The sequence below is a fragment of the Macrosteles quadrilineatus genome, unplaced genomic scaffold (assembly GCF_028750875.1).
Source record: "Macrosteles quadrilineatus isolate MER2022 unplaced genomic scaffold, UCM_ALF_1.0 Scaffold_7__1_contigs__length_78375512, whole genome shotgun sequence".
In the NCBI taxonomy this organism is placed as follows: Eukaryota; Metazoa; Arthropoda; class Insecta; order Hemiptera; family Cicadellidae; genus Macrosteles; species Macrosteles quadrilineatus.
Window position 1 is genome coordinate 11737216 of NW_026542600.1, and position 72089 is coordinate 11809304.

The 72089-nt window shown below is 34.0% G+C and overlaps 1 protein-coding gene across 3 annotated transcripts; it reads left to right on the top strand.

Annotated features, from left to right (window-relative positions):
• The first annotated feature begins 577 nt into the window (after positions 1-577).
• Positions 578-45533, top strand: LOC128998583 (uncharacterized). Of its 3 annotated transcripts, none has more exons than XM_054424784.1 (17): positions 578-667; positions 1121-1181; positions 4168-4409; positions 8485-8700; positions 8982-9194; positions 9923-10102; positions 10513-10619; positions 28678-28839; positions 32076-32226; positions 32557-32782; positions 35478-35719; positions 36465-36515; positions 36767-36935; positions 41225-41370; positions 43661-43809; positions 44434-44457; positions 45252-45533. In XM_054424784.1, exons 1-17 carry the CDS (start codon positions 628-630, stop codon positions 45258-45260), a joined length of 2388 nt encoding a protein of 795 aa, XP_054280759.1. In that variant the 5' UTR covers positions 578-627; the 3' UTR covers positions 45261-45533. The 3 variants fall into 3 exon arrangements, with proteins under 3 accessions (XP_054280759.1, XP_054280760.1, XP_054280761.1); XM_054424785.1 differs by having other exon boundaries at positions 4171-4409; XM_054424786.1 differs by lacking the exons at positions 578-667; positions 1121-1181 and adding an exon at positions 2395-2472 and having other exon boundaries at positions 4171-4409.
• The last annotated feature ends 26556 nt before the right edge of the window (positions 45534-72089 follow it).

The following is a 72089-nucleotide window of genomic DNA, read 5'->3' on the forward strand; positions in this document are numbered from 1 at the left end:
GATTATATTACTTCAAATGTTTATTGGTTGATTAAACTATTTCATACTCAAATTACTATTACCATAATAGCTGATACCCCATCTTTTTTTTTGTTCATAGTGTTAACATTAACTCTACACAGAATAGACTCCCCACATAAAGTAAAAAATTGAAGCCAAAAAACCTGGTGCAATCTGTTGAGATAGTCTTCCAACTAATGACAATAGACCTATTCTGTTTCAAGTGACAAACCAATCAGCTGTTTGCTATGATACTTCATTGATTTTAATTAATATTTACCTAATACACTGGTACTCTCTGGTGAGATGGTCCTAAACTTCTATTTTCTTGGCTTCAAATTTTTACATAACATAGGTCTATTCTATGCATAGTCAATGGTATCAATCAATAAGTAGGTTAGGAGCACATTGTTATCATAAACTCAGCTACAAAATCTTCGGGTCAATACTGTCGTCTGTGACTAATCAGAACACATTTCGGCCGTTATTATCGCCTGGGAAGAACCAGTCTGATGGAGTTCAAGGGCAAGGTCAAGGACGTCGCTATCATGTCTCGGTTTTCCTGGTCGAGAATCTCAGTATAATCGTAAACCTCGCGATGTTCAGTGAGTCTTGACGTTGTGAACAATGTTGCGATCGGTTTACCCGATTTTCTGTTTAGTATTAGGTAGGCTTTTGTGTCAACATTGCCACATTTTACTACAATAGTCACTACATAGCTTTAAAAATGGCCCTATAAAAATTATTATCATACTATGCTACATTTGTTAAGTTGTGTTTATTTCCTCATGGCTAAACTAAAGGGATTTTCAGATTGATTTTCCTCTTTAGTGTGTTAAATTGTGTTTAAATTTGTCAGTTCAAAAATAGTTATTGGTTAGGTAGAAATATTATTTTTAAGGTAAATATTACACTGTAAAGAAGTGATATCAAAAGTGGTATAACAATGCTGTGCTACAGCAAATTTGTAAATCTTTGATTTTATTACGGATTTTATTGTTCTTTCCATCTACATCACATTCAGTTTAAAATCTTCTAGCATTCAGTTTAAACAAGCTTACTGTTTTAAAACTAATTACAAACGTATTAATCTATTTTGTTTATGTGTGATTTTTATCAGTGGTAGCCGAACCGAACTCAACAACCTCTAAGCATGGATTTATCAGGACCAAGAGACAAGGGTAAGTAAATCAATCTATGTTTAAATAGCTTATATATTTTGAAACACACTATTAAACAAAGTCATACCTTTGAAATCAATAGATTATTCGGCGTTAGATCTATTGATTTTAAAATGTTTCTCTCATATTGCGAACAATAAATCCAAATGATTAAAACCTAGTTTTTGAACACACACTTTAAATAATATGAGCCTAAAGTATCGTGGCATCTGATATGAGGTGTAACTCACAAGTAATCAATCCAGCTTGTCAACATTCACAGCTCATGTCAGTAGGCCAGGCCTCTCTCATCAAGCTTGCAAATCATACCTACCCTCAATCCACGAAATGCAACACATTACTCAGTAATTTATCAGACCTTACGGTCGAACAGCACGGTTTTTTAACGTGTTTTGTAAAAAAAAACCCGTCAATGGTTCTAGGCAACTGCAGTTCCCTGTTTGATGTTCTAAAACTCCTACACGAAGCTTTCTACTTTTTTTGCCCTCCCACCTTCAAGTCCTAGAACACTAGGTTTTGGCCCGGAACTGTTTTACATTACTTCAGGCTAGTCCAAGAGGGTCGCGGTATTAATACTTTAATACTTTAATACTTTTCAATGAAATGGTGACCATACAAAGTAGGTATTTTAAGCCAAGTATGAATGGAGATTAGTGTAGGATGAGTGGCGCGATCTTGTAGTCTTGTTAGTGACTAAGGCTGACATATTCCTTAGACCATAGACAAAAAGAATTAAATATAGACTGTCAGCCGTGCTGCGGTTACCATTGTAACATTAGGTTCTGGCGCACACCGCTGGGAGCGCCGTGTACTTTTCGTAGCGTGTACGCCGTAACTACATGGCGCTCCCAGCGGTGTGCGCCAGAACCTATGGTTACCGCAGCACAGCTGACGGTCTATGCTTAGACACAGCTGTTAATTAATAGCCCATACAGCTAATGGCAACTAAGAGACCTACAGTTTATAGTGGAATCCGAACCACATTTTTGCATTGGTATATACGAATTGGTCTAATTTTCAGGATAGTACTGCGGATAGTCGTAGTACTCACTCGTGCGGACGTTAATCCACACCAGGGATTATCGCATCCACAGTGATAGATAAAATCAAATAGATAAAATCCATTGGTGATTAGTTGGATTTGGTCCCGGGACCTCGGGCTCCAAAGCCCCGTGCTCTACTTTTAGACCAGTTTGCTCCCCAACAATGAACAACAATCATCAATGGAGCTTGAATAAATGATACTGGACTAAGTAAATAACATTGAGCGGGAAGTATTCACAGGACTGAGGTCAGCCAATTTTGATCACTACCTAGGCTTTCTCCACCTGAATCCGTATTTCTAAGAATAACAAAATACCAGTTTCCCACTTGTTCATATCGTGCAATAGGCATAATATGCACGGACTACATTTACGAAAGTAACACTAGGACTTGCAATGCTGCGTCCCCAACTAAGATTTGAACGAATGGTGTTTTTGGCCTCTGGGGACATCAAAATGAAAAAAGTAAATTGGTCCCGGGCCTAGGTCTTACCGTGCCACCTACGGTAATAGCTACTTCCCTATAGGGAAATTCGCTAAAACATTTAGAAAACCGTTGATATAGAAATATCATTTATCAGTGAGTAGTAATATGGTAGAGTGAGTGAAGTTAAGCTTTCATTAAATAACTAGTTTAAAATAAGATATGAGCCAAAAAGCGAAAATGTTAACTATAAAATAAAGAAACATTGAGGACGGGTGATATTTCTTGTCTCGTTTCTTACTATGTAATAGTATATTACGTTACTAGTCCTGAAAATAGGTGTTTACTACTGTATATGGTGTTTACCATATGGTAAACACATTTTGGACGAGTGACGTACGATATTTTACACCATACTACTATAAGCTAACTTAAAAAAATCTGTAAAAATTCTTATACTGTATATCCCCACCGACTAAAGTCCTAACAATCACTACTCATAACCTCTAAGAGAGGCCATGTTTTTGTTTATAACCACTCATTTCCAAATATAATAAGCTGTAAAAACTCATTACAGTACAGTAGTAAGTAATGAAATCCCATGTGATTAAGCTGGCGGCAAACAGCTGTTTTCTGGACTTAAATCCTTGCGTGAAAAGTTTGTTAAAACAGTGTAGTGTGGCATGAAATCAACTTTTCACCACTCTAACGAATTAAAAGATTGTTAATACAGGGTATCTGAATTCAATTGGATGGAAATTATTGAAAGCCAAAAAAACCTTTTTATCCATTGGGGATTGTGAGATTAATAAGCGAGTATAATAACCACTGAGCTACTTAGCTAACAACGCATTGATTATAATCGTCTATGTTTACATTAGAGTTGGTCATGATTAGTTCCTGGTAATTATGCACTTAGTGCTGACTTAAACCGCCATTAGATAAGTTACACAAATTAAAATCAATATGAGAACGATAAAATAAACAAATAAAGGAAAATTTGTATTAATATATAGATCTTAAACATGATCTTTGCATTTTTAAATCCTCTAAGAACTGATTACAACTGACTAATACCCTTAATGTTTGCGTATTTTTAGATCACATACTTAATTAATTACGTAGACATTTTTTAATATGCATGTATATCTGAATACTAACAATAATCACTGTGGCTTGAATTAAACTTTGTGATTGTTTTTCTAACAATTATTTCCTGTTATTTTAAAAGATTATTGCAGCCATTTTCCATTAAAAAGCATTGTTTACGATGTTCCTGGATGTCCTGTCTGAGCACATCCTCAATTGAGGAAGACCCTAAAATATACCAAGATTTGTACACCAGCTTACCAGGTTTGGCTTTGGCTGGGTTTGTGAACTAATCTTGTTAGGTTTCAGTAACTTTCTTAACTTGAGTTAGGAGATTCTAGATCCCAAAACGTCGCGTAAACCTTTATTTTTACTAATCTACTAATATACTCACTGTCAAAAACAAAATTAACTTTGACAATGATTTCAGCAGCCCAGATGAGAGGAGCTGTCTTCTCCCACAGCCAATGGTCAATGGCAGATACTCGCCCAATATCAAGAGATGTCCTCCCCACGTCTCCAACGCCGCTTGCAAGATAGTCCCCGGGACCCCAGTACCCTCGGGGTGGGATCTCTACTACGGATGCGATGATGGGTTCGTCCTCAACTCTACTGATACTGTGTCCTTCTGTACGGATGGGAACTGGTCTCCGTCCCTGCCAGAGTGTATAGGTAAGACATGGTGTGGAAAAGACCAACAACTGTATTGCGTGGACTTACTGTCTCGCCTTTACACCTTAGATGCTAGGCTCTATCCCAGAACAATTTTACATCTTTCTTCCGGATAGGCTCATTGGGTAGAGGCATTATTACTTAGAAAAAATCTATTGGTGACTGATGAGATTCGAACCTTTGACCTCAGGAACCGACGTCCAACGCTCTACTACTGGGATTGCTCGTTCCCTATAGCTCTAGACAGATCTGACTGCAAGTCATAGTTTTAATATTCGTTTTGGAGTTTTTACACATCAGAATCAGAATGTTTTATTGCCATAATAATACATAAATGTACAGGGCAAAAGTCACTAAAACTAAACAAGTAAAATCAGACCCATTAAAATAAGATACAAACTTCAAAAGGTACAAACTATTTACAATTTAAAAACGAAGAAACTCTGTAAAATTCCTTATCAACTAAAAATTCCCTCAGACCACGCTTAAATTTTTTAGTCATGTTCGCCCTTGATTGTATTAGGGAGAGAATTAAAAAGACGGATACACATGGAGAATGATTGGTTTTTATGGAAAGTGGTACGAGATAGTGGAATATGTAGGTTAAAGTTCCTCCTGATATTGTAGCTGTGGTGAGATGACCCTCTAAAATGGAACATTGTCGAATTTTCTTTTTAAGAAAGTCAAAGATTCAAAAATGAAAATTGATGGGAAGGTCAGCATATTATTTGTACGAAAGACTGATCTACAAGACTCTCTATATTTTAGGTTGAAGATTAATCTGATGGCTCTTTTTTGCAGTTTGAATATTTTCTTAGTTTGAAGTTTGTCGTTACCCCAAACGGGCACACAATATGTAAGAAAGGGTTAAACAAGACCGTAATAAGCTGTCAGAAGGATGCGTCTGTCTTGATAACAAGAGAGCCTACGAAGAAGGAAATCACTAGTACTAAGTCTATTGTGAATTTTGTCGATGGGACTGGAAAACTTCAGATTGCTGTCAATGACTACGTTACTCCTAAATATGTTACACTAGAAGAAGAAACAATGTTGATGTTGTCGACAGGTAAATTTAAAGATTCAGATGGGTTAGACGAATTCGGTCGTATACGAAATTCTAAAAGTGATGTTTTCTGAGGATTAACATGTAGAGAGTTCTCGTATAGCCATTGGAAAACAAAACTACTCTCAATAAATGTTTGGATTTCTAGCTGTGAATGATTTTGACTGGAGACAATGAGGGAAGTATCATCAGCAAACAGATGTAACTTTGAATTTGACACTACAGGAGGCAGATCATTGATGAACATTAAGAAAAGGACGGGCCCAAGAACGGACCCCTGTGGCACACCTGTACTTACAGTACGCTCATCAGATATCCTACTACACAAACAGCCTGAGGAATCGGTACTTATTTTACTCTTAAAAACCTTTTTTGTGTTTATGTATGATTGTTTAATTGGGTGTGTAATATTGAGATCTTTAGACAGAGTGTAAAGGAAAATCATTTTTTCTCTTAACTCATTCAAATCTGAATCTAGACATATTTTGGTTTTGGACTTTCTTTCCTTTTGTTTACATTTCTTTAGTGGTAGTGCAACATCTAAATAGAATTGTATTGTGGATAGGAAATGGTTGAATTTTCCGTCTACGGATTTGATTTCGAATAAGTCTAGCCATTTCTCTTTCCTTAATAAATACTTGAATGTAGATATGTTTTGATCATTAAAATTCCTTGTCATTTTATACTTAATTTTAGTATTGCTCTCTGGATGTCCTTTTAGTTCACTTAGTTGGGCATGGTGGTCTGAGATACTAGTTATAAGAACAGAAGAATAGAATAAATGCTCAGGGATGTCTGTAAATATAATGTCAATAATAGTTCTGGAACCTTGAAACTCTCTCGTAAAGGTCTTAATTGTGTCTGGAAAACCAAATGATAACATCAGGTCTATGAGTAGTTTTGCAGAGGGGCCGTCTTTATCATTCAGGTAAATATTAAAATCACCTGCAACCACGAAGGATAAGTTTTTAGCTTTCAATGAGTCAAAACATGCTCGAATAGTGCTCAAGAATTTCTGTATGTTACTTTGTATATTGCTTGGGGATCTGTACACGCATACAAAGATTGTATTTAGAGACCCATTTATTACTTTAATTGCAGCAAGCTCGCATACACTTTCAATACAAAAGTCAGACACATCTACCACAGTATAATTTAAGTGATCAGGTGTAAAAATGCATACTCCTCCTTTTTCTACTTGGGTGCGGCAATAGCTAGCTGCTAGTGTGTAGCCTGGCATTCGAAAAGCCTCCAACTCAGATCGACGGAGGAAATGTTCTGACAAACACAAAACATCTGGTGAATACAGATCTAAGATAATTTCTATCTGGCTGGATTTGGACAATATAAGCCTCGGACATTCTGATGGAAAATACTAAAAGACTTATAGAAGATGTTACGTAATGGCCTGAATCAGTTGAGGAGTTCCTAAAAAAGGAATTAAGCTAGAAGAAACTATGGGATCACTACATTGGGAGTGACAGGAATTAGAAACTTCTAGTGGTGTTGGGGATTGAACTACTCTACCAGAAGGACAGGCCTCAAGACCGGTGAAATGGACAGGGATGTGGTTTATGACACTTGTTAGTGTCGGGCTGGTTATTAGATTTATCAGATCCAATATATATTTAGAAATTAATCTTTTACCCGAAAGGTTGAGGTGGAGGCCAAATTTAGTGTAAAACTTTTGTTTGAAAACATGGTGGAGTGACAAAAAGTAAGCATGGTTATGAGATGAGATACAATTATACATAAGGCGATTCATTTCCAAAATGTTACCATTCAATGATTTCCTATCAAACCTATATGGAATACCTAATACAATAAGATTATGTTTTGTTTCATTTACTAATTCATTGAAGGAGCTTATAAGTTTAGATTTACAATCTCCTGATCAACATCATTTGTACCAGCGTATACAATCAAATAATCATGTTTGCTCATCAGTTTAATTTTACTACCTAAGTTTGAGACTACTTGGGATAGTGTAGCATTCGGATTAAAAAAACCCCGAAACATTGTACTTCTTTGAGCATTTATCAAGCATCTTTAATCCAGCTTAGATAGCACGGCTTACTCGTGTTATATTGTCCATAATGTATATACATATGTTTAAGATCATTTAATTTGTCCGCTTTGTTTGCCTTCACGTTAGAAACTTTCATGCCATTGCACGGTCACTTTCATCATGTATTATTTTCAGCAGTAACTAAAAATTGTCGTAGCATTGGCCTTGTTCTCAAACTAATTTAAAAAGTTCGCAATTTAAATTTTGGGTTTATTATGATAAATGAACTGGGTTTGGACCTGTAACTCTTTAGATTCAAGATCAATTTTGTTAAATGGAAAATGATAGATTTTCAAGCTAAGAAGTAAAAATAATAAAATTAATAAAATGTTATTCACGTGTCTTTTGTGAGGATGAAAGTGCTCTTCTTAGCGAATTTCCCTATAGGGAAGTAGCTTTTACCGAAATCTCATGGTAAGACCTAGACCCGGGACCAATTTACTTTTTCGTTTTGAGGTCCCTAGAGCCCAAAAACACAAATGTATATATATATAAATTACAAAATTAATTTTGTATATCGAAGTGTTGTTGTATGCCTAACGGTTACGGAGATAATCCAAAAAAATTTTAATTTAAAATTCCCACGTTATTCTTATGGATAATAAATAAACTGTTATAGTTGGCTTGTTTATCGATATATTTTAATCCAATTTGGCAATTTTGTTTATTTCATACACTAAGCTATCAACATTTCAATAAAAAACACACCTAAATACCTTCCCTGTAGCGGCAAACTTAACTACTAACTAAAATTAATGTTATTTAAATAAGAAATAAATGTTAAGGAAATATATTTTTTAAATACAGCCAGGTAAATGGAAATTCGCTTAGTCTGCAGGTTTGCTGTGGTGGGGGTAATCATTTAGATACTTTATCTGATAATTGCTGATGGTAAGTTACTTTACTTATAAAAACATTTTCTGATAATCGTTTATTTTTTTCAGCTGGATTGCCTTGTTTACCATTGAAGTCTCAGTACCTCAACATCAAGTGTTCGTTCCAAGACAAGGTAGTGTCTTGTGACCAGTCTATGAAGCCAGGAACGATAGCGTCACCAGAGTGCAAGAGCAACTACAAGCCTGCCTACCAGGTACCATACTCTTACATTACCTGCCTCAACGCTGGATATTGGGACTACCCTTTGTTCTACTGCACTCCAGGTATGTAGCCAAATCAGAGCCCCAGGATTCTTTCCCCAAACATTTAATGTATAAATAAAAAAAAATTACTTAGTACCCATATATTTGTCTGCTATCTCTTACGCAAAACATAAGGACACACCGAGTATGGTCATTCAATGAAAAATGTTCTACAAGTAGGCGAGGCTAGCAAAAGACTTAGCAGAGAGTGGTAAAACAGGTGGTAAAACAAATATTGTTGCAAATGCGGCTAGCAATAACCAAGGTGTTAAGATATCAATCAAACTGGATACTTATTTCAGAAAAGCTATGCCCCCCACTGAAGGCGCCGAACAATATTAAGGTTCAGTACATCTATCAAGACAAAGTCGTCAGAGACGATCAGTTGAAGCCCGGTACCATCGCAATCCCCAGATGCAAACACAACTACAGACCTGCTTACGACCCGGGGTACACCAACTTGACTTGTCTAAACAGTGGCTCATGGGACCAACAGCTGTTCTATTGCACTGCAGGTAACCACGCTATGTGCACTCCTTGAAAGACGTAGACAATACAACTTGTACTAACTTTTAAACACAAATTTCAAGTGGTACAAGTTAGATAGTTATTTACTGCCATACTATCATAGATATTTCAAACTCTTTCGTAAATTTTGTCGAGTTCATTTCGTTGTTATGATGTAAAATCTGACAGATTACATAAAGTAACATACTCAGTGGTATGATGGGACTGAAGCAGGTTTGTTGACCGAAGATTATCACCACCCATAATCGTCTAAAGTAAAAGACCTTGCTTAGAGAGGTATTTTAAAAACAGATTATGCTCTTTTAAGAACTGTGGCTGGAGTAATATTTTTTTTAAGTCATCAACTGCCCTTTACGTTGACTTCAAAGTACCTCCTAATTCCGTACAACATTGCCCGTCCAGTCGTGCAAAACTAAAAAAAAAACTCTTTGACTAACTGTCCAACAACAATATTAAGGTTATTCGGGATTGAAAATTGACCAGCTTTGAAATATTACACAGCCTATTATGATTGCTATTTATTTGTTATTTTTTTTTTTTTTTGCAGAAACCATGTAGCCGTTAATGTCAATTAATGTACTAATGTGTAGTTTTAATTTCTGTTCAGTAACTGTTGCAATAATTTATTCTTTTATTATTGTTATAAAGGTTTGATTTATTTTACTTGTTTCAATTTTTCATACTGGAACAATCGTGTCTACTTTTTTTATTTCAGTGTGTGGTGCGTCGAACGAGGTCGGCCAACTGACTCCGCTGATCGTGGATGGAGTGCAGGCCAATGTCGGTGCGTTCCCTTGGCACGCAGGTCTCTATTATCGTGATGTAGACGAAGGGAGAGAGATATGGGACCAACGATGTGGTGGTAGTTTGATAAACGACCAGTTTGTGTTAACAGGTAATGATGCAAGTATAACTTTTGAATAAAATTCTTTTACAAAGTAGCATCCTGTTACTAGAATCATACTTTTCTTTTTTACCGATTCATTTAAGTAACATCATTTAGGCGTTGCTCCGAAAGTCACTGCTTTGAAACACATTTTTAGAGCAGAGCTTTTCGAAGCAGTGTCTCAGAGGCACATTCCTTTTGGAACATTGTTTTCTGAGTAACGTATTCCGAAACAATTGCTTGCACCGCATTTACAAAATTTGAGGAATGGTTGTAAAAGTACGTAAGTGATTAATGCATCTCTATCTTAGTCCGTTGGCAACGTTTATGTATATGTGTTAAAACTAAGTAAACTTGATATTATTCTTAAACATTTTTTGTTTTACTGAGCAACTTTAACAATATTTTTAACTTTTTAGCGGCTCATTGCGTGGCAAGCATTCAAAATATGGCCGATCTACGAGTGGCTTTGGGCAAATATTTCAGGTCATGGGATATCCATGAGCACACTGAAGAAAAACGCAATGTGAGTAGACTATGTTCACAAGTTAAATTATTTTTGTTATAAAATTTGGCCTTAATTTTTTTTTTAAGTTGGATCAAATATACATAACTTGTTAACTTTGATTTATGTAGTCAACTGGAGGTAGAGTCAGTAATAGTGGTAGCCATTCATCATATTAGTCCGCCAGAATTGACCCGAACCTGGTTTTGTCCTATTAAGTTTTTTTTTATAGTTGATATGTGATATCTAGGGTAAGTAGACCCTAAAACCACCGGGTACTTTTTTGGTACCCTTGGGCAACAGCCGCCATCTTGGAAAATGGTGGGAAACGTAAATTACAGTGTAAGCTTTTACTTAAACCAATGTAATTAAAAAACTATTTAAGGTAGAGCAATGCAAGTTATTTTAAAGTGTTTATGGTTAAATTCCCTACTCAGAAATACCATATATTAAATATATATAATTTGTTTCAAGGTCAGTATTACTTTTCAAAGTTTATAATTTATAAAAACATAATGACATATTTATTTTTATTTCAATTTGCGCCTTAATTACTCAAAATATGACTATAATATATGTTATAAAGATTGTAGAGCTTTAAATTTGGTATCGAATACATCTATGGGATGCTTTGTTGGATCATGGGTAACGCCAGAACAAAGCATTAAAATATACATTTTTTATTGATTTTCAATGAAAAATAAGGATATTTTATATGTTCAATAAAATTGTAACATCTTTCCTGAGACCATCCGGTACTTCTCTCTGGCTGTTTTTGGTATTAAAATGTTTGTAAAATTACCAAATTTAATTTGAACTATTAACTATTTATATTTAAGGACTTTAAGGACGATCTATTCATCCTCACTCCAAAGAAACAATATTTTTCAAAAATAAAAGTTTAAATTTTGGCCAACCCATTGAGGTATTATTATTAGATGTTGTATGTATTGCAATAAAAACACTCAGTAAACAATTGGCTTCCATTTAACATGTAGATCACTGAAATCGAACGAGTTGGAGGTGAATTACAAGACTTCAACCAACAAAGATTTTAATGGTTGTATAATTTTCTCTGAAAAAAAGATTTTTATCTCGAGTAATGATTATGGTTGTGATAATAAAATACTCAGAGAACTACTGGCTTTCATTTGAGGCATTGGTCATTCAAATCTATCGGGATTGAGGGGATTTATAGAACTTTAACCAGGATTTAACCAACTTACATTTTAGTTTTTCCAAGATTTGTCTTTAATTAAAGATATTATCTCCGGTTATAATTACGTTATATGAAATGTTATATACTATAAATACTCATTGAGTTACTGGCTTTAATCCAAGCCATTGACTATTAAAATCGGCTGAGTTCAATATGAGTTGTGGACCCCCAAACAACAACAAAATTGATTTTCTTTATCTTTAGTTAATGATTGTGTCTCAAGTTATTTTTACGTGATATTGTATGTTGTGGTATGGGAATACTCAGTGAGTTAATGCGGTTCTTTTGAGCTATTATTTATTGAAATCTGACGTGTTTGGGGCGAGTTATAAGCTCAAACGTAGAATTAAAGTTGTTTTTTCTTAACTTTCTTCTGCATTTTAAAGACATATTTCTCAGCTGCTATGTATACAGTACTATCTTATTCGTTCTGGGGTTAACTTAGAACTTTCATTTGAGACAATTTTCATTTAAATATGTAGAGTTTAAGGTGAGTTTTAGACCTCTAACTAACATAAGGTTTTCAATTTTTAAGGACTGTCTTTGATTAAAAATCTATATCTCAAGCTCTAAATGAGCTGTGTTATTCATTTTGGTGAAGAAAACCTCAGTAAGCTATGGGTAAACTCAGATATGAACATAACGTGGTTTATTCCTATCAAGTTATTTTTATTGTTGCGTTTGATATACACCAGTGAACCGAATTGAAAAAGATGTATTTGCGTGAGCTCAGGCTTACCTTACACAGTATTTTGTCATTGTGGATATAATACCTGTTTAGATACAAAAATACAAACTCAAGACGTCAGTAAAGACTACGACAATGTAGAATAATGAGTTAATACCCCCGCTGCAGCAAACCTGCCGAATAGGTGAATTTCCATTTGCCTGGATTGATTTTAATTTTATCTATTAAATTAACATTTATGTTTAACGAGTACCTAGGTTTGCTGCTGCAGGGAAACTAACAAAGTGTGTTTTTTATTAAAATATTAATAGCTTAGTATAAAATAAGTAAATCTGCCAAGTGTTATTAAAATATATCCAAAAACAAGCCAACTACAAAATTTTACAATATTCTCCATAAGAATAACATTGAATTTTAAATGAACTATTTTTTTTAATTTTCTATATTTTAAATTCTAGATATATATTTGAACAAAATAGTGTTTTTGGCCTCTGGGGACATCAACATGATGTCAAAATGATGTAAATCGGTCCCGGGCCTAGGTCTTACCATGAGACCTACGGTAATAGCTACTTCCCTATAGGGAAATTCGCTAATAGTCACTAAGGATACTGAAACAAGAATCAAGAATCAAGAAATTTTATTTCCATAAAATGCGGTTACTTTGCTGGAAAACGTCAGTCAACTATAGCTAAAATAAAAACTAAAAAAGACAATGGTACAAGATTTCTTACCAATATAAAGAATTACATTCCTGAAACTTTCCATGCAGAGAAAAAAAAAACAGCACACAGCACTCGGTTGAAAAACTAAAAAAAAACTACTTACATATTCCTCTTTCAGATCAAAAAATTCTTTATTTTTGTACAAAGGGTTTGCCAAAAGGAGCCCCTCAACACCTTTTCTAAATTTTGGGTCCGGCAGGTTCCGAGCTGCAAAAGGAAGTTTATTAAAAAACTTATAACTTAGAATCTCATTCGACAACTTTACTTAATCTAACATGTGGTAAATTGATATCATTTTTCCTACGTGTATTATAGGGATGGATGTCGCCTCTCAGCTCAAGAGAATCCCATTCCTTCTTGATTTTGATCAAGGACTGAAAAATATAGAGGTTACAAACTGTCATTAAGCTCTCAGCTACAAATATAGGTTTACAATGGTCCAAGTAATCAGCACCAGCCACTACTCTAACTGCTTTCTTTTGATAGCGCAGAACTCTCTTGACCCCAGAGGCGGCACCCCAGAGCCTTAGGCCATACAATAAAATACTCTGAAAGAAAGCAATATAAGCAGTTTTCAGCCAGTCCTTTGGTACAAAATATCTCAGTCTTCTGAGTAGACACAGAGCTCTGGAAAGTCTGGCACAAACATGGCTAATCTGGTCATTCCAGTTTACTTTATTGTCAAGATGTAAGCCTAGAAGTTTGACAGATTTAACACTATGTTCTAAGTTTCTTAGGCTAAAGATTATTGACTTAGTCTTTGTCTCAATTAGAAAAAAGTGATTTGCTCGGAACCAGGCCGATGCCCCCTCAAGAGATCGTTTCATGGCTTCCTCAAGATCTCCCAGTTCATTACTAGTTTCTAAGAGTGTAGTATCATCTGCGTAACAGATGACACCTTGCCCCAAACACAAAGCGAGATCATTAAGCATGACATTAAAAAGTAAGGGACCAAGAATTGAGCCCTGAGGTACACCATGGGTCAATTGCTGTACTCTAGATTGTCTGCCATTTATGCAAACCAGCTGCCCACGCCCAGTCAGGTATGACTCAAACAGTTCAAAAAGTTTCCCCTTAACCCCATAGAAATTTAACCTTCCCAGGAGGGTGTCATGATCCACCATGTCAAAGGCCTTGCTGAGGTCACAAAGAGTGGCCCCAGCAAATCCCCCATCCTCAAAAGACTGAAAAGCTGCTTTTATTAACTTTTCAACCGCATCAGTAGTGCTGTGGTGAGGCCTGAAACCAAACTGGGCAGCCGAGAACAAATTGTTTGCTTCAAAATACAGAGAGAGCTGTTATTTAATTATAAATTCAAGGATCTTAGAGAAAGATGGCAAAATAGAAATTGGTCTAAAATTCTCTGGCAGGTTGGGATTGCCTTTCTTGTGAATAGGCACAACCCTAGTGATTTTTAAAACATCAGTGAAAATACCTTCTAAATTACAACAATTGATACAGTAAGTTAATGGGCTAACTATAGAGAAAATGATCTGTTTCACAAAACTAGTAGAGATATCATATATGTGTCTGCTAGAAGAATTCTTTAACCCTTGCACTACAGATATGACTTTATCACATGAAACTGGGGACATGTGAAAGGTACTAGTAGGTGGAGGATTTTTTCCCAGTAGTTCTAGGCCAGAGGTAGGGGGGATTCCAATAGCGTCACGGGTCTATTGGATCGAGTTCACAAAAAATTCGTTGAACTCACTTGGTGTTAGGCTGGTCAACTGTAAAGGTTTTGTTGGAACCACTTCTCTCTTTATAACCGTCCAAGCTGCAGAACAAGGATTTTGTACAGATTCAATGAATTTAACATTACTCTCAAATCTGGCAAGCTTAAGGCTTTCTTGGTATTCATTTTTGACTCGCAGATATCTTGCTTTAGCTTCAGGAGTTTTGGATACCTTGTACATATCATAGGTTAAAAGTTTCCACTTTCTTAAGGTTAGTAAAGTGGGATTGTCTGTATAGGGCTGGATGGAGTTTTTTAGATTCTTACGGGGCCGGAGGTTTTTTTTTTTGGGAAACCACTCGTTAACCAACATTAGAAAAGTATTTAAAAACTTGTTAAATTTTTGGTTAGCATTACCACCTTGAAGTAGAACATACCAGTCTATGTTAAAGAGATCACCCACAAAGCTATGTATTTTACTTACAGGAAAGGGCCTATACAACTTAGATATAGTACCATGCTTCGAGACGTTTCCATCTGCCTGCTTATCCCTTATGCTAAACTTAATTGCTTCATGGTCTGCAATGGCATAGCTAAGGACCTCTGCATTAAAACAGTCATTACATAAATCGGTTGCTACATTGTCCAGGCAGGAAGTGCCCCGAGTAGGCTCCCACACAGAACAAAAAAGGTCAAGGGACCTTAAAAGGTTTAAAAAATCTTCGGAAAGTCTGTTTCTTACCAAGATGTTCACATTGAAGTCGCCACCTATGACGACACTGTTCGCAGATCTTCTCTTACTTAAAGAGAGGACTAACCTTTCAAGGCTATGTAAAAACTTGTCGGGATCACCGTCAGGCGACCTATAAATGCCAATGAAAATAATACTGCAACTATGCAAATGAACGCAAACATATTCATGATGCAGTGATTGAGTTCATTATGTTAGGTGTCCCAAAAAGAGCAACCCCACCGTGTTTCAGATAAATTCTGCAATAGGCTGAAATAAGGCAGAAGCCACTTATGTTTGTACACTTTATAAGTTCATCGGAATGCCAATGTTCTGAGAGACAAAGCAGTTTATAATCATTAAGAACGTTACTAAACGTTATAGAAACGTTATTAACAAGTTATTTTTACATGTATGCCTATTATGTAAGTTACAATTTTACATGAATAAAATATTTGTGATACGATACAAAATAATAAAACTCAACTATGTTGAAATTGATTTTATTAAATTTGTTTAACATATTGTCTTTTTCAATGTAACGTAAATACTAACAAGCATAGCCACAAGTGCTACGGGGGAATTCAGTTAACTTCAAAATCGAGTATTATTATTACATGCCATAATAATGATGTAAAGAATGTGTCTTGCTAGTAACTTAAAGAAGATCAGATTTAAATTGGCAAAACTTATATTTTGTTCGCTTAGAGGTAACACTAAAACAAGGTCGTATAACAAGTTTTTTTTAATTGGGCAAAAATGCAATTCTTAAAGATAAAAAACACGTTTTCCGCCGCCAGTTTGAAACAGCTTGACTGATATGGCTAATATCTGGTTAATTTATGAGTAACATTATAACGAGGTTTCATGCTAAATTTCATAATATTCGAACTAAAAAAACATAGTTTATATTTTAATTACCATGTTTTAAATTAATTTAATTATTTATTAATATGGACAATTATTATCTGAAATTCTAGAAGTTGCCCGAAGGTACTTTGTAAGTACCCGCTGTTTTCTGCATATAAATACTACCAAAATGAAATATCAACTATAAAAAAAGTAATAGAACAAAACAAGGTTCAAAGAAAATTCCCTGTTTGGTTGCCGGACTATTCCTAATATACAAATCAACAAATTACAAAAAAATATTTTTTATTGATTGATGATCTATACCTCAAACTCTTTGAAACCCAATAATCAATATGTTCCATGAAAGCCAGTACGTTACCGACTGTTTTCATATGAGAACAAAAAACATAACATAATAATCACTAAAGATATAGAGCTTTGATGAGACTTTTTTATAATTAAAATTACTCTTTTTGGGGGGGTCCATAACTAGCTTATTAATCATCCTAAGATTTTAATTATAATAAGCGTAAATGAAAGCCGATGGTTTATCGAACATTTTGATACCAAAAACAGTAGAAAAGAACTACAGAATATTCTTAGGAAGAATTATATAACTTATTTTCATTTATTAGATACCCCTCTTTGTCATAAAAAAATAAATAAATGTTATTTTTTACGCTTTGTTGTGACGTTATCCTTGATCCAACAAAGATCCCTATAGGTGCATTGGATGCACAATTAATTTCAAAATATACAACTTTTGTAACATGTTCATGGCCTTTTTTCAGAGATTTTAGTACAAAGTTGAAAAAAGTAGGGATAGAACATATTTTTTATCTAAATTATGAACTTTAAAAAGAAATACTGGCTTTAAAACACACAATATATAGTTAAAATATGATATTTTCCTGCATAGAATTTCACTGTGAGTATTTTAAAAGTGTTTGCACTGCCGTAGGTAGCATGGTATTTTCATAACATAGTTTTAAGTAAAATCTTACACTGTAAATTACGTTTTCCGCCATTTTCCAAGATGGCGGCTATTAATTGTCCAAGGGTACCAAAAAAGTACCCGGTGGTCTTATGGTCTACATACCCTAAATAACTCAAAACAACAATAAAAAAAACTTAATAGAACAAAACCAGGTTCTATTAGGGACAAAATCCTCATTTGGCTGCCGGACTATATTGCATAGCAATATTAGTGGTTTGGTTTTAAAAATATTTGGTATAAAAATAATTGTACCTTGTTATACATACAAGAAATCAGCCTTTAGTTTGAGTAATTTCGGTAGAGTGCATCCTGTTAAAAAATACTACAAGCATTTTCAATCGTGGAAAAAAATAGAGTTTAATATCTGCAAACTTATCTGTTTATAAAGACAGAGAAAGACAGCGTTATTAATCCCCTACAAAATCTTTTAATCAGTACTAATAGAACCGATTAAATACGTAATACTGTTTACAAATAATTTAAGAACAAAATATTTCTACCCTAAGCTGACTGAAATAGTGTTCGATCACTAAAGAGTATAACAACCAATTGATAATTTATAGAAGGTCGCATAGCTTTATATAGGAATATAAATAAATACTGCTGTATGTAACTTTTTCGCTACACTACTGTGAAATGACCTGTAATTCATGTAATTCATCATTACATTGTTTTCTACGGAAAAATAATGTTTACTATGCGAAAGTAATGTTTTTTTTTTATTTTGCCAACGTAAACGAACAAAGATTTGTTATTGTTTTGTCAACTGTTTTAATTTTCAACAACCAAAGTAAAATACGAGTATTAACTTTAAATTGAAGGTATTACCTAAAAAAAGCTATGAGTTTTGTAATGTTTCTATCTTCAATAAAGAAATATTCAATGTCTGTTTTAATTAAGAAAATAATTAGTCTTTGTAGTGTAGCGAAAAGTAAAGTTCACAACACGAGTGAAAGTGGGTCTATACAAGTAGAGGCAATAGGGCAAAGAGCCATCACTTTAGGCACGTTTTCCCCATAAGAATAACATGGGGATCATTTTTTGGCCACCAAAACCAAAAACTCTGATCTTTGCCTAAATATCCCTATATAATTGTCGAACCTTATTTCTTACTTATTCCCCATAAATATATTTGATATTAAGCTAAAAAAGCTATTTCTTATATTTATTGACCCTTACAAGTGTAAATTTAGAGTAGTGGTGAACCCAGAATATGACCCCACTTTCGGCGTTTTAGAGGCACTTTTAGGGCACTTTTTATAGGGGAAAAATGAGAAAAAAATGGAAGAGTTTTTTTTGGCCACTTTTTTTAAAGACCCAGCTCTCGACCTATACACCCCTATATAAATTGTCTACTTTTTTAATACTGAAAAACATGTCTGGAAATGGTGAGCTTTTTTTAGCCACTAATTCCAAAAATCCTGCTCTCGACCAATACAAGCCTATATTAATGTTCAATACCATTGTACAACTACATTACTATTTCAAACCCACATCCATTCGCATGTATATTCACAAAATCATCAACTTAACAGTGCGAGGTTTGTACGCGAAATCGGCTCATGGCATGCTCCCGGTCATGCTCCCGACCTATGGTCAGGCTTCTCGCTCCCGACTCATGGTCAGTTTTCTCGTCTCTAGTGGTAGCTCTTGATTAAGCCTTGGGTGGGTGACCTCCTGTTGAAGTAATTTCTAGTTAAATTGTTTAAATTTTTTAAATTTCTAGCTAAAAATTTTGAAAATTTCACAATTTCTGGTTAAAATTTTTTTAAATTTTCGAAAAATCTATAAATAGAAGTGACATTCGGGTGATATTTCATTCTGGACCATGAGGCCCACCTGTCAACACTGCTCCGTGTTGCTCTCCACCAAAAGTAACCTCATTCGCCACTACAAGGTAATTCATCAAATGAAGGTGAAACTGTGTAAAGTTTGCAATTTAATCTGTGATAATAACGCGGCTTTAAAATCACATATATTACAAAATCACAAGACTTGTAATTTCTGTAAAACGAATGTTGTTGGACATTTTAAAAGACACGCCAATTCTTGTATCAAATGTCCATATACAATGATTAAATTTGTCGGTGAATCGATTAGAGCTGACCTTAAAAATACTCTTCAGTCTTGTCCTCTGCCGATAAAATGGACTTTAGTAAGGAGAATCAAATTTATAAAATATTCAATGGACCAAAATGGACAATTAGTCAATGAAAAAGAATGTATTGCAGATTTTAGAAGCCTTACTACCTTAACTATTGAGAAGAGAGATTTAAAGCCTCAAATTGAAAATGCACTTTTAAAGATTGACGCTTCCATGCACAAATATCAAGCGGAAGGTAGTGGATGGATATATGACCATACTAAATATTGGCAGTTACATGTTTACAAGTATAAGCCCCTAACTCCAAAGTCATATATACCTACACCAGAGAGTATTAAATCGAAACATGCAGTTTTAAATATAAAAAATGATGATAATAAATGCTTTCTTTGGTCGGTATTAGCAGCTTTATATCCAAGGAACTCTAATGAAAATGCTAATAGAGTCTCCAATTATGTACCACATGAAAGTCAGCTGAATATGTCAAACATAAAGTATCCTGTGAAATTAGCTGATATAGATAAATTTGAAAAACAAAATAATATAAGTGTTAATGTATTTGGGGTTGAAGATGATACATGTATATATCCATTAAAAACAACTAAACTGAATAGTAATACTCATGTAGATTTATTATTATTACAAGAAGGTCGTAAATCACATTATTGTTTAATTCGTGATTTTAATAGGTTAATGCTGCGGTCTACAAAACACGACCATAAGAAGCATTTTTGTAAGCTGTGTTTACAACATTTTTACACTAATGATAAATTGGAGCGTCATATAACATATTGTAAAAACTTTGATGCCCAACGAGTGGAAATGTCTAAACAAGATACATTACAATTTAAAAACTATAAATATCAACTTAAAGCCCCATTTGTGATTTATGCAGATTTTGAATGTTTTATAAACTCAAACAATCATACTCCATCTGGATTTGCATTTGTTGTAGTGAGAGATTCTAAGATTATTTCTGAAGAGTTATACAGTGGCGAAAATGTTATGGACGTGTTTTTCAAAAGGTTGTTTGAGACTTATGACTTCATTAAAAGTCAAATGGCGATATATATTCCTCTTGTAATGACTCCTGAACAAGAGGCATCTTTCCAAAACTCAACGCATTGTCACATTTGTGAAAAGCCCCTATATTTTGATAGGGTACGTGATCATTGTCATTCATCTGGCCGATACCGTGGAGCTGCCCATAATGATTGTAATTTAAACTATAAAATAACAAAGAAAATACCAGTATTCTTCCATAACTTGAAAAATTATGATGGACATTTAATAATGCAACACTTGGGAAAGTTTAATCGTAAATTAAATTGCATAGCCAAGGATATGGAAAAGTACATTTCATTTTCAGTTGATGATTTAGTATTTTTGGATTCCTATAACTTTCTGCCCCTTCCATTATACAAATTAGCTTCAAATTTAAATACATTTAGATTCATAGACAATCCACTACTACAACGTAAAGGCGTATTTCCCTATGAATACATGACGGGACCAGATAAGTTTGCAGAGTCTCTACCTCCAATTGAAAAATTTTACAGTACTCTAACTAAAGAACATATCTCTCCCATTGAATATGAACATGCTAAAAATGTCTGGACCCATTTTAATATAAATAATTTACAAGAATATCATGATTTATATCTTAAAACAGATGTATTGCTACTGGCTGATGTCTTTGAGACTTTTAGAGACCTGTGTTTAAAGGATTACAAACTTGACCCCGTACATATGTATTCACTTCCAGGACTAACATGGGAAGCCTGTCTTAGAATGACTGGTATAAAATTACAATTATTTCAAGATATTGACATGCATTTGTTCATAGAAAGTGCGATTAGAGGAGGAGTCAGTATGATTTCCACACGTTACGCTAAAGCCAATAATAGATATATGGGTGAACACTATGACCCCAATCAAGAGAGTGTGTATTTAATATATTTAGACTGTAACTCACTATACTCTACAGCAATGTGTGAGACACTACCCGTGGATGGATTTCGTTGGACGAATGAGATAGACTACAAAAACAATCAAAATGATGAGTTTGGATACATTTTAGAAGTTGATTTAAAATACGATAAAAGCTTACATGATTTACATAATGACTATCCATTAGCACCAGAGAAAATGAATGGCAAATTAATACCTAATTTAAATGACAAAACTAAATATATTTTACATTACAAAGCATTACAAAAATATGAGGAATTAGGTTTGATTGCTACAAAATACCACAGAATTTTAAAATTTAGACAATCAAAATGGCTTGCACCCTATATTAATTTTAATATTGAAAAACGCAAATGTGCTAAAAATGATTTTGAAAAAGACTTTTACAAATTGTTAAATAATAGTCTCTTTGGTCGAACAATTATGAATCAACGAAAGTTTCGTGACATTTATCTCAAGGATGAGTCACTATTAACAAAATATGTCACTAATCCAAGGTTTGACTGTAGCAAAAAGTTCGATAACAATTTACATGCTATACATTTAAATAAATTAGTTGTAAAGTTTAATAAGCCGATATATTTGGGAATGACCATTTTGGATATCAGTAAAGTAATAATGTATGATTTCCACTATAATTATATGTCAAAATTTAAGAACAAAAGATTTCTTATGACAGATACAGATTCTTTAATGTATTCTATAGTTACAGAGGACTTTTACAAGGAAATAGAATGTGACTTGCACTTTTTTGATACCTCTGGATATAGTAAAGACCATTTCTTATACTCTGATAAAAATAAAAAAGTCACAGGCAAGTTCAAAGACGAATTAGATGGTCATATTATGTATGAATATTGTGGTTTAAGACCAAAACTATATTCTTATATTCCTCTAAAATGGTTATATGAAGAAGACAAGCAAGCTTTAGAGGTGAAGAAAGCTAAAGGAGCTGATGGTGCTACAGTTAAACATCTCCTTAGACATCAACATTATTTGAACTGTCTTGCAACTGGGCAAGATTACTATGAGAATGTGACAAGAATTAAATCTACAAATCATCATCTTCAAACCTTAACCATGAACAAGAAAGTACTATCGTTTGACGATGACAAGAGGTTTATTCTAGAAGATGGCATCAATACTCTTGCGCTTGGTCACTATAAAATTGATCAAACATAGCCAGGACTGCCAAGACATAGAACCCAGGATTAATTGTATATATAAACCTGTAGAATATAGAATAATGAATAAATGTAAATGTTAAAACTTCAGTCTTTTATTTATTTACCCTTACCACCCTTTTAGTCGTTATAAAATTGATCAAAAATAAATCAATATCTATATTATATACAGCTATATTTCGTTTTATCCCTGCATTGGTGACAGCGATTGTTTTAAATTGGTCAAATGACAAGTCATTACCAACATGATTGTTATACGTGTTTTAAATTTAAATCGCTCTGTTTGGATATTATTCGGAAATTTATGTTATCATGATACAATCACAGTTCAGTCTCAATTGCACTTATCAATCAACCTGCAAATCAATTGGTTGCAGTCAGTTTTCCAACTCTTTATTTACTGATGTTACATTTAATTTTTTTAATTAAAAAGGAAAATTCTATCAAATGTTCGTCGTCCATTTTTGTTGATTATATACAAACACTCACGTTGTCATCAAGCAGGTGTTTAAGAAATCCAAAAATATCGTTGAAAAGAAACCAGCTGTTGTGTTTGACAACATAAAAGTCGATTCACACATAACACATCACAGTTCAATCACATCAGTCACGACACAGTGTATACAACAACTGACTGTGACTGTGATGTGAATTTCTGTGTACTTCTTCACACAAATTTTACACAAATTTCACACAATTTTCACACATTTCACACAAATATCATGATATTTGTGTGAAATGTGTGAAAATTGTGTGAAATTTGTGTAAAATTTGTGTGAAGAAGTACACAGAAATTCACATCACAGTCACAGTCAGTTGTTGTATACACTGTGTCGTGACTGATGTGATTGAACTGTGATGTGTTATGTGTGAATCGACTTTTATGTTGTCAAACACAACAGCTGGTTTCTTTTCAACGATATTTTTGGATTTCTTAAACACCTGCTTGATGACAACGTGAGTGTTTGTATATAATCAACAAAAATGGACGACGAACATTTGATAGAATTTTCCTTTTTAATTAAAAAAATTAAATGTAACATCAGTAAATAAAGAGTTGGAAAACTGACTGCAACCAATTGATTTGCAGGTTGATTGATAAGTGCAATTGAGACTGAACTGTGATTGTATCATGATAACATAAATTTCCGAATAATATCCAAACAGAGCGATTTAAATTTAAAACACGTATAACAATCATGTTGGTAATGACTTGTCATTTGACCAATTTAAAACAATCGCTGTCACCAATGCAGGGATAAAACGAAATATAGCTGTATATAATATAGATATTGATTTATTTTTGATCAATTTTATAACGACTAAAAGGGTGGTAAGGGTAAATAAATAAAAGACTGAAGTTTTAACATTTACATTTATTCATTATTCTATATTCTACAGGTTTATATATACAATTAATCCTGGGTTCTATGTCTTGGCAGTCCTGGCTATGTTTGATCAATTTTATAGTGACCAAGCGCAAGAGTATTGATGCCATCTTCTAGAATAAACCTCTTGTCATCGTCAAACGATAGTACTTTCTTGTTCATGGTTAAGGTTTGAAGATGATGATTTGTAGATTTAATTCTTGTCACATTCTCATAGTAATCTTGCCCAGTTGCAAGACAGTTCAAATAATGTTGATGTCTAAGGAGATGTTTAACTGTAGCACCATCAGCTCCTTTAGCTTTCTTCACCTCTAAAGCTTGCTTGTCTTCTTCATATAACCATTTTAGAGGAATATAAGAATATAGTTTTGGTCTTAAACCACAATATTCATACATAATATGACCATCTAATTCGTCTTTGAACTTGCCTGTGACTTTTTTATTTTTATCAGAGTATAAGAAATGGTCTTTACTATATCCAGAGGTATCAAAAAAGTGCAAGTCACATTCTATTTCCTTGTAAAAGTCCTCTGTAACTATAGAATACATTAAAGAATCTGTATCTGTCATAAGAAATCTTTTGTTCTTAAATTTTGACATATAATTATAGTGGAAATCATACATTATTACTTTACTAATATCCAAAATGGTCATTCCCAAATATATCGGCTTATTAAACTTTACAACTAATTTATTTAAATGTATAGCATGTAAATTGTTATCGAACTTTTTGCTACAGTCAAACCTTGGATTAGTGACATATTTTGTTAATAGTGACTCATCCTTGAGATATATATCACGAAACTTGCGTTGGTTCATAATTGTTCGACCAAAGAGACTATTATTTAACAATTTGTAAAAGTCTTTTTCAAAATCATTTTTAGCACATTTGCGTTTTTCAATATTAAAATTAATATAGGGTGCAAGCCATTTTGATTGTCTAAATTTTAAAATTCTATAGTATTTTGTAGCAACCAAACCTAATTCCTCATATTTTTGTAATGCTTTATAATGTAAAATATATTTAGTTTTGTCATTTAAATTAGGTATTAATTTGCCATTCATTTTCTCAGGTGCTAATGGATAGTCATTATGTAAATCATGTAAGCTTTTATCGTATTTTAAATCAACTTCTAAGATATATCCAAACTCATCATTTTGATTGTTTTTGTAGTCTATCTCATTCGTCCAACGAAATCCATCCACGGGTAGTGTCTCACACATAGCTGTGGAGTATAGCGAGTTACAATCTAAATATATTAAATACACACTTTCTTGATTGGGATCATAATGTTTGCCCATATATCTACTATTGGCTTTAGCGTAACGTGTAGAAATCATACTGACTCCTCCTCTGATTGCACTTTCTATGAACAAATGCATGTCAATATCTTGAAATAATTGTAATTTTATACCAGTCATTCTAAGACAAGCTTCCCATGTTAGTCCTGGAAGTGAATACATATGTACGGGGTCAAGTTTGTAATCCTTTAAACACAGGTCTCTAAATGTCTCAAACACATCAGCCAGTAGCAATACATCTGTTTTAAGATATAAATCATGATATTCTTGTAAATTATGTATATTAAAATGGGTCCAGACATTTTTAGCATGTTCATATTCAATGGGAGAGATATGTTCTTTAGTTAGAGTACTGTAAAATTTTTCAATTGGAGGTAGAGACTCTGCAAACTTATCTGGTCCCGTCATGTATTCATAGGGAAATACACCTTTACGTTGTAGTAGTGGATTGTCTATGAATCTAAATGTATTTAAATTGGAAGCTAATTTGTATAATGGAAGGGGCAGAAAGTTATAGGAATCCAAAAATACTAAATCATCAACTGAAAATGAAATGTACTTTTCCATATCCTTGGCTATGCAATTTAATTTACGATTAAACTTTCCCAAGTGTTGCATTATTAAATGTCCATCATAATTTTTCAAGTTATGGAAGAATACTGGTATTTTCTTTGTTATTTTATAGTTTAAATTACAATCATTATGGGCAGCTCCACGGTATCGGCCAGATGAATGACAATGATCACGTACCCTATCAAAATATAGGGGCTTTTCACAAATGTGACAATGCGTTGAGTTTTGGAAAGATGCCTCTTGTTCAGGAGTCATTACAAGAGGAATATATATCGCCATTTGACTTTTAATGAAGTCATAAGTCTCAAACAACCTTTTGAAAAACACGTCCATAACATTTTCGCCACTGTATAACTCTTCAGAAATAATCTTAGAATCTCTCACTACAACAAATGCAAATCCAGATGGAGTATGATTGTTTGAGTTTATAAAACATTCAAAATCTGCATAAATCACAAATGGGGCTTTAAGTTGATATTTATAGTTTTTAAATTGTAATGTATCTTGTTTAGACATTTCCACTCGTTGGGCATCAAAGTTTTTACAATATGTTATATGACGCTCCAATTTATCATTAGTGTAAAAATGTTGTAAACACAGCTTACAAAAATGCTTCTTATGGTCGTGTTTTGTAGACCGCAGCATTAACCTATTAAAATCACGAATTAAACAATAATGTGATTTACGACCTTCTTGTAATAATAATAAATCTACATGAGTATTACTATTCAGTTTAGTTGTTTTTAATGGATATATACATGTATCATCTTCAACCCCAAATACATTAACACTTATATTATTTTGTTTTTCAAATTTATCTATATCAGCTAATTTCACAGGATACTTTATGTTTGACATATTCAGCTGACTTTCATGTGGTACATAATTGGAGACTCTATTAGCATTTTCATTAGAGTTCCTTGGATATAAAGCTGCTAATACCGACCAAAGAAAGCATTTATTATCATCATTTTTTATATTTAAAACTGCATGTTTCGATTTAATACTCTCTGGTGTAGGTATATATGACTTTGGAGTTAGGGGCTTATACTTGTAAACATGTAACTGCCAATATTTAGTATGGTCATATATCCATCCACTACCTTCCGCTTGATATTTGTGCATGGAAGCGTCAATCTTTAAAAGTGCATTTTCAATTTGAGGCTTTAAATCTCTCTTCTCAATAGTTAAGGTAGTAAGGCTTCTAAAATCTGCAATACATTCTTTTTCATTGACTAATTGTCCATTTTGATCCATTGAATATTTTATAAATTTGATTCTCCTTACTAAAGTCCATTTTATCGGCAGAGGACAAGACTGAAGAGTATTTTTAAGGTCAGCTCTAATCGATTCACCGACAAATTTAATCATTGTATATGGACATTTGATACAAGAATTGGCGTGTCTTTTAAAATGTCCAACAACATTCGTTTTACAGAAATTACAAGTCTTGTGATTTTGTAATATATGTGATTTTAAAGCCGCGTTATTATCACAGATTAAATTGCAAACTTTACACAGTTTCACCTTCATTTGATGAATTACCTTGTAGTGGCGAATGAGGTTACTTTTGGTGGAGAGCGACACGGAGCAGTGTTGACAGGTGGGCCTCATGGTCCAGAATGAAATATCACCCGAATGTCACTTCTATTTATAGATTTTTCGAAAATTTAAAAAAATTTTAACCAGAAATTGTGAAATTTTCAAAATTTTTAGCTAGAAATTAAAAAAATTTAAACAATTTAACTAGAAATTACTTCAACAGGAGGTCACCCACCCAAGGCTTAATCAAGAGCTACCACTAGAGACGAGAAAACTGACCATGAGTCGGGAGCGAGAAGCCTGACCATAGGTCGGGAGCATGACCGGGAGCATGCCATGAGCCGATTTCGCGTACAAACCTCGCACTGTTAAGTTGATGATTTTGTGAATATACATGCGAATGGATGTGGGTTTGAAATAGTAATGTAGTTGTACAATGGTATTGAACATTAATATAGGCTTGTATTGGTCGAGAGCAGGATTTTTGGAATTAGTGGCTAAAAAAAGCTCACCATTTCCAGACATGTTTTTCAGTATTAAAAAAGTAGACAATTTATATAGGGGTGTATAGGTCGAGAGCTGGGTCTTTAAAAAAAGTGGCCAAAAAAAGCTCTTCCATTTTTTTCTCATTTTTCCCCTATAAAAAGTGCCCTAAAAGTGCCTCTAAAACGCCGAAAGTGGGGTCATATTCTGGGTTCACCACTACTCTAAATTTACACTTGTAAGGGTCAATAAATATAAGAAATAGCTTTTTTAGCTTAATATCAAATATATTTATGGGGAATAAGTAAGAAATAAGGTTCGACAATTATATAGGGATATTTAGGCAAAGATCAGAGTTTTTGGTTTTGGTGGCCAAAAAATGATCCCCATGTTATTCTTATGGGGAAAACGTGCCTAAAGTGATGGCTCTTTGCCCTATTGCCTCTACTTATACATATTCTCGACCATTTAAAATACTCGATAAATCTCGCACTTTTAACATGGTCTCAAATATCTAATGACTCACTTTCTACTCTTGTTATGAAATATACTATTTTACATTGCATGACTTTTACAAGCTTATCCTAGTGCTTTATTTATAGGGTGGGATTTGTAGTTCTAATGTGAAACTTGATCTTTACACGTTTCTATGATATTATTTCCTCGAGAATTCAGCAAGAAAATTTTTATTTTCGACATTGCGCTTTTGATGCTGGATGTGAAAATTAAACCAGGAGAATTCATTATGCCAGTCTGTCATGGATTTTTAGATGGTTCAAACTACATAAAAGACAAGAATTTGTTTGTAAGTACAGTAGAAATTAAGGTATACAGTATTTGATACTATCAACCAATTGATAAATCATTCTTTATTGTGACAAGTAATAAAACACCATTGCAATGTAAACTCTGGGCTTCTTCCTGTGCACGATGAGTTCTCACTGGCTGCATAGCATAGATGATCATGCAGATTGTAGTCACATTAAAATTAATCATACTTCTTAATCTGTTTTAGGAATTATTACATCTATTTAAGGAAATTTTACTTATAGCAGGAACGGTACAAGCTTTGATACGTCAAAATTATAGCCAGTTTTAAATATTTATTTTAGCTTTTATACAGGGGTAAACCAAAATACTTATTTTGGTCAAGCCATCAGCAATACTTTGTCATCAAAGAGTCCCTCCTATTTTCTTCACACAGTCCTTACCGTAAAAATATAATCTTTAAGGCCAGGGACACACTTACCGGCGAAACCGCCGGACGCCGGATCCGGAGAAAGTTGAGATACACAGGAAGGCATGGGGAAGGCCATACTTCTCCGGTTCGGCGAAACCGCCGGTCGGGCGGGAAAATGCTCCGGCGAAACCACCGGATATTCTCTACTTCGCCGGACCGCCGGATCGGTGGTTTCGCCGGCCCAGCGGGTAGCGGGGCATTGTGCTTTATGGAGATGAACACACATACCGGCGAAACAGCCGGAACTGCCCCTGCCCCCACTCCTCAGTCGTGGTTCAACCCTCTAGGGTGGTGGTTGTTTTTTATTTTAACGCAGTGTCCAAGTGGTGTATTTAGTTTTGTTTTGCTATTTAGTTAATTTAGTTTTTATTTTTAGTCTGTTTAGTTTTAGCGAATTTCCCTATAGGGAAGTAGCTATTACCGTAGGTGGCACGGCAAGACCTAGACCCGGGACCGATTTACTTTTTCATTTTGATGTCCCCAGAGGCCAAAAACACAATTCGTTAAAATTTTTATATATGTATATATATATATATACGGTATATATATATATATACATACGTCCGTGAACGCGATAACTTGAGTAATTTTTGTCCGATTTTGATGACATTTGGTTTAAAGGTGTAAAGCGGGATAAACTTAAATGAGTTTGCGAACCAGCACGATCGGACCATGAGAACGGGGCTTAACGGGGGGTTTTATGGGGTAAAAATTGGTTTTTCTCACTTTTGACCCTCAAAACACAAAATTTCCCGATTTCTCTTTAGACCTTTTTAAAGAGCTTAAAAAAAACAAATAATTTAGTATATAAAAGTATTTTTGTTCGATTATTAGTAACGGAGAAAATAAAAAAAAATGTAAATTTAAAATTCCCATGTTATTCTTATGGAGAATATTGTCAAATGTTGTAGTTTGCTTGTTTATGGATATATTTTTATCAAACTTGGCAAATTTATTTATTTTGTACTAAGCTATCAATATTTTACTCAAAAACACACTTTATTAGTTTCCTTGTAGCAGCAAACCTAGGTACTCGTTAAACCTAATGTTATTAAAATAGATTTAACTGAAAATCAATTCAGACAAATGGAAATTCGCTTAGTCGGCAGGTTTGCTGCGGCGGGGGTATTCTATATCATCATGGTCGATGTTGATATGGATTTTGTTCCGTATTCAAGCATCTACGCAACCTAGGTGAATCCAGACTTCATTCATATTTTGTTCTGACCCTTGCCCTGTCACGTGATGTCTGGCAATTCCCCCCATTCCCCATGTACTCTTCAACCCGGCATCATGTTCTCGCCATTTTCCCTAGTTTTTTATTATAATATTCCCCTACTCTATTTGTGGCATATAAATTGAACTTATACTATCGTATGTTTATCTTATGTATTTATTTGTGACACACCTAACAAAAAAGTGAACTGTGAAAAGTTAAAAACTGTATTCAAACTGTTCTTGGTGCGACTACCGGTCGCGTACGCGAAAGCTGGCCAGCAAACATCAAGTGCGTCAACGGTCTACTAGACATCACTTCAGTAAAAAGGAAGGTACCAATTCATATTTCTTCCTATTTAAAAGTTTATTTTTTTGTGCTCACAGTGTGTCTCTAAAACTGATCTTAATATAATATATCTCACTCCTTTTTTATACAGTCCACCATATCGAAGTTTACCCCCCAGATTTATTTATTAGTTTGGTTCATGAGAAACCAGATCTTTGGGATGGATGTTTGGAGATTTACAAAGACAAAAACAAAACGAGGAACAGCTGGAGGCAAATTTGTGCTGCATCTCTTGTGGATAAATACAGTGTCTCATGTACGTGTCTTGTCCTTGTATTTACACTCTAATCTTCGATAATAACTCGTCAAATGAGGGTAAAGACATTCGAAAATAATTAAAAAACTGGTTTTCGTCAATCCTCAACTGTAAAAATAGAGTATAAAATGCTCCACGGAGCTGTCTGTTCTCCAGAATCGGATGAACCCAAATACTTCGGCGGTGTTTTTTCTTCCTTCTGTGGTGGATCAAACACAGCACGGCCAACTTTTGAGGTCTTGACAACACCGTTCCTAAGACACAACTGATTCAGAGTTCATTGCACTCTATTTATTGTCGCCGGCTCCGGCAAAACAGTTTTCGCCGGGACAAGTGTGTTCTGACCCTCAACCTCTGGCGATTCCACCGGATCCGGCGTCCGGCGATTTCGCCGGTAAGTGTGTCCCAACTGTTGATAAAACATCATTTTATAGTGTTTATCCTTTAAAACTTCATACTAATGGACTTAAGGTATTTTTTTTTTTGCTACACTAAACCTTGTATTCATTTAAGCATTTTATCGAATAATACAGGGTATCCATAAAATAACTGAAAAATGTTAAAGGCAAATACTGATTCAAAATAAGAGACTATGTTTAATGTATTATATATGTGTTTAAAGCTAAACTTCTCAAGTTTTATTGGAAACTTAGTAGAACTCGATATGAGCACCATTAGTGGCCCGGCATAAATCTAAGCGAAATTTGACCTCTTCTCAGGTTTTGGTTAGTACTTCAGGGCATGTTGCACCAACACATGCTATTATTCTCTGTCGGAAGTGATTCAGATCCCAAATCCGCATCGAGTTTCAATGATTTGATGTACCCACATGCATATTGACAGCTTAATTTCATACTTGATGGAATTCCTGTAATATAAAAAATCTATAACTGAACATTTATTTTAGTAGTTTGATATTTTGACATACATGTACCCGTGAATCGTTTTTGATAACACTTATGTTTGAAAAGTTTCTCGCAGGTTGTAGGTTGGGGAAAGAAGGAGAACAAGATGAGTAGTGAAACCCTTCTGTACAACGATGTTACTCCGGTCCCGTCTTACGAGTGCAATCAGCGAGCTCCTTCTGTTTTCCCAATGTTCGACAAGTTCTGTGCTATCAAAAACAGTTCAGGTGATTTAAGATTAACACATTTTTAGGTAAAAGGCTCTCAAATAAACACTAATTCTGCACATTCACAACTGCCTGTTTAAATCATGGTGGAATTTCGACTGAATGGATGGATTTAGAGGGATGGCGGATAACTGAGAACAAGTTCAGCAAGATTTCAGGAGCGGCAACTCAAATTCTATGATTCAAACACAACCCGTAGCTAGTCCTTCAATGATTGTGGCTACAATATGGGAAGCATTTTGACATGACCAGGCAACTAAACAATGGTTACTTTTCAGCATGAAAATTAAGTTTATAATTATCATGCTTCAAACTCTGGATATGTTTCAGAGTTCTCAATTAATCAACCAGGCGATAGTGGTGGGGGAGTTACGGCTGTCTACGAAGGACTTCACTATCTCTTTGGCTTGGTCAGCTTAAAATTTGAAAAGACAACATACTTCTCCAATATCACATGGCCCTTTAACATGATATGGATGGAAGGCGAAGTAAAAAAGCATCACCCAAGCTTTACGTGGGTTGAACATGAATTTTTAGACAATCCTGATCAACCAAGGTAAGTAAAGGTTTTTATTTACTAAATTTGTGATTCATGATACATTCATTATTTTTAAATTGACAGTTTCATAAAGTAAAGATATTCATTCTTCTGAGTCATTTCCCAAAATATTTAGAAAAATGTTGTGCCACAACAGTAATTTTAAAAGATAAACATTATATTATATTAAAATTGAATTCAACGACTGTTGATTAGCGATATAAATAAAAGTAGGTTTTAAAGAGCTTGCGTGATTTTAAAATGATGGATTGTTTATACATTTACAGAGTGTTCAGCTTCCACTAGGAAAAACTTTGCCAGATTATTCAGGAGGTCAAAACAAACAAAAAATTCAAAAACACTTCCTGTACTATCTCGAACTTTTTTTGTCTGTCGTCTGTTTGGGGTTTCAAGATAATCTATACTTATTTAATACGCAAGCAGGTTTTTTGTGACAATTACTCCGAAACAGTAGTTCAGTAAAACCGATTGACATGTTTTTGAAGTCATTGGAAAGAGCGTAACGTGAGGTTGTGCAGGAAAGTTTCTTTTTAGGGAAAAAATTAGAGAGTGAGGCCAAGGGCCCTTTAAAGTTTCGAATTTCTCCATAAGATTAACATGGGAAACAAACATTGTTATGAAACTCCAGCTGTTTTCAGAAATTAAAAGTGAAAAGAAGAATAAATGTGTATTGTAAACAATCAATGTGTAAAAAGCAAACAGAGAGACCTTTTTACACAAAGGTACGGTGAATAGATATGTATATCTTTGACAAATAAATAATTTGATTCGTAGTTTGTTTAGTTATATTACATTAAGGTTTTTTTTAGCTTTTTAGGGACATATACACTACATGCCACTAGTCCATATATAAAGCCCAAAGTACCCATGAACATTTGAGAAAACTAAATTTGACACCCCCATAAACCATATTTTTAAAATGTTCGTCAATGCGAGAAACCTTGCGCAAAGCTACATTATTTCATAAATTGCCTTTTAACGTAATTCCTTTCTAAAGGGAACTTTCCACATACCTAATGTTAAAAGTACGTCAGCTGTACTTATTTGTATGTTATTATTTCAATTTATTACCTTATTAAAATCCGGTATGGTTATTTGTTTGTATTACTGTACTCTGTTTTGCTTATTCCAGCTTAACTTAACCAATCAATCTATACTTATTTAATACGCAAGCAGGATTTTTGTGACAATTACTCCTCTGAAACTACTGAACCGATTGACATGTTTTTGGTGTCATTGGAAAGAGCGTAACGTGAAGTTGTGCAGGAAACTTTCTTTTTAGGGAAATAATGAGAGAGTGAGGCCCTGGGTTCCTTTAAAGTTTTGTATCCATAAGATTAACATGGGAAACAAACATTGTATTGAAACTTCAGCTGTTGTCAGAAATTAAATATTAAAAATCGGTCTCCATGGAAGCATAAGAAAATTCACAATGTTTACATTTGCTTTGACATAAACAACCAGAACGGTCAAATACCTATTTCACAATTTCAGACAGCTGATCCAAAAAAATAAAACAACTATGTAGTAGGTTTATTTAATCTTAAACTTTATGATGGATTATTTATTATAAATCTATTTCAATGATTATGAAACAGATTTTTGCCGTTGTGAACCAAAAATTAAAAGTGAGATGAAGAACATGTGTTAATTGTAAACAGTCAATGTGCAAATTATCTAATGTTGTATTAAAAATGGGTATAGTTTTGGATCTTCATTTCAGAGTTCTGCCAGTTTTTGCCTTACTCTGTTCTGTAGAGTTTAAAGTAGCCTACACCTTATTGTCTACAAATTGGCTAAATAACTTAGGTACGGTACATTATAAAAGCTGACAGCCTTTATACGTTGACTTAAATTGTAAGCTTACCATTTCCCGTCCATGGGCAGTTTGATAGTTAAAAATTAACCCTTTAAACTGGAATGGGACTGTTATGTAAATTGTGAGTATTTCAATTAGTTAATAATCTTTTAGTCGATTATTTTAAAATAATCGGAAATTATGACTCTTATTAGTTTTTAAACAAGTCATTTGATAATAGATAACTCAAGTACTTCTTTGCAATTGCTCGATTTCGAGCAACACGTACACTAGTAGTTGTATTAATACTTATGAAGTCAAACGGGGTGAAGCCCGTGGGTAACAGCATTGACTATTGGATACTGAAGTAGACTTCCCATCTATATGAACCAGCTGTATCCAATTTTATATTAAAAAATAATGTAGTTATGTGAGCCAGTCATAGAATGTGCTAGTGTCTAAAACTCTATTTTTACCTTTTTTTGTTGCTGACCAGGTTGATGGGTCTTAACAGTTGTTATAACTCATCATAAGTCATTCCTTAAGTTTAACTTGTTTAAAAAGATTGTGTATTCGGCAGAATTTAGTAATTTAGATCAGTGCAATCTGTAGGTGGCTCACATCAACTACGACGATTTTGATAAAAAAAAAGCTGGCTACAAATTTAACATGGGGATGGAATGTCTAAGGTAACCGCTAGTGTTAATAGCTCCTTATTTAACTGAAGACTTTAAAATATGTTAAAATATCTATTAGTTACCTTGATAACGGTTGGTCTGTATTTTTCTAATGACTGGTTTAATGCATTTCAAGAAATTCCATATGTTTTGATGTGTTTTTCAGGTTTGTAAAATGTAAAACCATTCTTAATAATAAAACCATTTGATTTTCAAGGCCTAAAAGTTGCATGCTGCCGACAGATTCTGACAACAGGAAGTTTTGTTCCTTGGCAGAACATTGCGACAACTGTGACGCAAGATGCATTATTCCGGCGGGATCACAGGCTACTAGAGTCAGAGTCGTCTGCAACCCAGGCTACAGTCTGAGAGGAGCTGTTGGTGACGTGTACAGTGGAGGAGACGTCGCTACATGTCTGTCAAGAGGCTCCTGGTACCCTCGCATACCGGAGTGTATAAGTATGTTAAATATAATCAACCGTAATATATACTTTTTATGTGATTTAAGGTTTTTATTTTCATCTTGTACATAACCAAATTACAGTTCCAACGGTCTTTTGTAGAAATAAACAAAGGAAACAAATAAGAGTCAAAGGCGTCATAGGTCCTGTAATTACATTGCCCTGCGCACCAACACCTTGAATAGCTGCCACCAGTTTTTCAGGGTGTAGTTTTGCGATCTCGTCACTCTAGTCACCAAGTGGTTGAACCATTGTCACATTATGGATGGTAGTTTCGTAATTAAAGAAACATCTCCTGCAGCAACGGTCATTGCTCTACCCATCCTTGACAGTCATTTGGTGATAGTACATTCAGACTTACCAGGTATATGAACTTCAAGTCTCTGAGTCTATGGGATCTCCCCTCGTGGAAAATATTGTTGACCATTAGGCAGGTTGTTGTGATTTCCTTCTCGCCTTGGGCTGCATTCGTGGACTGGAAGTGTTGCTGTAATGTCATAGGCAGATGAAAGGATAGGTGCTCTACGATCGACAACGGTTCTAGAGCCTGTTACGTGGAGCTAAAGGCTCTTGCCATCTCCCCAGTGAGGCTCATGGGCCTTCTTTGAAGCTGTCCCAAGAACGTTCCTAGGATGGGAAAGCATGTTTCTAATTAATTATGCCATTTATATATTAACAGATTCGCAGAGTTAATTAAGTAATGAAAAACCTTTATTGATCATTATCACAATCCTTTGTTTCAGAGTTGACTGGGAAGAAATACATTGCAGGCGATCCACGGAGTTACAATAAACGTATGTACAATGAAGTTATACAGTATAAGTTCATATAACTTATGCCCCAACGTCTGTGCTAATATTATATAAATTCATATAACTTATGGCACAACGGTTGTGCTTATATTATATAAGTTCATAAAACTTATTCCACAACGTCTGTGCTAGTATACTATATTATGAGTTTATATAACTAATGGAACAAAGTCCAGATTTTGGTTACATTTTATAAATCTAAACAAATTATCATTGTTTACGTCTGTTTTTAGAGGGCAAATGGGACCACAATAATATCACTTACAAGGTGGTAAAGTATCCCTCTAATTTTCCAAGGGATGAGACTGACAAAGCATTCAGAGATGCGTTTAACGTCTGGGCAAGACACACACCCTTGACATTTACTCGTGTAAGAAGGGGACCTGCCGACATAGAAATCAGGTAAATCGTTTTATCAAAATTATTTTAGGTTTTGTTTTTTGTTTGGGTTTATTATTTACATCTGTTAAAAATTATATTTTGATTCTACATTTATAACATAAAATACCCCCGCAGCAGCAAACCTGCAGACTAAGTGAATTTCCATTTACCTGATTGGATGTTTGATTAAATCTATTTAAGTAACATTAGGTTAAACAAGTACCTAGGTTTGCTGCTACCGGGAGGGTAATAACGTGCGTTTTTTAGTAAAATATGAATAGCTTAGTATAAAATAAATAAATTTGCCAAGTTTGATCAAAATATATCAATAAACCAGCAAGCTATGAAAGTTAACTTATTCTCCCAAAGAATAAAATAGGTAGTAATTTTAAATTTACAGTTTATTGAATTTTCTCTATTAATAATCGTACAAAAACACTTCAATATACTAAATTATTTGTTTCTTTAAGTTCTTAAAAGAATTCTAAAGAGAAATTGGAAAATGTTATGTTTTAAAGGGCAAAAGTGAGAAAAACCTATTTTTACCCCATAATACCCCGTTCCTATAGTCCGATCATACTGGTTCGCGAACACATTCAAGTTTATCCCACCAAAAATTACTCAAGTGATCGCGTTCACGGGCGTGTATATATACATACATATATATATATATATACATCTAAACCAATTTTTTTGCCTCTAGGGACATCAAAATGAAAAAAAGTATATCGGTCCCGGGTCTAGGTCTTACCTTGCCACCCACGGTAATTGCTACTTCGCTAATATATTATTTACTTACTTTCTTCGTTACCCATATGTGTATTTACTGCAATATGGTTGTTTTGGAGATTACACCATCGTCGGGTAAATAGTCTGACACTAAGCAAAATCGTCGCATTTACATTTTTCACGGAAGATTTATTAATTTTCATTGCCTCAACGGTTGGTAAATAATCTATATACAGCACAAGATACGGTAAGAAAACATTGAATTACGTGCACCGCTTGATAACTGGCAATAGACATATAGACTAGAGTAGGTGGATGACTAGAACATCTGATAACACGTGTAGTAACTTAACTGCTCAATTACTGCTTGTCATGTTTAATTTGTATTATCTTTTCAAAAAATCTATTGGCTGCTGAATTTGTCTAGGGGTTAATGACCTAGTAGGGGTCTTTGGCTGTAATGGTACAGGTGTACAGGCGTTTAAATATTCAAAATTCAAATTCAAAATTCAAATTCAAATTCAAATTCAAAATTCAAATTTATTTATTTGTGATAATACAAAATCTGGCCTCGCCAAGTTTGCAAAACTTGTCGGCGAGGTCCAATTGATTCACAAAAATGTAACAAACAAAATTTACATTTTTTTTTCTTTTTCTTTTTACAAATATAAATATTCTAGCGCTACTAATTCCATGGCGGTTTGTGGCAGGCACCTATCTAAGCTACATAATAATGGCAGCAGAAATGTAAAATTCTAACATGGTTTGAAAAAAAAATTGCTGATTTATAATCAATGCTTCATTCCGAAGTCTTTGTTCTCCTGGTTCATAGACCAGGGGTTTCTAAATATTGAAGAGGCAGTGTCTACTGGAGAAAAAAAAAGTATTCGTTTGTTTGTCGTTTGTTTCTTGTTTCCTGAAAATTTGATGAATTGAGACATAACCTCTCACTAAGAAAAGTTATGCCCATGCAGGCATTTATTTATACAAAGCGGAGAAAAAAATAAAAAACTAATATGTTTGAGAAGCTTTCTTTGATATTTTCTTCCCTAATAGATGTCTTTTGTACTGTGTTTCTGATGTGGTGGGTTTTGTGTGTGTTTGTAAAAATTGTATTTAACAGTGGCTGTAATTGTGTGCCCTAGCAAAGTTTTAACCTAATTTTGTGAAGTGTCTTATTTATTTATGTGATATGTGTGTGTTTTGTGTCCTATCCGATGTAGTTAGATGCCAGCTTGGCCTAGTCGTTTTTATTTTGCCTGGAACATAATATTTAGGCTGGGTGAACCTAAGGTAAGTTTACTTCACTGCTTGAGAGCCATTCAAATACTGCTATCTTATAGGCTTTTTTGTTCTGTATATTTTCTATAGTTGTTGGTAGCCTATTAAACAGGTATGGGACCAGATACTCTGCCAGTCTTTGCCCATACATAGTATTAGGTATTGGTGTTATGTATTTGATAACATTTCTAGTTTGTACTGGTCTTCGAGATTTGATTTTATATACACTATTTCCATCGTTTTTAATTAACACATTATAAGTGAAGATTCCCTTTGGTGTAAGTAATTTATATAGGCCTATGCAATATTTAGTGCATAAACAATAAAGTTTTTGATCTTTGCCACTAATACGAAGTATTTATAAACTGTTTATCTCTGAATAACCATGGCATTACTGCTGAATATGTTCGGCATTATTTGAGATAGGATTGGGTTCCTTTATAGCGTTTTCGTTTTGTATCTAGTCTTAAAACATCTACTATTCCATCCAATTTAATTCGAATAGAATTCTCCCTGCTTCAACCTATATATAATTGACTTTTCTTATATTGGTGTAGTATTCCTTTGTCGTGACGCTGACAGCTTATACGTTTGAAGGTTGTTGATAGTTCTGTATGCAACTGAATAGTTGTGCCTACTAAAGGCCGAGTTGCTAGATCTTGGTTGGGTTGACAGACCTCTAATGTCACGTATCAGTTTTATCATTTTTTGGGGGGGATTTTTATTTTTTGCATTCCTTTTAATTCTCATGTGTAGCTTATCAATCATGTCAGGGCCGAAACCGTTATTCAGAGAATATATTTTATCGTGCTTAGTTAATTTCTATAATTTGCTTCGCTTTGAGGAGCATACGCTGTACAATACTGCTGTCAGTTAGAATACTTTAAGATAATCTCAAACCAATAAAAATCCTTAAATGTTAAACAATCAGTTCGAAGGGCGACTTCAGTCTAAGATAAGAAAGTTTCCATCCACCATGTTTTTCACAGTGAATCAGAATTCGATTCTTCTAGGATTACACGTCACACAGTGTTCATATATGTTCCTGTTTCATGAGGAGACAATAAAAATAAACTTTCGAAATGAAGACTTTGTTCAAGGAATAGGGCCACCTTTTGATATCTCGGTTTCTGTTTGGAATTCAGAGCGCAAAAAGCTCTGTTATTTGCATTATTAACTATTGCAAATTATTACAAAATATTATGATAATGCAATGTAGACGAGGCTCACCAAAAGATAAAATAATATATTTACAGAATGATCAACCATAGCTATCTTAAATTAGGTCAACATTGAAAGATTTAGCTGTTTAAAACCAAACCAAGCCAAAAAAATCTGTACATGATTTTGGAGTGAAGTAACGATTATAAAAGGAAAGATATTAATACCAAATACTACAATTTTGCATTAAAAACATAAGCAATATATTTAAGCAACAAAAAGTAATATATTACATAAGTTAATTGTATTAATTACAGTCTATTAAATATAAATAAAAGACAAGTTATAGCAATAATCACTAGTTTCACACCTAGTATTTAAAATCCAATGTCTGCCTGTTTGTCCTTTATACCCACCATCTGTTTGCCACAAACATTTTAATAGTTGTTCTATATGTTTCTTAAAAAGGAGTTTGTAAAATTAAAACTTGGGAAACTCCATTGATTTTGTTTTCAAAGATCCAATGTAAATACAAAAGTTTTTTACTGGTTTTTTAATGTTAAAACATGCTATATACATTAAAACTTCAAAAACTAATGTTGTAATCCTTTAGTTCATTAAGATTGACTATCTTAATATCTGAATTTGTCATTTTTATAGAACAACAAAGTAAATAATTAACAATTAAAATAAAATAGATTGTTTTGCCACACTAACAAACTTTTATGACTTTTGGAATTTGTAAATTTCACCTTTTTTATTCAACCAAATGTAAAAATATAATTTAATATATACAGATTAATGAAAACATAATAAATCAAATATAAGATTTGTCATAAAATAAGATTTGTATTGTACACCAAACGAATAAATCAAATGATATTACTAATAAATTTGTAAAATTTATATTTAGACATGATATGGTTTTCGTAAATAACTATTTACCTCCTTTTTATAGTCTTTATTTAATTTCAGACGCACCTATTGAGTTTTTATAACTATACATAGAATGACAATCTGCATTTTATGTGGGTACACTTAACTATATATTATATTTTATTGATGTTTGCTTGACTAATGTAATAGCTATTGTCAATGATTATAGTTTTCAAGAGCTTTAATTGTGTTATTATTACCAGGTTTCAAGGTCAGGGCCGATATGGAGCCAATGGTGAAATTGCATTTGAAGGACCAGGTGGACTGTTGTCGGCGACCCACCCCCCAGCGATGGGAGGCGATATGTATTTTGATGACGATGAACATTGGACATCCAATTCTCCTACAGGTAATATTTTTGTCTAACCTCATCATAATGAGCTTTTTTGAATGTTTCCATTTACCTGGCTCGATATCTGCTTAAATATCCCCTTAAAATGCCATATTTGATTCCCTACTAGGTTTGCTGCTACAGGAAAGGCAGTGAAGTTTTTTAAGTAAAGTTTGAATGGCTAAGAATGAAATAAACTAATTTACCGAATATGATCAAAATATATGCATAAACAAGGAAACTTAAATAGTTTAGTTACTCTCCTAAAGAATAAAGTGGCAAATTTTAAATCAACATATTTTTTATTTAATCCGTAACCATTAATTGTTAAAAAATACTTCAAATAACTAAATTACTTGTAGTTTTGAGCTCTACAAAACAGTTTAGTGTCAAATAAAAAAAAAAGCTTTGAACAAAGTTTTGAGGGGAAAAAAGACAAGAAACCAGTTTTTACCCCATAAAACTGCTCATTCAACCCCACGCCCACAGCCCGATTATGCCAGTTCTTATACTCGTTCGAATAAATGTAGATTTAATTGTTTGTACAAAATTTAATCGAAATCGGATCATCTTTACTTGAATCATCATACCTACAGACACAGACAAACACACCTAATTTGAATCTGAACAGATGGCGTTTTTGGCCTCTGAGGACATCGAAACAGAAAAGTAAATCAGCCCAGGGTCTACGGTAATAGCTTATTCCCTATTGGGAAATTCTCTGATTAAGTACAAGTAATATTTAAATACGTAAACCATAATCTCATCACTCAAATTACCGGCAAAAATGTATTAGAATCAATATCAGTCATAAATAAAATATTGGATTAGTCGGTCTAGTAGATTTTTGGATGCTTCATACACACTGGATTAACACGAATTATGTATGTGTGGATATGTATAATATTATGAAAAAGAACCATTTAGTAGTTAAAGTTGTTCTTGAAATATGGTCATGCGTAGAAGCAATATTAAACTAAAGAGAAACTGGAATATCTGGCCTGTCTGAATGATATTTGTCTATCGACCCATATGATTTTCTACAGGATTCCTTAATAAATATTGGGGAGGAATAAGCTGTGGTTGGATAGGAAATGAGCAGTAGTGAGTTCAGTGTTATAAAATACTGGGCTATCTAACATCTGAGCTGGTGTAGTAGCTGGGCATTGTTGGGAGTCCGTCCTTTAACGAGAGGAGTGTAGCTCTTATCTTCAACTAACCCATGAGTAGATAACACCATATTACTTGCTCTATAATGATACGTACATGCAAGTTTCGCGATTTGGCATGAAAAAGGATGAACAAGTTATTGCCGACTTCTTTACATCTTCAGATACTTTAAAACTACTAAGAATATTAATTTATAATTATTAAATTTAGTTTTACATAAAAAAATCTACAACTCTCTTATTCTTGGTGCAAATCTTGAACTTTAATTGAAACTTTTAAGACATTTTTTTATGTAAATACAGTAATTCATTATGTTTTTGACGTAGCTAATACATTTTATGTTAATTTTGCTGAATAAACGACTTATGACTTATGACTTAAGCTACTTGTTAGTATTTACGTCTACAGCTACCTCAAGTATTTTGTTTATTTTATACGCACTGGGATCAATGTTAAGTTTTAAGACTGGTCCTAACCATTTTTCTTAATGTATCAATATTTGTACTCAGGTAACTCAGATAAAAATAACTTCCTCCTTCAAAAGTCATTTTAACATACATTATTATAACGTTATAACATTATAAAAGTATTTATTAACAAAATTTAACATTTCTCCACTCTTACAAATCCTACTTCCGGTTCTACTAATTTAATGGTACGTTATGAATTTAATGATATTTTATATTTTAAATCCAAATCGTGAGCCCCTAAAATAAAAAACAATCATTTCACTGTTACAAAATAACTCAAAACTAATGTACTCTTTCTTTGGTGATCAGAAAGAAACAGGGACGGTTTGTGCATGAAGTGCTTTTATATAGGTGGTCAGTAGGCATCTCCAATGTCTTAGAACATTCTGGCCAATCAGAAGACACCTACCCCACAGGTTTCATGAAAATCCTGTACAAACTGAAATTCAGACGGTAACGGTAATTTTTTTTGCATTTGATTTTTTTATTTAGTTCTGAATATTTTACCATTAGTTGTTTTTATCATTGAATAAAAAAAATACTATAATGACATTCTAGTACGGTTCAAAATTATCCAAGTATCAGTCAAAATTTATTTAATGTATGGAAAAACTGCCAAATTTAAATGCACTACCAAAAAAATAATTAATTACGTATGTTGCACATAGGGGTTAACCTTTTCACATCGGCAGCTCATGAAATTGGAGTCGCTCTGGGTCTCGATCACTCATCAGTCAAGGGAGCTGTCATGTATCCCGTATTACAAGACTACCGACCAGATTTGGACCTGCACAGGGACGATATCAGAAGCATCCAGGTAACATTACTCTTACAGCAACGGGATCAAGCAACATTTTAAAGTTTCGGACCCAATCCTTAACACTAATCTCCCACAAACAGATTATTTTGCATTTGGATGCTTTACTGCTTTCAAAAAAAATCACTCATATTACTAGCTATCTTAATTCTTCTTGTAGCACATTTCTCCCATAGTCCAATAGTTTTACTTGCAGCAACGTTTTGTACTGCTTATTTGTAAGTAAGTATTCTATGTAACAATACTCTTATACAGTAAAAAGACGTTTTAATTTTGAAATTTGAAAACAAAGTTTTAATTTTGTATAAAAAATAACACATATGAAGATTGAATTTCACCACTGTATTGCATGAACATTCCTGTAAAACTGTATGGGATCAAACATTACGTTATCTAAATAAATATAAACTAAATATTTTATAAATATAATAATAAATAAATATTTTAAAAACTTGATCGCGAAAAGCATAACTGTATAATTATATAAGTTGGTTAAACTTCTGAGTGACAGTCCTGTATTGTACTGCACAATACTTATACACGCAGATACAAGATATATTAGTAATATACTTTGAAGCTATGAATATAGTAACGAATAGGCATTAATGCACGTTTATGTTCCAGAGACTCTACCCGAGAAAAGAAGAAAATACCCCCGCCGCAGCAAACCTGCAGACTAAGCAAATTTCCATTTGACTGATTGGATTTACACTGAAATGTCTACTTAAAAATATAACATTTATTCCCTATTTAAATATAATTATTTTAACAAGTACTTAGGTTTGTACTTAGGTTTGCTGCATCAGGGAGGGTAAAACTGTTTTTTTTTGTAAAATTTTAATAGTTAGTAAGAAATAAAAACATTTTCCAAATTTGATCAAAATATGTTCATAAACAAGCAAACTACAACAGTTTACTTATTCTCCATAAGAATAACATGGGAATTTTAAATTTACTATTTTTTGGAATTTTCTCCGTAACCATTAGGCGCATAATAACGCTTCAATATACTAAATTATTTGTTTTTTTAAGCTCTACAAAATGGTTTGGAAAGAAATTGCTAAATTTTATGTTTTTTGGGTCAAAAATGGGAAAAACCTATTTTTACCCCATAAAACCCCCCGTAAACCCCCGTTCTCATGGTCCGATCATGCTGGATCGCGAACTCGTTCGAATAAACGTAGGTTTACACGTTTGTACCAAATTTCATCAAAATCGGATCATTTTTGCTCGAGTTATCGTGCTGACGGACACATATATATATATATATATATATAAATATATAAATATATAAATATATATATATATATATATATATGAATTTGAACGGATGGTGTTTTTGGCCTCTAGGGACCTCAAAACTAAAAAAAAAATCGGTCCCGCGTCCAGGTCTTACCATGAGTACTACGGTAATAGCTTATTCCCTATATGGGAAATTCGCTAAAAGATAGGCTTTAGCTCATTACCTACAAAATACGAAGCGGCAGAATTTTATCAACACCAATGTATTATTTTTTTAGCTAATACCAAATAAATAAGTCAATCATGTTTGTTAATTGCTTATGGATTTATTTTCTCAATAACCACATCTCCAAAATGTGAGTTGTATAAAACCGAGCAATAAATGTACTGAATTACGAAATTAACTGCTACATTTAGTCAAATAACTAATTTATACACCAACAACTCAGACCTACTGTTATAAAGTCAAAAGCAATCCAAAAAACTAAGTTTTACAATAAAACAATTATTTCATATTTGCTTTGTTTTATTATCTGCCTTTATGGACCGAAACATAAAAGAAACGTAGACTAAATGTTGATGTTTAATTAGTTTACACTTTCACTTGTACTTAGTATGGTTGGATCATTACCATAAAATATGCATTGAAGTCAAGGTTGGAGGGAAGGTCATTTATAGCAATAAGAAACAGGAGAGGCCCAATACAGAGCCTTGAGGGAATCCATAGTTTGAGGTCAGGACAGAAAACAATGTATTGCAAATTGTAAGGGGTGGATTTAAACCGTTAATGTAGGGATAACTTACAAAACATGGAATGAAATAAGTTTTTGAAAGTTGTAAGGTGTTAATTCCGAGGGGGGTAAAAACTGCACCTTATAAGCCTCGGATCTGCTACAAGTTGGGTGTGTCCAGGGTTTAATTGAATGAACGAAGTGAATTCTCATACTGGGGTGAAATGCATCTTTATGTTGATCGAAATCTCGAGAATGCCTAAAGTTATAAACTTGATGTGTTGCACAAAGATTCTATACCACTTTATCTTGCGACCATTAGTTGTTGAAAAATATTTGTTCCGTAATTATTATAAAATCTTAAAAAAACATTTTTAATTTTGTCCCATAAGATTAACATTATGAGCTACCTTCTTCTTCTTTTTATTTGTTTACATTTTACGACCTACAATTTTGTCGTTTATTTGAGACAAAGAGAACGACTACTCTTTCATCCATAGAGTAACAGTCAAACCGTATTCACATTATAACTCTACAATTTCTAGGATAATAATTTTACGAAAATACTGAGGAGTTAACAAATTATCTACTAAAATGTATCGCAATTGATTGAAAAATAAATATTTACATGTTTATTCTACAAGCTACGTTTCTTCAGTAGGCAATGCTATATAATAAGTACGACGCGACGGTAAACGATGCCGTGGGTGAAAGTCTACTAACTTATTGTTTCCTAACTTGCTAAAAGTTAAGTGTTATCGTTGACTAATTAATATTAGATAAGATTCCACTATCTAATAATCAGTGGTTTTAGTTATTTTCGTTCTGGTTGTTCTAAATTAAATTACAGTTCTCGCGTCGGTGGCTTTATCTATTCAGTCAGTCATTCAAATGTTGCCCCAAAATATTTAGATAAGTTACTGTACTTTCATATTACTGTATAGTGATATAACATAAGACTTTTTAACATAAGACTAACTAAGACTTTTTTTTATCAAATAAGGTTTTTTTCATTTAATATATCTTTTTTTCATCGGTCGTCTGCAGTTCACTCGCTAACTAAGACAGAATCAGAAATGCTGCCTTAAGTTAAGTTTAGTCTTAGAACATACTCCTCAAGGTTTAGTGCATTCTGCTAATTGATAATAAGACGGCAACCTAAGTAGGTTTCAAAAGTTTGTGAATAAAATCCTATCCATTTAAATTACGTAGGTAAGTAATGCAATCAAACTGCATTTTAGATTCAACTCAAACCTCATTCATTAAGTTAAGGTTAACCTAAAACAAGTAGACTCAGTTCTGATGAAGAGTGGATGAAACTCAGCCAATGGACACAAGAATAGGCAATAGGAAGGAGCTTTCCCGACTTTGGTCTGAATAAGTGACAAATTTTAGTGAGTTTAATATTGAACTCTCAGTCGACTATGTGTAAACTGAGCTTATGGACCCTTCATCAAGTATTGAACACTAAATACTGTAGGTCAATAAGTGGGAACCTACTGCTTCAAAGAGCTAACTTAGCCCACATAAAATAATGCTGCTAAGGGCCCATAACAAAAGGACTACGCAGATAACCAAGAAGTGAAGATCAAGACGTACGGTACGAGCAGACATGAAATTGGGCTCACAGGTCTTCATCGATTGTACCAAGGCAGTGGAAGAATGGTGAGACAGACAATCAGAATGCTGAGGTAGATAATCTTAACTTCAAAATATAGCCTAAACAGTATAAACTTTTGAAGGAAGGCGGTGAAGCGAGGATGTGCTGTGTCATGTAACGTTGTTTTGTGTAAAGTGTGTCTGTTACATTAATTGCCTAGACGGCCGTGTTGCCTAGCCTAGGTATGGCCTGTCAAGTTTTTTGTTAAAAATCTGTGTCTAATGATGTCACAGTACTATGTTTATTTGTTCATACAACAATCTGTGTTTAATGTGTTTTTCACCGTCAAAGAATGTAGGCCTACGGTAGAAAGTTTAAACTAAGAAAGGTAGGCCTTAATATAACCCTAACTTACCTAAATAGACCTAAAAAAGTAATGTATCCTATAACTTTCTCTTAGCTACTATATATCTGTGTCCTTATAGTAGGCCTACTTAGATTAAGTTACCCATCTTAAGGGAACAGTTTCGCAGAGAACCTAGCCTACGATAATTTATCAGATGAAATATTTTTGTTTAACTTAATATACCCTATATGCGAGTAATCGGTTCACTTTTAGGCGATACAACTTACCGTACCTATTTATCATGTAGGCCAAGGCCTATTTCAATATTGAACAATTTATGCCTAAGATCTTTTTTTAAGGAGACTCTTTACACTGTGTAGCCTACTTTTTAGTTTATAATAGGCCTAATAACAAAGGTAACATTTCTAAAAATCAACATGAATCTTTTGTGTATGATTTGTTAAAGAGATAAATTTTTAAATACATAAGTTAGGCTACGGTAAGTTAACTTTGATCTTTTTCATGAGTTTATAAAATTGTAGGCTATTTTCCTTACCTATGTTACCTACTGGGTAAGTTACAGTTCCGCAGAGAACCAACAATAACTTAATTATTTTATCAGATATCAGATTAATAACTACTTATCGGTTTGATTTTAACTTAACTTAATATCGTAGGCCTAGGCCTATTGAATGTTCATCATACATTTACCATAGGCTATGATAAGTTATAAATAAAAAAAATAACGTTTAAAAAATCCCACTTCCCAGAGCCATAGGTACACCTACCGAGGTAACCAAACATTAAAGAAGCATTTTATTGTTTTATCCTTGGTTGTTTTGTTATTAGGTAGGCCTAGGCCTATTTGTTTTGTTTCTTTTGGGTACACTTCCATATCTGTTGGCACAAACAACCGAATGAGTAATATCGATCGATAGGTATATCGAATTAAACAATCGAATAATTAATATTACTCATTCGGTTGTTTGTGCCAAAGATATGAAACTGTACCCTTTCCTTTTAATAGGCCTAACTTATTATTTATTATTGGTCAAATTGTAAGTTAGTCCTAGACAGTAGCCTAATTTCTTAAATAGGTATGAACAAAAACCGTACCAACCATAAATCAATTTGATGTTTAGCGACATACATTGGAAAAAAAGATTTTTTTTTATTGAAAAATTGAATCGGATAAATATTGATATGCATTGTTAAGATTAAATGTATTTAACTTACTCATCCGATAAAATATTTTGCAATTATTTAGTATGTCTACATTGAGAAATGATGTAATTTTTAGATGTTTCCTTACAGTATTTTTCACGCTGATTCCAAAAATGCAATCCGTTTTTGTCGGAAAGATTCCTAAGTGGATGTAAAACGAAGGCTAAAATTACGAATCTAAGGTTCATTTCGCGGTTCGGATGGTAATATGGCGTGGTCTGGACGGGTCCGAATGTGGGCTGAGGACTGTGTGAACAAAGCAAACAGCTGTTTATACTTGACTCAATGCGGAATTAAATCAAATTGTTTTGAAACTAAATAATCAGCTCTTAGTTAGGCATGTGGGGAAGGTAGGTTGGGTTTTATGTGAATTTGTGACTGTCCCTAAGTGTTTTGAAGTTAGGTTCGATTAGGAAGGTAAAGTTAAGGTTATAACGAACCGACTCATTAATTTATGCTACCTCCAGACTGTCTTTGCACAATTGAAATAGTGGTTGAAACACAATGAAATAACAATATAAAAAATGCTTGCAAATAAAACAAATTGAAATATTTATCTTGTTATTTTTACCTTAAATTCAATTTCCATAGGTAGGCCTACAGTACTTGATTTGTTTCTATATACAGGCTTCTATTCTTCTGGTAACATGGTCCTACAGGTTAAAATACTTAAATAATAACATTGTTATGCATTTTAAATAGTAACATTGTTTTGCATGTTCCCTTAAGAAGGAGTTCCAGATTACTTATAAAGAAAATGATTTTTATAAAATAAAAAAGAATATAAGAGATGTTTTAACATTAAAACCTAATGAACTATGCATTAAAAATTCAATAAAAATTTTAAAGTGAAAAAACTGTTAGTAAAAGTTTTGAACTTGCCCGACCGGGATTTGAACCAGGGACTCTAGCATTGAACTCCGATCACTTAGCCACGGCCACTTCTAATCATGTAATGTAACGAAAGCCATTACGAATACGAGAATCTAGGTCTCGTAATTGTAAGAACATTTCCCAAAAATTTTCTTGCTCGGTAGAACTTTTACCAAACGAAATTCGACTGACTACAACAGTTCCTACAGATTTAATCATTTATTGATCTCATAGGCCTATCTATCAATGAAGTGAAAAATTGGAATATTTTAAAGAAAATGTCAAGAGGGGTTCACCAGTTAATTAATAATAAAAAAAGTAAGCCATAGATAAGTTAGGCCTACTCACAATGTTATCGTAGGCTAACTTAAGTACTTTAATACTTTTTTTTCATGGTCCTTTACTTATGCTAAAACAAATGGTTGGCAACCATATGACACAAAAACAACATTGATTGTGAAAGGCCTACAATAAACAACACTCTACAAACCAAACAAATTAAAACTATTTTTTTTACTCATGCGTTAATTTAGTTAAAGTTTTTTCATTTTCTCTGTCAATGGTTACTATCTTTTTTAGGCTTGGATTTTATGAGAATAAAGTGTGGATAACATAAAATGTTAGTTTGTCTCTTGAAACACAAATTTTACCAATTTCATATTCCATATCTGATCAGATCTGGATGCCAGATACGATCAGATCTGTGATGCCAGATCTGAACTAATTCCATATCTGGTTAGGTATGGGTGCCAGATATGGAATATGTCCAGATATGTCATCCCAGATCTGGCCAGATATAGAATCCAGATCTGGGACCAGTCCACTTTCCTATAAGGGTTACTAACACCATTTTATGGCATCAAACTATTGAATATTATTCATAAGAATTCCGAATTAACCACAGTACTCAAATTGCCATTCGCGATAGACCTAGGGTACTCTTGCATTACTTGCTCTAGCTTTTATAATTAACATTATTTCTTCAATTTATGATAGGGCCAGGGGCCATCACATAAGGTTTAAAATCTTGTAAATGTTATGTTTTTTTTACTTTTATGGTTGATATAGGGGATAGAGTCTTACTGTTATTCAGTGCTCGATTTGGGGGGAATGCAGTGGAATGGAGTTCCGGTACCTCTCTTTCAGAAAGATAAAAATATTTGCATAAATAGTTACCTACATAAATAGATATTTCATTACATTTCATTTGACTTCAGTTAAAAAAGGTAGCCTTAAAAAAACTTGAAATGAATGATGAACGGTTTGCTGAATATAAGAAAGAATGGTATAAATATTAATAATCCTCTCAATGCACCAACATGTAACAACGAGGTTTTTACCAAAAAGTTTGCCGAAATCTTTAAAATTTGAATTCAGGGGATTTGGTGGGTAATCAAGACTTGATTCCGGCTAATTCCGGGGATTACCACCGGATTTTGTATAAACTCAATGGGTAAAATGAGCAAATTGTGTTGGCAACGCTGGTCATCAATGCCACTGTCGCCGCACGAACTTGCGGCGGGCCGCAGAGGCAGGGTTAAGGGGCACCTACATGGAATTGTCTTCGTTCATTCTCATACGCGACTTCGGAGCGTACTCCTAGTTTAATTTGTTGATTGGCTGGGCTCAGACCATATGACTTTATCATTCACTCAGTCAATCATTGGTCTTCATCATTGCCCAAAATTAAAGCTAATTAATCCCCGATCGTATTTCATTACAATTTAAGTTGGATGAGGAACTAATCACACTTCACTTAAAATAACCTTAGTTTAGCCGTGAACTACACGTGCCAGTGCGTTACCTACGCTCTAAAAATAAAATTACTCTTTACTGAAAAGGTTACTTAACCTTTTATTAAAGGCAATAAAACTTAAATAAAGGATAACTATGGAAAATAAATTTCAGGACTAACAATCTACGTACTTGCTTCCCTGGGTTATTGCACCCGGGTGTGACGTGGGGAAGATATCACGAATAAATACATTTTAAGTGTATTAGACTGGTTTTATGGTACTAATTATTGGACCACAAAACGGTACGGATAACGACATCCAGCCGTTCCACCCGTCAACTAATAAGTTTTGGAATCGGTAAAAAGTAAATAATAGTCAGTAATTAGATAAAACAAAACTGATTCTAATTCATATAACAACAAGAATTCGTGATTCTATGTTGTTAAAATGCATCATTTTGAAAACTAAAATTATATAATCTAAATCTGTATAAAAATACGTTTAGAAAAAGTATATTAAAACCTTGACTAAATTTTGGATGCATGGCGGAGCCCTCAAATGTCCAATGATTTAACGACCTGCCCTCCTTCAAGTTATTGCTATGTGTAAGTCCTTAGATCAAACTAGTGTGTCAACACTTGACAATTCCCTTTACATCTAGTGATTACCTAAATATCCTTATGTAAAATTACTGCCTTCAATCAGCAAGGTATGTCCTGAAAAGGTTGTCACTCCACTGCAGATACTATGATACTTTTATGATGGATACAGTAGTCAACACAATCTACGGCTTTTCTTAGTTCAATGGTAATGGTCAAATCTGCTTTTTGTTCAGCAAAACAACTAATAATGGTGCGGACTATATATCACGGGGTACAGAACGTGACAAGAGTATAGGACGTGTTGTTCAGTATATGAACAGACGTGATCTACGATCTACCACTACTACTCTATGTCTGTGACTGTAACTTTATATATCACGGGGTACAGAACGTGACAAGAGTATAGGACGTGTTGTTCAGTATATGAACAGACGTGATCTACCACTACTACTCTATGTCTGTGACTGTAACTTTATATATCACGGGGTACAGAACGTGACAAGAGTATAGGACGTGTTGTTCAGTATATGAACAGACGTGATCTACCACTACTACTCTATGTCTGTGACTGTAACTTTATATATCACGGGGTACAGAACGTGACAAGAGTATAGGACGTGTTGTTCAGTATATGAACAGACGTGATCTACCACTACTACTCTATGTCTGTGACTGTAACTTTATATATCACGGGGTGCAGAACGTGACAAGAGTATAGGACGTGTTGTTCAGTATATGAACAGACGTGATCTACCACTACTACTCTATGTCTGTGACTGATACTTTATATATCACGGGGTACAGAACGTGACAAGAGTATAGGACGTGTTGTTCAGTATATGAACAGACGTTATCTACCACTACTACTCTATGTCTGTGACTGTAACTTTATATATCACGGGGTACAGAACGTGACAAGAGTATAGGACGTGTTGTTCAGTATATGAACAGACGTGATCTACCACTACTACTCTATGTCTGTGACTGATACTTTATATATCACGGGGTACAGAACGTGACAAGAGTATAGGACGTGTTGTTCAGTATATTATGAACAAACGTGATCCACTAGACTAAAGGTTTACTAAAAATAGGCTTTACCTTCGTCACTGCAGCTCAAAATCTTGAAGTGTAACTATGTTACGGCCGTTTCGACATTATAATGCCATCGTCAGACTACAAAAACACAAACTCAGCTGAAGTAGCGTCGTTGAAGTTTAAACACGTAACACATACGAACAATAAAATACATTTAAAATATTTACAAAAACCGAACAGGCCTGTCGTACTAACGGGTGACATGTTCCCGTTCCGAGCAAAAACCGACTGGAAGATTTCTATGTCTAGGAAATAATACTTCTTAAATATGATTTAGTTCCAAATGTAATAATTGTGAAAATCAGCTCCTCTTTGGAAAGATATACAATTATAAAGTAGTTGAGCTTTAACAGAGGTTGTTGTTTTTACTACTTTATAACTAATGTAGTAACATGAAGCTATTATAAAGGACAGTGTGACTGGGTTTTTATAGCATAATCTAGAAGCATACCTTATAGAGAATACTAGTATGATACAAACAAACACAATTTAATCATGTAACAGACAAATGTGGGTTTTGGTTGGGTGTGTTGCTAGCCTTGTGGGTAGCACCTCGGACTTCGTTGCGGGAGGGGCGTGTTTGATTCCTGGCAACCACAAAACTTTAACTGGTTTTGACGGGTTTCCCTTAAAAGGGTTCAAATATTGACTTAATTAAAATAGCCACTGGCATACACACGAGCAAAAAAGGTTCTGAAATATTCCAAGACCAATAATAAAATTAGCATCAAGGTTCAGAAAGATCCAAGCGATAAAATGTTTATATATGATTATACCTAAGTTGATCCCTACTTTTATACGGCCTGAAATTTTCATCTGTCCTCCTATCCTAACAAGATCTGACTCTGAATAAATTAACTAATATTGTTAATGGTGTGATATGATTTTATTTAAAAATAATACTTAATACTTACATATTAATCAATAAATTGGATATCGTCTTGAAATGTATCCGCCTTGATACTTGCTTCACTTTTTTTATCCAGGAAGACTTCTTAAGAACGCAGAAGGCAAGGGAACTAAGTCCACCTTTGCGGAAACGGCTAACAGGAGGAAAATCGTTGAGAACCCATCAATATCACGCTCCATTAATATCTTGACTTCCCGATATCAATTTGGTTCAATCCATCTTGAAAGGAGTATACTTTGATGGCATGCAATTGTAGGGGTGGGAGACCTGCTTTCGCTTTCAAAGATATTTTTGCATTCATGGGTGGATTTTATAACCCCCCTTTTATAGGATAACAGTTGTTTTAAATAAATATTAAATCAGCTCTAGAAAATGGGCATTTTTTAAATACAACTAGACTTGCTTAAAACCTAAAACGTTAATCAATCGACGAAATATAAACCTTAGATTCCATTAATGATATTGACTGTCTCAGCCTATCAAATTATATATATATATATATCTATATAATCATAGAAACAAGAAAGAATAGAAATCTCTTTAATAAAAATACTTTTACACGAGATTGTGTGTTATCATCTTCAGTTGAGTGAAATATTGATCTGGTTTGGGGTGATTGGTTAGCAGTTTGTGCTTTGTAGCTAGAGTTGTGACATGGTTAATGAAGTGACAAGCCACAGAACTAATACTACTAATTAGTACAGAACTAACGTTGGTTATTCCATCAGGGTTAAACGTGTTGAAACACTGTATTTTACGCAGATACGTTGACGTTTAATATGAAGAAATGCTGGAACACAGTTATTGTAAACCAAGCCATTTCAATTCTGTGGTGGAATCGTTTATAGCTTGATGTTAAGCAAATTTACAAAGGTATTCATAGTCGATTACATCCCCTTATAAAATAGCAGTTTTTGCCTTAACGAGTCCTCTTTTGAATCAATTTCCCCAATCAATTTTGAAATTTGTGCTTACGCTACTGCTCAACTCTGTTTACACCAACTAAGTGTAATGTGAACGGCGTAGGTGACCACCGTGGGTTCAAGGGTTAATGCACTTTTTTTACACAGTATGTAAAATGTATCGTCACAGTAGCAACCAAAGCTTCACGTTAGTGTGCCATAAGCATATTTGCATATACAGGGTGAATCTTCTAAGCTGTCCTAAACAGATTACAGACGAACGGCTTGACATACAGAGATGAAACAAAACTTTTCCCCACTAATTCATACCCAAGGAACAACGTAAATATATTTTTACCATTTTTAAATTACAGGGTGTTCAAGAAACTGGGGGTCATGGGTTCGAATCTCAGAGTTTTCAAATATAAACATATGTCATGTTATGCATCATTTTAAAGCTCTAAACTAGACAAACAATTTAAAGAAAACAGAACTCATTTATCTTTGTCCGTTTCAAAATGGTGGCCATTTTTATAGAAAATATTGAGACTTACACAGAATACCCTGTATCTTGACAACCACTAAACTTATTTTCGTTCTGTTTGAAAATTCTTAATCCTCATAGGTCCAGCTTTAATTTGATATACGACAAGTCAACATTTTAAAAACTATTAATAGCTCGGATAATTCTAACCCAATTTGCCAGCGGATTTATACAAACTTTGACTGGACAGTATTTGATTGAGTTTTAATGATTGAAAATATGCAGTGAACTCATAGGCAAATCAAGCCCCTTTAACTCACTGTAACGCTTGGCATGATCTCAACCATATATATATATATATATGTATCACTCTATATATATATATATATATATATATATATATATAGTTATGAAAACAATCTAATTCTGACCCTTCATACAATTCTGACCCCGGTGGGTCAGGATTGTATTGGTTTTATACAAACAAACACCAGGCGGGTCAGAATTGTATTAAATCTATATTCAGCGGGTGGCTGAGAAAGTAATTTGCAACCCCCCCCCCTAAATTTTTAACTATTTGAGATATTTGTAATTAGTACAGGTAAAACTCACCTAAGAAAACATAAAAATTAGTCCATTCATGAAACTTGCAGGAAACGTAGTAATTACCATTAGGTTTTAAAATCTGAAGAGTCCCTAGTGATTGTGGGGGTGGAAGTACCATTTTATGGGGGTTAAAGTTTATGGGGGTAGTGATTTTGAGAAAATTTTTATTTATGGGATCCAAGCAAGTGAGGTGTCGTTTTCTATGTTTCTTAGGATGCAGAATCGAAAAAGAACATAATAAAAGCAATACAACCGACGGTTTATTAGAAAAAGACTAATTTATTAATGAAAAACTAAATATGACAAATTAATTAAGGTAAAATAACCCAGTTAATATCAATTATTACAAAACTGACCATGAGTCTGTGTCACATGTTAAAGTTGTGAGGAAAATTAACCACCATTAATTAAGCACTTGTAGTGCTTGAATACGATATATAATCCCAGTTTGTCAACGGTCGAGTTTGATTAGGTCATTTCAAAATGGCGGCCGTTAATCACTAAAATAATTAAAAATTGTTTAGTGTTTTGTTTAATCAACTCTCTCCAGAAATCTGCAGCAATCTTTAATTTTCCTTGCAATCATAGGTCGTGATGCCTTCTCTCTATTTCCTGGAATAGGCAAAATACCCCCAGTGCAGCAAACCTGCAGATTAGTGAGTTTCCATTTGCCTGATTTTATTTTCAATTAAATATATTTTAATTGAGTTTAATTAGTACCTAGGTTTGCTGCTACGGAGACAATAATAAAGTGTGTTTTTTTATTAAAATATTAATAGCCAAGGTCAAAATAAATAAATTTGCCAAGTTTTATCAAAATATAACCTTAAACGAGCAAAATACAACAGTTTTCTTATTCTCCATAAGAATAAAATGAGAATGATAAATTTACAATTTTTGAATTTTCTCGGTAGGTAACCAATATTCGTACAAAAACACTTTATTAAACAAAATTATTGGTTTTTAAGGTATTTATAATCATCATTATATCCAAAATTGTTTAGAGAGATATTGAAAAATTTTATGTGTAGAGGGTTAATCATGACAAAACCCAATTTTGACCCCATAAATCCCCCCAAAAACCCCGTTCCCATGGTTTGATCATGCTGGATTGCGAACTCGTTCAAATCAATCTAAAGATGTTTTGTACTTTTCTATATGACAAAACATAAAACTTTAACAGTGTTAATGATTGTAGACGTGTCCTTTTTAAAGAACGTTAGCACGATAACTCAAGCAAAAATGACCCAATGTTGACGAAATTTGGTAAAAACGTGTAAACCTACGTTTACTCGAACGAGTTTGCGAACCAGCATGATCGAACCATGAGAACAGGGTTTTCTGGGGGATTTATGGGGTAGAAATTGGGTTTTCTCATGTTTGCCCCTCTAAACGTAAAATTTTCGAATTTCTCTCTAAGCCATTTTGAATATCATGATCGGATATTTTGCTAGTTTATGGTTATATTTTTTTAAAACTTTGACAATTGATTTATTTTAAACTATTCATATTTTAATTAAAAACACACTTTATTACCCTCCCCGTAGCAGCAAACCTAGTTAACACTAATTAAACTTTAGGTTATTGAAATAGATTTAATTAAAAAATCAAATCAGGCAAATGGGAACTCACTTAATCTGCAGGTTTGTTGCGGCGGGGGTATTTTGCCTATTCCATGAAATGCAGAAACGGCATCACAACCTGTCATTGCAAGGAAAATGGAAGATTGCTGCAGATTTCTGGAGAGAGTTGATAAAACAAAACGCTAAACAATTTTTAATTATTTTAGTGATTAACGGCCGCCATTTTAAAATGGCCTAATCAAACTCGACCATTGACAAACTGGGATTAGATATCGTATTCAAGCACTTGTATGCCAAATTTCATTAAAATCGGTTCAGGCATTTATTAATTCATAGCGACCCAGCATCCTCTTACGAGCGCCATATTGATGACGTCATTACGGGCGACCAAGGTCCTTAAAAATTGGGGTCCGAGCGGTTTTACATTCTTGGTCTTATATATTATTTCACCCTAAGTTGCAGGATCACCGCCAGAACTGAAATATTTTTGCTACCCATACTTAGCCGTCAGTGTTTAGTCAAGACGACGATGGAGAAGAACGAGTTAGAGACCCTTCCAAGAACGAGTCTGACCATTCTATGGATGGTGATGATGCATCAGTAGCCGATGAACAATATGACGAAACTACCAGTTTCTTGGTTAATTTTCCTCACAACTTTAACATGTGACACAGACTCATGGTCAGTTTTGTAATAATTGATATTAACTGGGTTATTTTACCTTAATTAATTTGTCATACAGTATTTAGTTTGTCATTAATAAATTAGTCTTTTTCTAATAAACCGTCGGTTGTATTGCTTTTATTATGTTCTTTTTCGATTATGCATCCTAAGAAACATAGAAAACGACACCTCACTTGCTTGGATCCCATAAATAAAAATTTTCTCAAAATCACTACCCCCATAAACTTTAACCCCCATAAAATGGTACTTCCACCCCCACAATCACTAGGGACTCTTCAGATTTTAAAACCTAATGGTAATTACTACGTTTCCTGCAAGTTTTCATGAATGGACTAATTTTTATGTTTTCTAATGGTTTTTTAGTATAATTTTACCTGTACTAAATTGGTTTGCAGGAACCTCTTATACATGAGAGTCTTCAATAATTATTGATAATTTAGAAGATTTTGCCCTAATAAATAACTGTCACCATAAAAAGATTCAAATCCAATTAACCACGAGGGTTTCAAAAATAACTAGCACCCCCTGCCCTTAACTTTTAACTATTTGAGATTAGTTTGCGGCAACCTTCTTAGATATGAGGAACTCTAATAATGATGTTAAAAGTTGTAAAATTCAGGCCTTAGGCGTAGTGGGGGTAGGGAGGATAGTTCAATATTTTCAAACGGGAATTATGGTTGAATTTAGTAGTTGAATTTGGTATATTTAGAAAATATAAAACTGACTACTTATTTAAAAAGGCAGTCAACAATTAGCCTACCTTTAACAAGTTACTTAAATATTTTTGGCTGTCATTTCGTAATTAGTGATCTGATTTATATTTTCTTTAAATTAATTGTTTAGTTTCGTCAAGACCTGTAAAATGAACCTGTAAAACAGTGAGAAAAACGCTTTTCCAGAATGTACAAGAGTCTTGGAACTCGATTTACACAGTGCCCTCACCGTTTTAGATTTTGATAAAGAGACATGGTCCCTCATTTGATAACTCAGGAGTGACGGGGAGAATATCTGATGACGTTATAGCTGTTTACTCGTTAAAGACGTTGCTTACTACAAAACATTAAACATTTCAGTGAACTAGTAGGTAAGTTGTGAGTATGAAATATGTTCAATCCTTCGTGTGTAATGTAAATCTTTCCCATACCTTCCTCCCGTACTCGACAATTATTTTTCTGGGATTGAGTACACTGTGTTTACAAATTTCTCAGTCTACCATTACTCGAACCTTTTAGCACGTTTTATTACCCGCGCCCAACTACTGCAGTACCCTAGTGTCCCAGCTGTAGTGCGGAGAGCTATTTGTGCAGGTGACAAAAGGTTCGAGTGTGTTATTTTGTTAAACACATCCTTCAAATACTAGGCAAAAAATGGCGGATGTGTGACTGTGAGTTACTAAGGAATTCTGGAAATCTTTAATATGATATTTAGATATGTTTCTTACCCAGGAACAATGTCCTAAAACATTGGTAGGGAGCTCTGAAAAGCCCTGTATATCGAATAGGCCCTGTTTATGCACGAAGTGCGGTAGTGGGGCGGGAGCCACTACCGCTATCGCTGTAAAACTTTTGCCTACTGTGCAAGCGATAGCGGTAGCGGTCGGTCAATGGCGAACGGAGTGGAGGACACAGTTTTGCCAACTCTCTTCCAAATACACATCTACAGTACTGGTCTAGCCTATGAGTGCAATGGAGTATTTGGTCAAGTTGGTAACCATGGCTGCAGCCGCTACCGCTTCCGCCGAGCATAAACAGTATGTTTTGACTCAATGTAGTTGAAAACCGCTCACTCTCAAACAACCGCTGCGATTTCTAACTACAGCGTTCGTATTGGAAACCGCAGCGGTAAGACAACCGCTACCGCTCTTCGTGCATAAATAGTCTCATTAAACTAATAGGTGTTGAAAACCGCTCCCGCTACCGCAACCGCTCCCGCTCTTTGTTTAAACGGGGCTTTAGGGTAGAAACACACATACAGCGATAGGGAGCGGAGCGGCGCGGGACGGAGTGGCACGATTTTTAGTGACGAAATCAAACCCATACAATCAAGTAGGAACGCGCACACAAACAGCTGTTGCGAGCGCATGTTAATTCAGTTATAGAATTTTTGTTTTACCTTAGACTGTTTACGCAATCTCAGAAATAATGAAAATCCAGATGTGCTGCTAACCGCAAATTATGGTCTCATTTATCCACATATGTTCTGTTGCAATTTTGGAATTTTAGAGCAAACAAACAAAATTTATTTTCAAACTCCAAAAGATGGCTGTGAGAACTTGCCTAAAATATTTTAATGGGGGGGGAGGTTAGCCTGTGTTCATTGTTTGTTGGAAAGATCGTCCTTGGGTTATCATTAAATTCACAAACAGTTCTTTGATACCTGTGAATCTTTTTTGAATACCCAACTAACAAATAAGTAAAAAGGAAACAAAAACACAACACTTTCTTAACATTTCAGTTTTATTTATGCCATGACTGTTATAAAAACTTTAGAAACACTTAAACTCCAAAATGTGAATAATTAATTATGGATAACTTACAAGTGCAATGCAAGTGCATTAAGTCACCTAGCGGCTAAAAATAATTTGACTCCTGCCACCGACTTGTACTTTAGATGTTCTGATCAGTCATTAAAACCTATGACAGTGGGAAGGAAAGTTCTATATAGGTTCCTTTTTTTTACACTCTCAGCAGACATCAGTCCCCCTATTGCGGCTGAGATAAAAATTCCTCTGATTCCATCATTTTCACGTCCATGATGGGAATTTAATAAGGCTAATTGGTAGAAACCCACACAAATACTAGAAAACCATATAAGTTTTATCCCTCCTATTTCCGAAAGTTAAAGGAATAATTGTAATGTGCAATAAGAGGTCCCTCTCAATTCAATTCCTTAAAATAATGAAAACAAATATTACTAAGTATATAAAAGGTTTGTAACATTTAGACTGATGAGACAGAATATTTAAAAGGCTGTGAGTGTTGTACGGCTGCGGCTGGCATTATGAATTTGACTTGTGCCAATCATAAAAACAGATTTAAGCTTTGAAGATGTATACTATCCTAGCCCATTGGTCTGTGTCAGTTTACAGACCTGTGTTGCATGTGATAGTACATAATCAACAAACCCATATATATCTCAGGTTATGATTGTGAGTTTCCTCCGGTCAGGCCAAACAGTCATTTGAAAAAAGACAACATTTGACATCCTAATTGACTGCCATTAGTCAAATAGTGAATTTAACTTTAGGCAACTACAAGACATCTTTAGCTCTCCTTTTTCTACAACCAATGGCCTATCCTGTCACAAAACTCTCAAGTCTGAAAAAAAAACACTTAAAATGTTATAAATTGTAACCCTCAGGCTGTTTAGTGTCGTTGTAGCGACTCATAACACACCCGTTGGGGTATTATGATGTGCGAGATATTACGAGCTATTACAAGCTATTATTATAGGCTTCAGCTATTGCTAAGGGTGCAAATTATGTTTTTGATCCATAATTTATTTAGTTGCAGAATCAGCTCCCTATATGATACCATCTTTGAAAACCCCATAAAATTTAGAACTAAGTGGCTACTTTCTTCCTTTTTTTCTCTGCTATTGTGCAATAAACAGGGCAATAATGAGCCCTTTACTGTAGACACTTGGAGGGCTATAAGACATACATTAAAAATTGTATGTAAAATTAAACTTGTCAAACTTCTTACATACAGAACAATAACTCATGCATAAAATGATACCAGTAAAAGTTTATAAAAATAATATTAATACAGTAATGAGAAAAATGGTACGACAAAAGTTATTTCTAGAAAATGTGATTAATTATAAAGGCAAGTACAAAATAAAGACAAATAAACACTTACAGAAAGCTATATAAAACCAAACACCATTCCTTTCATGAGCTCTAGTCCCATCAAACAATCATCAGATAATACACAGCTTTCAATGATAGAACAACTGCAAAATATAACCCAATAACAAGGCTCTCAAGTGTAGAACAAAACACTGGAAATATAATAAAATTGAAAACATCATAAGGTATGGAATAATGATACACATGTAAAAATTCTTAAATATATAAAATGTTAGAAATAAATGTTATTTAGGTAAAATATTATTAATGACAAAAAAATGGTACGATAAGATTTTTTTAGTCTGGTTAGTTTACTGGAATGTTTACTGCTGTTATGTTATATTATGTTATTATATATTACGAGGTGTTAGCCCGTCCTACGTACGGGAATTCAGTAGTCAGTTAAAACCGTGTACAATTCAGATCAGCTAGTTTACACATATAAAGACAAAGTTTCTTGCAGTTTTAATGTGAAAAATCATCTTGTAAACAAATGTTGTGTGACCAAATATTTTTTTCATTCCATCATAGGCCTATACGATATGCATTTTAAATCCGATAATTTTACAATAAAACAGCAATTCTGCAATTTTTACGATGTGAAAAGCGTTGAAGGGAGATTTGCAGCCGATTCGCACAGACGCACACTGATTAAGTAGGCCTACAGTAGAGATAGCATTGACTATAGTCAATGGTAATAGTCAATTGAGAAGTGTATAGACCTAGTCAACGATAGCACCTTCCATAGCATAGGTACCTGCCTCTTCCATAATTATTATCACCACAATACAACTACTATACACAATTTCCAGTAGATCTGAATGAAACGACCTAAAATAAAACGATAATATCCAATACAATTCACAGTACACATAATTTAACTTTGGTGTCCTAACATCATTAAACGAATCGTCCACACCTATCCTTTATATCAATTTCACTGCATTAATTGCTAAATAAATAAATGTAAACAAAGAAAAGTAAAAACAATAACAGTTTGTTTTGAAACAGCTGTTTGGTTCAAATAACATTCATTTGAAAAAAAAAGAACTTGTCACATGTAGCAGGAATATAAAAAGTAAACACGCTAGTAAAGCTAATAACGTAATTGTCAATGTTTATTATCCATCCCGTTATCAGTTCTATCCCTGATAATTACCCACCCTCATTAAAATAATGTACATAGTAATTTACCATATTGGTTAATTTAAACTACAATATATTCATAGTTGAAATCAAAGTGATATTTTCACTCAACGTAACCACAACTGAACACGATTTCATAAAAGGATGGTTTGTCTAATTGCAGTATCCTAGGTCAATGTTGACGTTGTGTTCAATCTATGTCATCCATCTGTTTTTTTTTTTTTTTTTTTTTTGTATAAAACCCGGCTGAGGTTGTGGTGGTAATTTAAAATCGTGATTCCTGATTATTCTTGATCTTCTTTTTATGACATCAATATTCCCGGGCCTAATCCAAACAAAGTTAAAACAGACAAACATTAATTGTAAACAAAAAGCTACCATGAAGAGTTAAAACATGTAAACATTATTATTTTTCTAATCTTTCCTTGAAAAGTGGAGCAGTAAAATAATTTGCATCTATCCTTTTTTATTAAGACTCGTGTACAGAGCCTCGATTTGTACTGTGGTTTAATTAATTTTGGTCTAAACTATTTTAAACTGTGGTCTAATTATCTCTACTAATCTTACTTATTTCCTATAATCAATGACAAAATAAGAGTAAATAAAATAACCTCATAGTTCCATAGTTTATATTTAACCAGCTGTTAGTTAAAACAAATTATATTGCTCTAAAACAAATCGAAGATTACAAAGATTGCTTTAAAAAATAATTTGAACATCCTAGTATTTTACTATGTATATTTAATTAATCTGTCATCCTCTTACAGAAGAATTGAACGTATCAATGATTAGCATTACACATAGTATAAATTAGTCAATCCTAAGTATGTCTTTACATTTTTATCCAAATGCTGAATTTGTGACACAAAAGCTGAATGTTTACAGCTGTTATGTTAAGCACATTATTTTATGCCAAAAGCTAGTTTAGAATCTTAGCGTCGGCTGCTAGACTTTTTAAAAATTAAAACTTAATTTCTAAAAAACTGGGACCCTAAACTAAAATTATGGCTTCGACATTCCCTAGTTCTCAAAATTATCTTTCTTTCAACACAAAAATCATGAAAATCCGTCGAGTGGTTGATTCAGAATCGTTAAATAAAAAAAACACTGTTTCGTTTTAATATTATAGATTATATATTATGTTATTAAGCAATGTTATGTTATATTATGTTATTATATTATGTTATTAAGCAAATTATTTTATAGGTACCAAAAGCCAGTTTAGAATCTTAGCGTCGGCTGCTAGACTTTTTAAAAATTAAAAGTTATTTCTAAAAAACTGGGACCTTAAACTAAAATTATGGCTTCGACATTCGATAGTTTAAAAAATTATCTTTCTTTTAACACAAAAATCATAAAAATCCGTCGAGTGGTTGATTTAGAATCGTGAAACAAAAAAACCCCTGTCACTTTTTAATATATAAGATAGTTTTCGTGCAAAAAATTAATACATAGTTAAATTAAACCAAACATGCGTCCTCACCCGATATACAACAGATTTTAACAAAGAAAGATAAAATCATGACAGTTGATAAGATGTCATGTTTAAATGTTTGCTCATGTCAAAACAAACTTTTCTAATCGATTTATCTTAAGAACATAAAAACAAAAAGTTTTTAATACATCGGAGAACATTATTATGTCACAAAGTTAAGAGTTTTACGTTACTTTATCTTAATTTACGATAGCCTATCTAATAAAGTTATGAGAAAACTAAATTGTACTATTGGCAAATTTGGAATACGGGTACCAAAATACGGGAATAGTATTTTGCTAAAAACTATATGCATATGTTTCACAAGCTGGTATTCATAGTTTAGTAGTCCCATATGTTTAAATAGCCTAGGTGGCTAGGCTGTATAAGCTTCGGTTAAATCCTTAATAACTAGTATTAAGATCGAACGGGAATAGGCCTAGTAACTTAGTAAAAAACATTTTAATTTTGTTCCAGAGACAGTAGGTAGTTCGAAGCTCTTGGTAGAAAGCCAGGTAATTTTTGCTAATGAAGAATTCTCCCTTAGTTTGACTTCAGTAGTCCCATGTGTCTAATTAAAATACAATAGGCCTACTATTTGGGCCAAAGAATGAAAATGTCTAGAGCCCTCCGAGTGTCCATATTTTAGGCCTTAATGTCCACCTATTTTTGGCCCCTTTGCAAGGTTTTATTAAAACGGATCTGAGAAGCTTAAAACAATGTTAATTCTAATGTTCTATATACCATTTTGTTTGGAAAATCATGGGCTTCAATATTATATATAAAACATAAGGAACATTTTTTCAAAAAAAAAATTTTTAGGTAAAAAAAATATAATTTTGAAAATTTTCAAAAAAAAATAAGTTCGCGCTCAATGAAATTGTATAAATTATAGGCCTATAAATATTTGAAAATAGCCACTTTGTTCTAAATTTAATGAGGATTACAAATATATAATCATATAGCGAGGTAAGTTATCAAATAAATAAGTTATGAGCGAAAAACGGATTTCAGTACATAGCGTTTAGATAAGAATGCATAGCCTAACCATAGCTAGGAATCTGGCTGATAATTTACATCAATATCACTACCTACTTCTTCAGGATCATCAACCAGCACTTCAAAACCACTTAAATCTTCTTATAATGCACCACGTATATCACTACTTTTGATTTTTAACACTAAAACAATGATAAACGTAATAAAACACATCAGTCATCGGTCCGGGGGAACCTAGCTGTTTACAAATACACGCACGTCAGCTGTCTGCTACAATATTTTCGGAACTAAAATGAATAGCGCTTAGAGACAGACCTCTGGAGAAAGCTTAGAATATTACGGAAAGAACGATACCTAACTCGATCCAGTTCAATCCGATTCAGTCAGTCATAGAGCCTTCGCCGTAAACGATGTTTGTGCGTCTTAAAAGCGACGCGTGACCCTACACAAAGTGTGTTGTGCGTCGTTTTTATGACGCGTGACACTCGGAGGGACATAGCGAAAGTATGGTTTGTATACGGTATTGTTTTCGGGACAGCAGATGTTTTTGGCGATTAGTGGAGATAACAGAGGCAGACAGAGATTGATAAAGAATTCATATGGCAGGGCGCGTACATCGCATATGACCAACAACTGCTTGCCGTCGACCTTGAACTGGGGCCCAGGAGGTTTCTCACTTATAACATCAATGTAGGTCTTATCGGTCATTAACCTAACACTACTTATCTGATTTAAAAGCCATAAACGTTAATCAAAATGAAATTGTATGGTTGGATTTTGTTTCTAAAATTGTTGGCGGATGTCTAAATGTGTTATACGACATAGGCTAGGTGAGGATAAAATGTTCCTATTTCTCATACTTTTTCCGTTGCAAAGCACGAGTACAACAGCTAGTATAAAATATAAACAGTATTAACTAAAGTATATTTTTAACTCGCAATTTCATGCCGCCTGGTATAGTTGTAATATCAGAATTGGTGACATTTGTACTTAATTGTACATTGGAACTTAACCATACCAAACATTTTACAACCCTGTGTTTTGTAACAGTATATTTCGTACCTAGGGCTGAAAATGAGGTTTTTCCGGCTCGAGATAGTTTTTTAAGTTCGCGACGAAGTCGAGAACACGATCGAGAGCTGCAAAACCATTTCGGTCTGTAATACGAACGCTATTTTTCACAACACTATACCCTATCACCACTATTCACCAAAATAATAATTCACACTGATAGTCAACACAACTACAACTTTAAGGTTACCTATGTAAAGAAACAATAATTTGAGGAATCTGTAAAAATAATAATAAATAGTTGCTAGGCAGCGGTGACATTAAAACAATTCTATTGCAATGCTATGAATACTGATTGTGTATTTAATATGCATTGATAATATGTTTTAATAAAGTAAGCGGGTAGCTGATTTTGCAGAAGAATTCCTTTTAATGAACTACAAGTTAGTTTGTTTACAAGTAAGTTTGTTTACAAGTAAGTTTGTTTACAAGTAAGTTTGTTTACAAAAACAATATATTAATAATTAACAATCATATGACTTTATAGTCATATGTCACCTAGGGATGTAAAAACCTGCTCGGTCGTATTACTCCTCTGCTCTCGATCGTATTAAGTTCTCGACTTCGTCGCGAACTTAAAAAAACTATCTCGAGTCGGCAAAACCATTTCGGTCTGTGGTACGAACGCTACTTTTCACCACACTGTACCCTATCACCACTATTCACCACAATAATAATTTACACTGATAGTCAACACAACTACAACTTTAAAGTTATGTAAAGAAAACTAATTTGAAGAAATTGTAAAAATAATAATAAATAGGTAGCGGTGTCATTAAAACAATTCTATTGCAATGCTATGGATACTGATTGTGTATTTAATATGCATTCATAATATGTTTTAATAAAGTAAGCGGGTAGCTGATTTTGCAGTCCTAGGGATGTAAAAACATGCTCGGTCCCCAAATGACGATGAAAGCTGGCATGGCCAGCAAAACGTAACTTTCAGCCACCAATTAACGTATGTAAGACAGCTAAAAACATCATAATATGGTGAAAAAAAACTACTATTACTAATTCTTACTGGTTTTGTGCAACATTACTAAGTCTAGAGTTTAATAATTGTATAACAAGGGTCAAATTATCACGTGAACAACCAAATAAGATGTACTATCTTAAAACCAAATTAGATTTTACGACCCCTAACGTGCCATTCTCAATTTCAAAGTACACCAAATCCATAAAATAGATAATTGCAAAGGACTCGGTATATTCGCCAAATGGCTCGTTCGATACGGCATCAATGAGCTTAACATCACAACACTGTAATAGAGAGGGGAGGAGGGACTAAGAAAAGCGCATGAGTCCTCAGTAAGACAGCGTAAATTACAGTGGCGTGTGATATAAAAAATTCAAAATAAGTCCTCTCTTGAGCGAGACAGAACTGGTGAGAGTGTATAGCGTGTGTGTCGCTCCGCTACGTGGGAGACACAACTGGAACTAACGTGTCTGACTGACCATACCACAGGGGGGACATTTTTAAATCTGTGCAAATCTGGTATTTTATGGTTCGTAGATACCTCAAGAATGCAATTCTGGGGCTAAAACGTACCGAGGACCACGAGTATGTCCTCGGTACGTTTTTCGTCCTCAGATGGATGGTCAAAATACACGTCAATGTCCCCCAAACGCACTATTTACAAACACACACACACACACACACACACACACAGATATCACTTCGAAAACCACTTTTTTGGGTCCAGGGGGACCCAAAACGAATGTATCCACTCAAGACTCAAACTCGAAAATGTTTACGAAAACAATACTTTCTCCATATACTATGGTATAGGGGGAGAAAGTAAAACAATAAAACTGTAATTTAATTTTACATGTTACAATTAACTCCTTAAGTTTGTAAAATACTATTAACACAACAGCCAAACCACGCTAAATCTATAGGTTGAGAGTCGGGTCAGAATTGTACAGCAAGGTCAGAATTGTATAGAGTGAGGTCAGGATTGGCATGTCCTTATATGAAAACGGTCAGAATTGGAACGTTCCTATACATATATATATATATATATATGTATATGTATCACTCTATATAAAGCTGTTTCAAGAAATATTGTAGCTGTAACCCAATAAAACAATATTTAATTTAATATAACTGTAGCAAAACTACAGGTTTGATATGTCTACGAGTATCTTTATAGACCAAGTGTTTATTAGCTATAATATTTAGATATGAAACCTGAAGAGGCAACCATCGATTTAGAAGAGTTTCAACTAGTATTACTAAATTGAAAACCTGCTCGGTACTATGGTTCTAAGGGGGGGAAATATTAACACATTGATAAAACCATAATACACCAATTTGAAAACAGCGGACGATTAGACAAATTGCCCTTGAATTTACATTTCGCCCTTTGACTCCAGTTATCAAGACTACGCAACAAAAGCTGTCTTCCTCAAAGATTTCCTCAATAACTCACGAACACATTCGATTTGTGGGTCAGAGTAGTTGAGATCTATCGGCTATCAAAGTACATAGCCGTGATATCTGCAACATGATTAATAATACCCCAGGTCAATTGTTTGAGGAAAATATCCACGATAACTTTTTAATGTCACCGGGTGGTTTTCGCTATTTCGTAAGAGGAAAACACTTAAACATATTACCAACCGTAATAATAGGGCTTTCACAAACTGCGTATCTGATTTAGTGGAGCAGTTTCTCAACTGTAGAATAGCATATTTTACAATATATTTAGCCTAATATCCGTATTAAAAAGTAAGTAAAAAGTAAAAAAAAGTAAAAAGTAAGTGGTACTTGATCTTTAAAAAGTCAACATTAGTTACACAGCCCTGGCCAAAACCAGACTGGAGTCTCTGCAGCGGCGCTTCATTCGTCTGGTCGGAGTTCGACTTGGCTATGTGTACTTGGATGTGCATGTTGATGAACTGTCTGAAACATTGAAACTCCATCCCCTTGCTCTGAGACGTGACGTGGCAGATGTGGTGTATCTCCTGAAACTCCTGAACGGTGATGTACGGTGTGCAGACCTCTTGTCTGAAATGTTCTTCAAAGTACCATCAAGTACCAGGTCCCATGGACTTCTGAGTCGCCACCACCACTCTACCAACTACGACTACTACAGTCCTCTGGCTCGCTTTGTAAGACTGGGAAACCAAGTGGCGTCGGAGTGTGACCTATTCTTTGACAGTCTTCAACGGGTCCGTAAGTGTGCTCTCGAGCTCCTGACTGGTTGAATCCTACCGAAGTTACAGAATATGAGTCATGTAAAATTTGATTAATTTGCCTTGTTCCTGTCTTGTATTTTATTTTTCTTGTTGTGGTATTTATTCTGTTATATAACTAGTGATATGAATATCTCTTGTAATGTCAGTCTTAAACTATATTTTGCTTCTTCATGTATATAATATTTTGTATTGAGTATTTATTCTGTCGTTACAATTAGTATAATATGATGTCTCTTGTAATGTTAGTCTGCAACTATTTATTCTACTTGTTCATGCATGTTTTATTTTGTAATGAGTCGGATCATTCTATACAATCTGTCTAGTCTCTTGAATGTATTGTTCCATGTATATTTGCTATTCTTGTATTTATTTTCGCAGACCATATTGTTTTGATATGTATTGTTTAATGGCATTTGCCGTAGAAATGAATAAATGAAATGAATGAAATTAGTTTTACAAAACTTAAGTTTAAGTACATTCATTTCACGTTTCTAGCATTTATCACGTTTATAATGGTGTATGATACAACATCTTCGGTAAATGGTGAGAGTGACTATTATATTTTACGGGGGAAATCACAAAAGCTTCCGAACCGTAGTTATTGCAGCAATAGGGATTATATGTTTTTTTTAATTTTATTTACCATTTACCATCCGGTGTCTTCTTCACAATCCAGGGATCGGGGAATCGTCACATTTCTTCCAGGCCAGGGTAAAAATGGGTTTGCAAGCCTATTCATGTCTCAGGTGTTGGAAGGTGTGCCCTATAATCAAGTCGGAGAATGTGTAGTATAGCCTATTTGTTAAGTATTGCTTCAGTTTGCTATTGAAGGTGACATTCAAAAATGAAGGTTTTTTTTATTGTTTTGAGTTGTGGTGGTAATAAATTGAAGAAGTAGGAGCCAGAATAGTGAGGACTATTGTTGAATTTCTGCAATAAATGTTGTGGCAAGTCTATGTTATGTGTGTTGCGGAGGTTGTATGAATGTTGTTCTTATCTTAGGGTAGGTGTAGATTTTTTGCGAGTGTGATGGATTCCAACAGGTACAGGAAAATGACTGTAAGGATTTTGTGGTTCCTAAAAATCGGCTTGCAGTGTTCATGGGATTGCAGTTGAAAGATTGTCTTAATGGTCTTGTTTTGTATGGCAAGGATGCGTTCCATGTTCTTATCTGCTGTAGATCCCCTAGGCGGTAACTCCATAACGTAAATGTGAAGAAAAAAGGGAGTAATAATTAATATAATAACTAGTATAATTAATGCTCTATGTTCATTGGTGATGGCTTTAATTCTCGTACACCGTTGTGTGCGGAAGATAATTTCCCACAGAGCTAGTCAACATCAGTCAACATGGTCCTGCCAGCTGAGATTTTGGTCAACATATATTCCGAGGAACTTTGTTGAGCGCAATCGATGTTGTGGCAAGTCTATGTTATGTGTGTTGCGGAGGTTGTATGAATATTGTTCTGATCTTAGGGTAGGTGTAGATTTTTTGCGAGTGTGATAGATTCAAACAAGTTCTGGTCACTGATCACTTGCCCATTTTAATAGATTAGATTCTGTTAAAATCAAAGTGTAGGGTTGGAATTGTACCGCCTCTATAATACATACAGTTGTTGTCTTCAGGAAAGGCTACTTCCCAGAGTTCTTGAAACTATTGAAGGTCAGTCCAATTTTCAAAAGGAGGATAAGGTCAATTCTCTTCAATCTGAGATCAATTGATCTATTATCCTGGTCCCAGCTGATAGTCAAGGTAGTAAAACATGTCATATGTAACCAGATGAGAGGTTTTTAGAATTGCATGCTCTTTTTTCAACAGCCAACAGTTTGTTCTCAAGGCGGGATACTCTACCCCAAGTGCCATTGATGCCTCAGTCCGCAGTGGAGTAGCAACCATTTCAGGACATACCTAGCTG

Excerpts from the sequence above, each read along its gene's own strand:
- LOC128998583 (XM_054424784.1), top strand. The coding sequence starts at position 628 with ATGTTGCGATCGGTTTACCCGATTTTCTGTTTAGTATTAG. Across the intron at positions 10,103-10,512 it reads CGACCAGTTTGTGTTAACAG|CGGCTCATTGCGTGGCAAGC; the intron begins GTAATGATGCAA and ends TTAACTTTTTAG. Across the intron at positions 28,840-32,075 it reads TAAAAGACAAGAATTTGTTT|GTTGTAGGTTGGGGAAAGAA; the intron begins GTAAGTACAGTA and ends AGTTTCTCGCAG.